General features: G+C 48.6%; 1 protein-coding gene and 1 long non-coding RNA gene across 8 annotated transcripts; one reads left to right on the top strand and one right to left on the bottom strand.

Moving 5' to 3' along the window:
- LOC108637128 lies at positions 796-12,420 on the bottom strand. 2 transcript variants are annotated; one of them, XR_001918766.1, is made up of 3 exons: positions 12,336-12,420; positions 10,465-10,602; positions 796-2,034 (listed from the first exon to the last, which is right to left on the bottom strand). It is a non-coding gene; the product is annotated as an uncharacterized LOC108637128 (long non-coding RNA). The 2 variants fall into 2 exon arrangements; XR_001918765.1 differs by having other exon boundaries at positions 10,465-10,516.
- STARD7 (StAR related lipid transfer domain containing 7) lies at positions 12,457-42,765 on the top strand. Of its 6 annotated transcripts, XR_001918764.1 has the most exons (9): positions 12,457-13,231; positions 21,491-21,699; positions 22,697-22,746; positions 23,976-24,086; positions 24,169-24,251; positions 24,659-24,758; positions 29,933-30,017; positions 41,983-42,118; positions 42,499-42,765. XR_001918764.1 is itself a non-coding variant. In XM_018054841.1 (8 exons), the coding sequence occupies exons 1-8, from the start codon at positions 12,903-12,905 to the stop codon at positions 42,561-42,563; spliced, it is 1,032 nt and encodes a 343-aa protein (XP_017910330.1). In that variant the 5' UTR covers positions 12,457-12,902; the 3' UTR covers positions 42,564-42,763. The 6 variants fall into 6 exon arrangements, 5 of the variants coding, with proteins under 5 accessions (XP_017910330.1, XP_017910332.1, XP_017910329.1 ...); XM_018054841.1 differs by lacking the exon at positions 41,983-42,118 and having other exon boundaries at positions 42,499-42,763; XM_018054843.1 differs by lacking the exon at positions 42,499-42,765 and having other exon boundaries at positions 41,983-42,484.

Genomic DNA, 60,948 nt, shown 5'->3' with positions numbered 1-60,948 from the left:
GCCCTTTGGGACTTCCTCGGCAGTCCAGTGGTTAAGTCTTTGCCTCCTACTGCAGGGGCCGCAGGTTCCATCCCTGGCCAGGGAACTGAGACCCACGTGCCACATCTTGTAGCCAATTAAAAAAAAAGACGTGGGACCTTAAAAGGGTTTCCCTGGTGGCTCAGACAGTTTAAGAGTCTGCAGTGCCGGAGACCTGGGGTTTGATCCCTCGGTCAGGAAGATCCCCTGGAGTATTCTTGCCTGGAGAAGTCCATGGACAGAGCCTGGTGGGCTACAGTCCATGGGGCTGCACAGGTCAGCACTGCCTTCTGGGACTCAGTTTCCTTATCTGTAAATGAGGAGCAGAACTGAATAACTTTAATGTTCTTGTCATCCTAATCTCCAGCTTCCTCAGAAGGAGGTGCCACCTTCTATATCCACTCTGGGGGAATCAAGACAGAATGACTTTGAATGTACTTTAAAAAAATGTATGTACATTTTTAAAATGTACATTAAAAAAAAAAAACCTCTGTTTTGAAAAAAAAATGTGCACTTGCTGAAAAGTTGCAAGGGTGGGACAAGGAATTCCCGTATACCTTTCAGCTGCATGTACCAAATGGCAACATTCTTGTCATATTTAATTTTTATTAAGATAAAATTAACACACCTGACTTCCCAGGTGGCCCAGTGATAAAGAATCCACCTGCCAGTGCAGGAGATGCAAGAGACATGGGCTCAATCCCTGGGTCGGAGAGATCCCCTGGAGCAGGGGATGGCAGCCCACTCCAGTATTCTTGCCTGGAGAATCCCATGGACAGAGGAGCCTGGCGGACTAGTCTGTGGAGTCCCAAAGAGTCGGACATGACTGAAGTGACTTAACGGCAACATAATTCACGTACCGTGAAATGCACCCTCGTGAAGTATAATTCGGTACTTTTTAATATATTCACAAGGTTACGCAATCATCACCACTAATTCCAGAACATCTTTATCACCCCCCAGAGAAACCTGTGGCTATCAGCAGTCGCTTCCCATTCCTGTCCCTGCCCCAGCCCTTTACAGCCACTAATCTCTTTTCTGTCTCAATGGATTTGCCTGTTCTGGACATTCAGTGTAAGTGGGCTATGTGTCCTTCTGTATCTGGTCGGGAAGATCCCCTGGAGAAGGAAATGGCAACGCACTCCAGTATGCTTGTCGGGAAAATCCCATGGATGGAGGGACCTGGCAGGCTACAGTCCACGGGGTTGCAAAGAGCTGGACACGACTGAGCGACTTCGCTCGCTCACTCTGTCACTCAGCATAGTGTTTTCAAGGCTCATCCGCGTTGTGACATATGGCACTCCTTCACTGATTGGTGTGGCGAGTGTTCCACCAGAGTCACTCACCACACTTGGCTTATCCGTCAGTCAGGAAGGGACCCAGGTTTCTGATTTTGGCTGCTGTAGATAGTGCTGCATGCACATTTCTGTCCAGGCCTTGCTGTGAGCATGCTCTCTGCATGCCTAGGAGAGGAACCGCTGGGTCACGCTGACTCTCCTGCTGGAGACTTTGAGGAACTGCCAGGCTGTTTTCTAAAGTAGCCACACCATTTCATGTTCCTATCAGCAACATATGAAGTTTCTAATGTCTCCACATTCTTGCCAACACTTGTTTTCCCTTCTTCATGTTGAAACCTCTTTTCTGATATTACCTAAGTTGAAAAAATGACTCAAAATTCAAATTGGTCATGCAAGAAAGGAATTTACTGGCTGAGGACCAGGAAAGTCAAGTAATGCAGTGAATTTGGGGCTCCACGGGGGCTCTCTGGACCACCTCTCTCCCTCTCGGCCCCACTCATTTCCCAGCCGGGCTTTTCCCTGATGGTGATACAGGGACCGGCTAGCTTCAGGCTTTCCTCCGAGCACCAAGTCCAGCTGAAGACACAGCGAGCTTTTCTTTCCTGCCGTTTACAAGTGTCTCAGGGTTCACGCTTCAGGACCCAGGGTTCACACTCCTGGCCAGGAGGACTGGATGCCCTGACTGGCTTGGTCGAGGGTCACTCGTCAAGCCCTGATGCTGGGAATAAGATCATATGAATGAAAGGAAGGAGGGGTAGGGAGGGGTGGTTCCATGAAAAGGAAACCAAAGTATCTCACTAAGAGAAGGTGGGATGGAGGCTGAGCAGCTGAGACACAGTGGTTCCCAGAAATGGAGAGGATGCTGAACTGGTGATCTGCATGCTCAACTTTCCCTCCCTTGCAGGGTCAGGCTCCATCCCTCAGCACCCCTGAAGGAGCCTTGTCCAAAGTCCCCTTGAGCACCCTCATGACATGGCCTCCTCATTGTTTGTTTCTGTGTCTGCCTCAAGCTTTTCACCTTATTCATCTTTGTTTCCCCAGCTGATCTCGAGTGTCTTCTCTGAGATCTCAGCTGGGAAGGGAAGGGAAACCCAAGTGATGGAAGGTCATTCTAGAGTCACAACAAAACTGTGCAGTGGGAATTCAGAGAAGGGCAAGATGATGGGGTCAGGAAAGCTGTACTAAGGTGGCTCTGCGGGTCTAAGAAATAAAGGAGTGGCCAACAGAGGCCAAAATATCTCCTTTATTACTGGTAGAGAGGCTGAGTTGGAGGATATGGTTTTAGGTTTGTTTGCTAAGTGGGCTGTTACTACAGATCCTGTAATGAGGCTGACTGACACACTCAGTCAGGGCAGCAGGAGACCAAGAGAAAGCCTGCCCTGGCCCTTGAGCTCTGGAGGGTAGAGCCTCGTCAGCAAGAGCAGTGGGGTTCTGTACAGTGCAGGCAGCTCACTTCCAAGACGAAGGAGGGGTGGGCTGCCCGATGCATGCCCAGTGCCCCTCTTTACCCCATACCTCCACCACAACAGGCAGCTTTACGGACTTTGAAAATTTGTCATTATTTTTTTTGGCTGTGCTGTGCAGCATGTGGGATCTTAGTTCCTTGACTAGGGATCAAACTCAACCCCCTGCATTGGAAGCTCAGAGTCTTGGGCTGCCAGGGAAGTCCTCAGAGTGGTCATCTTTTACTTTCATTGAAAGTAAATAAAGGGGTAGAGACAGGACAGGAATATGACCCCTAGTGGAGTTCCTCGCACATGGAAATAAACAGGTAAGTTTTCCTAAGGTGGAAATGGCCTTATGGAAGGTGGTATTTAAGATGGTCTACTGGGTTCGTGAAAAGGAAGTAAAAAGCCTCTTGATGAAAGTGAAAGTGGAGAGTGAAAAAGTTGGCTTAAAGCTCAACAATCAGAAAACGAAGATCATGGCATCCGGTCCCATCACTTCACGGGAAATAGATGGGGAAACAGTGGAAACAGTGTCAGACTTTATTTTGGGGGGCTCCAAAATCACTGCAGATGGTGACTGCAGCCATGAAATTAAAAGATGCTTACTCCTTAGAAGAAAAGTTATGACCAACCTAGATAGCATATTCAAAAGCAGAGACATTACTTTGCCAACTAAGGTCTGTCTAGTCAAGGCTATGGTTTTTCCTGTGGTCATGTATGGATGTGAGAGTTGGACTGTGAAGAAGGCTGAGTGCCAAAGAATTGATGCTTTTGAACTGTGGTGTTGGAGAAGACTCTTGAGAGTCCCTTGGACTGCAAGGAGATCCAGCCAGTCCATTCTGAAGGAGATCAACCCTGGGATTTCTTTGGAAGGAATGATGCTAAAGCTGAAATTCCAGTACTTTGGCCACCTCATGCGAAGAGTTGACTCATTGGAAAAGACTCTGATGCTGGGAGGGATTGGGGGCAGGAGGAGAAGGGGATGACAGAGGATGAGATGGCTGGATGGCATCACTGACTTGATGGACGTGAGCCTGAGTGAACTCCGAGAGTTGGTGATGGACAGGGAGGCCTGGCGTGCTGCGATTCATGGGGTTGCAAAGAGTCGGACACGACTGAGCGACTGAACTGAACTGAACTGAACTGAACTGGGTTCCGAGCAGGAGGCATTGAAGAGGCTTCAGGCCAGCACTCTTAGATGCAGTTTCTTTCTGTCTTTCACATTTATCTATTTGGTTGCACCAGGCCCCCGCTGCAGCACGCAGGATCTTTAGCTGTGGTGTGCAAACTCTCAGTTGCAGCATGTGGGCTCTAGTTCCCTGACCAGGGATCAAACCCTGGGCCCCCTGCACTGGGAGGGGGCAATCTTAGCCAGTTGACCACCAGGGAAGTTAAGATGCAGTTTCTAGTCACCTCTCTGTCTCATGGTCCTAAATGACTGCTCTCCTGCTGGCCTTCCAGCTGGGCTACTCGGGTCTTGACTTGCTTGCACACGGTTGTGCATCTCTGGTCCTATCCCAGCCCTACACTGCAATGAGCCGTCTGTTCCCAGGTGCAGCAGCCCCGGTAGTTGGGTTTCTTCCCGCTGTGAACTGGGCCAGGCTGAAGATGAGGGCAACCTGAGCTGAGCCAGAAAAGCACGGGTTGCTAGGAGGGCAGGCAGCAGCAGGAGTCACGTGCCACTTCACTGCCTGGGCTCCAGGCCCTCCACGGTCCAGCTGGGAAAAGGGGAGCGATTCTTGCCTCCACGAGGCAGGGAGGGCTCGCTCCAAAGGAAGGCTTCCTGGAGGTTGCCTGAGCATGGTGCTCATCAGGGATTTTGATGTGCTTCTGGGACGAGTTGATCTGAGGTGTCTTTGGTCTTAGAGTTCCATGTGCAGCCCCTTCTTGATGACACAAAGAGATGCTTTCATGCACTGCTTTTACGTTATGAATTAGGGGGAAATTGCCTGCCCTGAGAAGATTTCACATACTGATGAATAAGTGGGTGAATACTGTAAACACTCTCCATTCTAAATAATAGATGAATAGAGCTTTGGGTTACACATCATTTTGAAGGGAAAGAAGGTAATTACTGCTATCTTTTGGCCTGACAGTTGGAGCCCAGGGGTTGCATCAGATTCAAGCAAATTAATTTCCAAGTTCTTGGGGGAAAGGGACTAAAGCACAGGCATCAGAGCTAACCCTCGGAACTTCCCTGGTGGTCCAGCGGGTAAGACTCCGAGTTCCCAATGCAGGGGGCCTGGGCTCCATGCCTAGTCAGGGAATTAGATCCTATATGACACAATTAAGAGATCCCGCATGCTGCCGTGAAGACCGATGATCCTGCACGCTGCAACTGAGACCCGGCACAGCCTAAAAGAAAAAGCTAACTATTTCAACAACCTCAGATATGCAGATGATACCACTCTAATGGCAGAAAGCGAAGAGGAACTGAGAGCCTCTTGATGAGGGTAAGAGAGGAGAGTGAAAAATCTGGCTTAAAACTCAAGATTCAAAACTAAGATCATGGCATCTGGTCCCATCACTGCATGGCAAACAGATGAGGGAAAAGTAACAGATTTTATTTTCTTGGGTTCCAAAATCACTGCAGAGGGTGACTGCAGCCATGAAATTAAAAGACGCTTGCTCCTTGCAAGAAAAGCTATGACAAACCTGGACAGCATAATAAAAAGCAGAGACATCGCTTTGGGACAAAGGTCCTTCTAGTCAAAACTATGGTTTTTCCAGTAGTCACGTACAGATATGAGAGTTGGACCATAAAGAAGGCTGAGTGCTGAAGAAGTGATGCTTTCCAACTGTGGTGCTGGAAAAGACTCTTGAGAGTCCCCTGGACAGCAAGGAGATCAAACCAGTCCATCCTAAAGGAAATAAACCCTGAATATTCATTGGAAAGACTGATGCTGAAGCTGAAGCTCCAATCCTTTGACCACCTGATGCGAAGAGCCGACTCATTGGAAATGACCCTGATGCTGGGAAAGACTGAGGGCAGGAGGAGAAGGGGACGACAGTGGACGAGATGGTTGGATGGCATCACTGACTCAATGCACATGAGTTTGAGCAAGCTCCAGGAGATGGTGAAGGACAGGGAAGCCTGGCGTGCTGCAGTCCGTGGGGTCGCAGAGAGTCAGACAAGACTTAGTGACTGAACAGCAACAACCCTAATCCACTTAGAGTGGGTCCATTAAACCTCCAGGAATGCCTGTCCTCAGGTGTAATGCCTAAAAACTGAATTCTACACACACCACCACTAAGCCAATAAATAGGTGCTTTCTGTCTCTCTGCCACATCCTGAAATTAGGATGATGCGCAGTTTAGGACCTGCAACCTGCAGGCCCTAAGGAAGCACAGAACAGGGGTAAGGGCTGTGCTAAGGGACACCACGGAAGGACCGCTGGATGGGCGTTTCAGTGCCCCAGCCAGGCAGAGAGAGGGCCCACGGCCTAACTCCCCATACCAGCTCTCAGGACGTCCGTGCGTGGTGTGTGCTCAATCACCTGACTCTTTTGTGACCCACGGATTGTAGCCCACCAGGCTCCTCTGCCCACGGGATTTCCCAGCAAGAGTACTGGAGTGGGTTGCCATCACCTTCTCCAGGGGATCTTCCTGACCCAGGGATTGAACCCGCATCTCCTGCATCTCCTGCCTTGGCAGGCAGATTCTTTTACCACTTAGCCACCGAGGAAGCCCACTCTCTGGAGAGGTGTACTCTACTGAGCTCCATGACAGAGCCTGATTCAGGCAGGGGTCCCTGGGCAGCAGGCTTGGAGACAGAGACTAGCATGTGGATTGGGAGTTTCACACCTATGGAGGAAGGGGAGGAAGCAGCTTTTGTCAGATGGAGGTGGGCTCTAACAAAGACCTTAGCTGACCACAGAGTTCTGAAGCTGGGATCACCATTTTTTTTTTCTTTTTCGCCACACCCACAGCTTGTAGGATCTTAGTTCCTTGACCCAGGGATCAAACCTGTGACCCCTGCAATAGAAGTGTGGATTCTTAACCACTGGACCTCCAGGGGAGTCCTGGGATGGCTTTTTGAGTTGTCCTGAGTTGGGGTGAGGGGCCCAGGCCTTTATATTCCAGCTTCAGCCAGTCATTGGATGCATGCTATCCCCAGGGTGGTGGGTGAGACTTTGGGTGAAGTTCTCCTTTCACTTGAGGGGAATTCCTGGAGAGGGCTGATAAGTGGGGGCTAGAAGCCAGCCCCTTCTCAGCAGCAAGCGGCAGAAGACCTTCCACCGTGAAGGACAACCCGTGGTGTGTCCTCCCGTCTGCTGCTCCTCACGCCTCTCAGGCCCAATTTGTGTAAGTTCTGGTAGCAGAAACGGATGGTTAATGGGACAAACCACAGGCCTGCAGCTGGCTTGAGGCCCCAACTAATACTCATCATCTCCCTCCCCTACTCCCCATTTCCTATTCTTCTCACTGGCAGGAAGCACCTCTGCTGAGCTCCTGGTCACCATGCCCTTTCTAGGTCACGGCTGCTGCACTTGCCTATGTGGCATTGCTGTCAGGATGGCGACTACTGCTTCTTGCCTGCTGGTCCTTTGGCTCAAAGTGCCTGGTGCCAACTGTGAATGAGTTCCATGGGACTTTTGCTGTATCTCCTGATGGAAATACTTCCTCTTTGGGAAAGAGGACCTCAAAACCCTCAAAGTTCAGAGTTCTGCTGACATAAATACCCGAGTGGAATAATGGGACTAATGGGAAATGGAGCCACTCCTGCTTCGACCCCTTGGTTCCTGAGCCTCTCTATCCTTCCTGTTGGGACACAGCGCCGTACTGACTGACCGATAGAGTGCCAGCTGTGTCCTGGGAGGCGCTGCTGCACCCTTAGCTGGCAGCATCTCTGCGCTGGCACCCAGCTGTGCCCTCACGGGCTACTCCCTCTCTGCTCAGGCTGGTGTCTTTTGGGCGGCACAGAATGCAGCAGGGCCCGTGAGCCCCATGGCCACGCGTCGCTGCCACACACCTCCTTGGCTGTGCAGTGGGCCCTTTGGTCTGGGTTCGATGATACGTGGGACCCTGTGACAATGTGCCAGACACTCAGGAAACACTCAAGACAGCGGTGCTGGCTGAGACCTGGCAGGCAAAAAAAGGCCGACCATACCCAGAACACAGCAACTCCAATCAAAATGAATCGCGGCCCGTTCCCGGGATGGAAGTTATCTGTTGTAGTCAGCTTGGCGTCAAGCAGCTGACTGTGTTCTAGGAGGAATACTGATTCTAGGGGCTCAGCATTGACTTCGTTGCTGGTAGACTGGACGTTCAGCAATGGCAAGAACTTAATCAGCCTTTGTGAGTGGGAGCCCGTGTTCTGGGGTCCACGTGTTGCTCCCATCCCTGCCACTGTGGCTACTCCATTGCCAGAATGAGGTGGTCATGGCATCTGGCTGATATCGATCAGTGAGTCATTCTTTCTATTTGGTTATGCTCTATGTCTCTGCTTTTTAATATGCTGTCTAGGTTGGTCATAGCTTTTCTTCCAAGGAGCAAGCGTCTTTTAATTTCACGGCTGCAGTCACCATCTGCAGTGATTTTGGAGCCCAAGAAAATAAAGTCTGTCACAGTTTCCATTGTTTCCCCATCTATTTGCCATGATCTTCATTTTTCGAATGTTGAATTTTAAGAGCCAGCTTTTTCACTCTCCTCTTTCACTTTCATCAAGAGGCTCTTCAGTTCCTCTTTGCTTTCTGACATACGGGTGGTGTCATCTGCATAGCTGAGGTTATTGCTAGTGCCTTAAGTCCATATATATTCCAACCTTGCCTACATTTCTGTTTACACCAAGTGTGAGAGGAATTATTCACTGGGACAATTTCCCTTGGCACCATCTTTCAAGATCACCCTAGGGTGGGGCTGTAGTGCAGCTGCGGTTCTTTTTCAGCTTGCACCCACACACCACTTTGACCTATAAGCAAATCAAGCTTTTTTTTCCCCACATCAAGTGGCATGTGGAACTTCTGGGACCAGGGGGTCAAACCCGCGCTCCCTGCAGTGGAAGCATAGAGCCTTAGCCCCTGTACTACCAGAGAAGCCCAAGCTTTGCTTTTTTCCCTCCTTGGTCAGATGGTCATAAAGAGACTCCACCTTCTACGTAGCCATAGGCAGGGCTGAGGGAGGGGCATCAATGTGTATCAGGAAAGAGAAGGTGTAGGTGAAAGGATGCTCACGTCCCAGAGCGAGTCCTCCGGATGGCCGCCAAGGACGGGTTTTTGGCTTCATGCAGGCAAGAATTCAAGATCGAGTCAGTAAAGTGAAAGCAGGCTTATTCAGGGAGATGCTCCATAGACCGGAGGGTGGGCCATCTCAGGTGAGAGGCCCTGAAATATGGGGGAGGGGTGGTTTTTATGGGCTGGGTAATTTCATAGGCTAATGAGGTGGGAGGATTACTTCTACTATTTCTGGAGAGGGGCCCCAGAATTGGGTCACCACCCACTTTTTGGTCTTTTGTGCTGGGCCTAGGAACTGTGACAGCACTTGTGGGTGTGTCATTTAGCTAATGTATTAGGAGCGTACACTGAGGCTCAAGTGGAAGTCGACTTGTCTGCTGTGTTGGATCTTGTTAGTTCTAACCAGTTTATGTTGTGTCCTCAACGGCTATGTTACTCTTTGGAAGGTTGTGCCCTGTGTCTTCCTGTTTTCAGTGCCGAAATGCTAGGTGACACGGATGTCTAGGTCATCTGCTTGTGTGGCTTACTGTGCCCCTGGCCTCGCATCCCAATTCTGGATGCACCACTTACTATGGATTATTATGCCTACTCAGCTTTATGTTTTGGTGGGTCTAATAGGCAGAACCTAACTTATATAAGACAAGCTAATGATGAAGAATTTTGGATCAAGTCAAAAATATACCAAGGGAATATATTTTTCAACGTTGCTCTGGGAATACACAGGCAAAACAAAGTTTGTTGAGGGACTGGAAGAGAGGTTAGGCTAGAGAGTACTGTTAGGGTCTGAACAACAAAGCGGTAGAGAAAATGGTATAGAGAAATGGATTTTGAAACTTCTAAAGCTGAATGGATAGGTAGGTACAGCAATGGAGACAGCAAGCATGTTCATGTCGTCCTTTTGATGCCAAAATCTTGGCTCTCTGTGCACCAACACCAAACAGAAATACGGAGAAAGAGTTACGGGGAGGAGAAGGGAAAAGTGGCTTTATTACTTTGCCAAAGCAAAGGGGGAACGCAGTAGGCTAGCACTTCAAGAACTGTGCTCCCCTCCCTGGCCAACAGGGAGAGGCCATACAGTCAGGCAAAGTATGTGATAGGGATCAAAGCAGTAACAGTCTCCCTTCCTTCCGGGAAGCTTCAAAAAGGGTGAGGTTGCTGACAAAATTAGGGTCTGTGCTAGGGAAGATTGAAGGCAAAAGGAGAAGAGGCTGGCAGAGCATGAGATGGTCAGATAGCATCCCTGACTCATTGGGCATGAATTTGGTCAAACTCGGGGAGATAGTGAAGGACAGGGAAGCCTGGCACGGTGCAGTCCACGTGGGGTTATAAAGAGTCGGACACGACTTAGCAACTGAACACAACACAAGGTCTGAGGTGGTCCAGTCTGCTAATCTTGGTGAATCATTCTGGTCCCTTTAATTTCGCCCCAGGTCCTTTTGTGACTGCTCCTCCCTTGATTAGCAAGTCTTTTCCCCTTTGGAACTCAGAGAAGGTCCTGGAAGCTGAAGGCTAAAAAAGCCTACTCACCCGGGAGCCCCACAGGGTCCAGCTTGGCGTCACCTTCAAAAACAAACCACAGCTGTAAAAGGAAGGAGATGGGTGGTGTCTGGAAAAAGGAAGAGTTCAGGTCCCATTCTTCACAGTGATCTTGACAGTGTTAACGTACTGAGCAGAAAGAGGCAACAAAGGGGAAAATTTGCTGGATTGCAGTGGCTCAGCTGGTGTTCCTGAGAACTCATTTTGGTAAACAAATCCCCCCCCCCAAAAAAAACCCAAAATAACAAAAGCAGAAGCCCTAAGCTTCTTTAAATCAAAGGAAGCGGAGAGGAGGAAAATCCAGCCTTTCCCCTTCGTTGGACTGCACCCACAAGGCTTCTGTGCTTGCCCAGCTTCCAAACGGAAGAGCACGGAGTCAGCAACAGAGACACCATTGGTTTAATGGATGGGGGAGCTTACACAAGCAAGGTTCTGAAGCGACACCCCACACTGTGAAATGCAGTGCCGGCAGGACACGGCAGCAGGCTTTGCTGTTGAAGGGAAGGGGAGACGGCCAGGTGCAGGGGAACTGATTTCAGGTGGGCTCATTAGTTACCAGGGAAAACAGCAAAAGGACATGCCCTTCACCACCCCTTTGATAAGCTATCACTAGCTGGGGCCTGGGGCAAGTACCTAGGAGGTGTGTAGGAAGGTCAATCATGTGAGTAGGGTGTAGGTCTCGCCCGGCATGCACACAGAGGTGAACCACCATCTTGAGTGGCCTAACCATACACCCTCACATCCGCTTCCAGCTATCCTACCACCAGTGAGAAAAGTTTGGCTCCACAAAGCATCAAATACCATTTTCTATTATATACCCATTTCTCCTTATTTCAACAGAAAATAAACGTCAGTAACAATCCCCAGAGTAAAAGCAGACAGTCTGGATAGATCTAAATTTCAGCTCCCAGTAAAGCAATTTTTTCTTTCTGGAGAAATGTCTTTTATTAAGACCACATAAAACTGCTCATGTAGGTACATTAAGTGTGAAATTTCTAAATGCACTCACTGCCTTGGAATGCGCAGTCTCTCACATGAAGACTTCCTTTTTTTTTTTTTTTAATTTTAAATGAAGACTTCCTTTTACAGTAGTGTAACATATAAGCTTAAAATAAGTTTAAAAAACAAAACAATTTCGTGTAGGTTTTCCTACTGGACACCCAGCCCTTTCGCTTTAACGAGGTTCTGCGCAGAATAGTCATTTAGTACTCTTCAAGATCATTTAGCCAGGCTGTTCTTGGGTAGTGCCAAGTAGGTTTTAGGAAACTTGTTTACCTTCTCACGCTGTCACCTTCGGGTCAAAGACTGAAGGACAGCTACTAAGCGACCAGGGCCATCTGGCCCAAGTAACTCCATTCTGCTGCCCTTTTACGAAAGGGCTACTGCATTTCCACACTGAGGTGGGTCACCTGCCCACGCGCTCTCCTGACAGTGTCCTAGGCTCGAAGGATGTCCCACTGGCCCGCTCTCGGTCGAGGTGCCGCAGAGAGAGGGTCGGTGCTCAGTGGTCTTGGCACGTTCAGCGCTTCCGGGAAAGCTAGAGCGGAGGCCGAGGAGGGCTCGGCAGGGCCTCCATCCACCAAAGGGGTCTACACTGTCCCGCCCCCAGTCCCCAATCTGGATATCTCCAGAGCCTCGCGGACGCAGAGCCAAGATCCCACCCTCCCTCTATACTCAAATTAGAGGCGACGATCGCAAGCCTCTTGAAACAATCGAGAGGGCACTGAGCCGGGTTCTAACCGGCACCTGGCCACCGACCTTAGCGGGGCGGGGTCGGGCGGCCGGAAGATGGCGGCGGCGGCGGGGACCGCCGGTCACCCTCCGAGCCGCCCTTGACTAGTTCTCGCCGCCGCGCCACCTACCTTGCTAGCGAGGGTTCCAGGCTCGCCGCGCTAGGGGGCAGTGACGAGCACCTGGACCCACCAATCAAAACCCGGAGTCCGGGCCGCGCCCAATCAGGGCCGGGAGGCGGAGACTGGGTGTAGGGTGCAAGTTGGCAGCGCATGTGGTGGACGCGGAACGCTTGGGATCTCTGCGCCAGCTTCTTCGCTTTTCGCGCGCTCTGTATCCCGGCCGCTGGCGCCGGCCTGGGGAGGCCGAGGAGGCAGGGGGCCGAAAGGGCTGTCCCGCTGTCGGCCCTCCAGCGTTGCAGCCGGAACCGCGGAGAGCCTGCTGCAGTGGTCGCGGGCCCACCGCCGCGGCCGGTGCCTCGACCGACTGTCTTGAAGGAGACTTCTCGGCGGTTGCTGCAGAGGGAGATGAAGGACCTGTTAGACCGCGAGGCGACTTCGGGGCCGGCCAACTAGGAGGACTCGGCGAGAGGGCGCCCGCACCCTCCCGGCCTTGTTCCTGTGGCGCCGTGAGCGAGGTGTCGCGCTCCGCCGGGCGCGCGGCGTGTGCACGGGGCCCCGGCGGGGTGAGCGGGCGGCATGTTCCCGCGTAGGCCGCCGGCCGGCCTGGCCGCCTGGCTGGTGGGCGCGGCGGCGGCGGCGGCCGGGCGCGCGGGCGCGCGGGGTGGGGGCCTGCTCGCCCTGCTGGCCAATCAGTGCCGCTTCGTGACGGGCCTGCGCGTGCGGCGCGCGCAGCAGATCGCGCAGCTCTACGGCCGCCTGTACTCGGAGAGCTCGCGCCGCGTCCTCCTCGGTCGCCTCTGGCGCCGGCTGCGTGGACGCCCGGGCCATGCCTCTGCTTTGATGGCGGCGCTCGCCGGCGTGTTCGTGTGGGACGAGGAGAGGATCCGGGAGGAGGAGTTGCAGAGGTGGGCTTGGTGGCGAGGTCGCGCTTCCTCTCTGGGGTGGGGGCGGGGGGGCTGGGAGGTGGAAACCTTGAAACCTGGGGCCGGCCTTGGTGATCACTGTCTCCCGTTGACCGGGTGGTACTGGAAGTGACGATGCAAGTTACGTTCTACATTGCCTCTGCGGGTTAACTTGATTTGTTGAATTAGAAATAACTGCAGGTGTAGGCTAGTGGAGAGGGGGACTTTGGGGGAGCGTGCCACTATAGAAATAACGTTTAGGGGACTTCCCTGGTGGTCCAGTGATTAAGAAGAATGCGTTTCTAATGCAGGGAGGCGCAGGTTCCATCCCTGGTCAGGGAACTAAAATCTCATATGCCGCAGGGTGCGGCCAATTTTTTTTTTTTTTTTTTACTAATTAAAAAAAATAAGGTGGGAAGTTGGTATTGAAGACATGTAAGCTATTGCTCACGTAATCTTTCATTCTTTCAGGAAGATGCAAAGGCTGCCCAGGTGGCACAGTGGTAAAAGATCATCCTGCCAATGCAGGAGACGTGGGTTCGATCCCTGGTTGGGGAAGATCCCCTGGAGGAGGAAATGGCAACCCACTCCAGTATTCTTGCCTGGAAAATTGCATGGACAGAGGGGCCTGGGGTCGCAGAGATTAGGACTACTGAGCAAGCACGCACGCATAGAAGGTGCAAAAACCAAACAGGTTTTAAAATGGACCTGAGGATGTGGATAAGCAATTTACAAAGTTACATTGTTCCAAACGGGATTTCGTGAGAAATGCCAGGAGAGCTCTTCTGTCATTGTGACTCATGGCAGGATTATGAGACTGGAGATTCTGCCCTCCGGGGACAAACCAGTAGCCCACGCGGTTTAACCTGGAAGAATTAGGTCAGTTTTTCTTGCTACTTCCACTAGAACTTCGACGGTTTCCTTAGGCTCTGTAATCACGTTGTCATCATCAAAAACTTCTGTGAGAAGTATGGTGCCATTAGTTGAATTTGTTAATCTGTGGTTCTAAACTGAGCCCTTACAGTTTTCATGTAAAATCACGAGGAAACCTTGCTTTGGGTCTTGCTTTACAGTGTTGCTGTGTGTGTGTGTATATATATATATATATATATTTTTTTTTTTTTTTAACAAAAAATGTGTGTCTCCCCACATATTCTGCCCCCTGATCTCTGAAACTGATTTCAAGAACCTCAGATAGTCCCCCTACCTCAGATAAATTCTGATACAAGTCTGTTCTAGTCTTTTCTTATGTTATTTCACACTTTTGGTTAGGTGAAAGGGGAAATACTTCAGTAAAGTTAGTACTGTGATCTGTCTGGAAGTGTAGCACCCAGATGCCAGGCAACATTGTGAGTTGTCGGTAAATGCAAAGTGTATCTTTAGAGCTGGTAATAATTTTCCTAGCAATAAAAAGGACTGTTTTACAAATGCATTTTAAACTCATAACCATGAACAACCTTACTCAAAAACGTGAAGGTATCAAAGCATGAGAGGTGATCTGCCTAGTTTCTGTTAGTGTTTTGGGGTATTTTGTTCTCAGGTGTGAGAAATATGGGAAGGTAACTTTTTAGTTGTAAAATTACCAATCAACTGTTTGAATTTGCATTCTGTTTTTGATGATGATGGAATTTTTTGATGATGATGGAATACCCATGTTCCACAGTCATGAAGTTTGAGGGAAAAATTCCTAGTTGGATTTGGTTTGGGAAAGAAAGACCAGGAAAGGGCCTCTGGGTGCCCTGTTGGGAATAGGAGTTGAGTAGTGTTGGGGCCCGGGTGATAGGTTTCATACTTTTTCGTCATGTATTTTTATTGATGATATATTCTATAACCTCTCTGTTCAGTAGGTCTCCCGTTTCCAGGAGCTGGAGGGGAAAAATAGGATAAGAAATAGATGTGGTAAACATTTGAGTCCATAGTCAACTACCCGCTGTGGGAGAAAGAAATCAGACAGTTGAAGCACTTGATTCTAATCCAGCTCCTAAAGAGGTATTGTTCTGTATTAACCCACTTGGGGTTAATACAGAAGCTTAGACAAAGGCCAGTAAGAGCACTTAAGGTGCCCTTTTTGACCCTCTCCAGCCTTGTTGTTCCAGTAAAGGCCCTCATTTAACTCTCCATGTCCAGTTCATGCTTGAGTTCAGTCATATACTTAAAATTTGTTCAAGTCCATTTTGAGGATTTTTAAAAATGTTATCTTGATTGGGGGGGTGGCAGGTGATATGCTGTCAACTGTATGTAGGTTGTACGGTGATTTCAAAGGTCTTTGTTCTCCTAGCTTGTCATGTTTGTATTTTATTATTAATTAATTAATTCCTAGCGCACTGTGTGCGGCTTGCTGGGTCTTAGTTTTCTGGCTGGGGATCCAAACCACGCCCTTGGCAATGAAAGCAATGGATCTTAACTACTGGACTACTAGGGAATTCCCAGTATTTTATTGAATAAGATATTCTGGGTACCGGTTAGCCTTTTTAGGTTTGGTGGTTTTTTTATGTATATTTAAAACTTTTGTATTGGTATAGCCAACTAACAATGTTGCGGTAGTTTCAGGTGAACAGCAAAGGGACTCAGACATACATATACACATAGCCATTCTCCCCCCAGACTCCCTTCCCGTCCGCGCTTAGGCTTGGTGCTTCGTTTTGCTTGCTTTACAGGATGCACTGCTGAGGCTGGAAGATCTTAGATTCTGTTGGCGCTGGTTAGATGATTTTGGGTGGCTTCCAGAATGAGCAGAGTCCACTGTGCTTCGGGACATGTGCATTTCTTTCATTGTTCGTGGAAGAAGAGCGTGATTGTCCCATGGCCCCTAAATCACAGCCTTTGGCTCTTCTGTGCCATTTCTGTACCAGCTTGTCCTGGTACACACTCATTCTGATACGGCGGCTGTTACACAGTGGTGGGCTGTAAGGCTCCCTTTTTGAATGTGAACATCTTAAATAGGAACTCATTAATTGAGAATCAGCACAAAAATTTGAGGAAAGAAGTAAATTGTGTTCATTGATGGCCCAGGTATAGAAATCAGGTATTTTAATGCTTTTTAAAATGCTTTCTTACCTGATTGACTTTAATTAAATGACCAGACAAAATAACTTTTAACCACTGTTTTTGGTGTTGACTGGCATTCTGTGAGTGCAGGGCAAATCTTATGGAAAAGTATTAATAGTAATTTTTTAAATTATTTTGGAACATTAAAATTACAGGAACAAAAAGCAAGTTAAGAAATATGAAAGACTAGCGGAAGATGTTCCGTTAATTTCCCTCTTCTTTTTAAAAAAACTTACAATTCATTGCTCTAGAAATTTGAATAAATATGTACCAATAAAGTTGCATGAAGAAAATTGGCCATTTTCCTATTTCAGCCTTTAAACTTTTCACTGTGCTATTAATTAGATAAATAATGATCAAGAAAAAGTCCTTTTGGCTTAAAGGGACTTTTTTTTCCCCCCACTGTCACTTAAGGATGTTTTTACTCTCATACATTCTTAGATAATCAGAACTATGTAAAAGCTGAGGTGTTGTTTTTTTTTTTTTGAGAGTGTCTTCATTATCTGATGGTTATCCAGTTGGGTCAGAATTGCAAGGAGCTATTGATGTCTCATTTCTGGGTTTGTCCCATGACAGTTGTTCTTCAAGGTCTTTAACTTTGACAATAATTTGAGAATTATTGGGAATTCCCAATAACTTGGGAATTTGAGGAGGGGGTCATTGAAACACAGCAGTGTTACTTTGGTAAATTACTCATTACAGGAATGGCTTCATGAGAGTCATTTTGGGGCCTTATATTAAGCTCTACACTTAGGGTAGCATTCCCCTAGATGAGCCTAATATGACTGTACTTCTGCTTTCATGATTTTATGCCTTCAGTTCCCATAGCTTTCCATACAGCCTTTCTTAAATGTTGAAATGGCTGTTTTGAAGAAAGGAAGGCATTGACTATCTTTGTTTGATCCTCTTACTAACCTGGTTCTGCTGCTATTCTGGGTTTAATCTCTTTTGTCCTTACTTCTCCCTTGTTACTTAAGCCTCTTAGGTAACAAGGTGTAGGCAACCATCCCCTCCAAATGAGATTTGACACAGCAGAATAATGGGATACATAGAGGTTTTGTTTTTTTTTTTCCTTCACACAAATAATAGTGACTGTGCTGGTGATGTTGCATGCGCTAAATGCATGTCAGCATTTAGAAATTGAGACCCCTCTGAGATTCTTAAACCTGGGACAGTGATCATTGACGTTTTCATGATGCAGTCTTCTTCTAGCGTTTTTATTGTGCTGTACGAAGAGTGAGTGTCATGCCTTCACAGGACATTGCTATCACCTCTAGGGACTCAGTCTCATGATTTTTTCAGGGTCACCTAGTGACCTTTAATCTTAAGAGGCTGATTAAGCAGTGGGTCAGAAACTCCGTACCACTTTAAGTCTTAGAAGGCCATTAAAAATATTGCCTATAGTCATATAGTTTAATTTTCTTAAAACCGTATTACTATATAATTTTATGAGCCTCTGATGTATTTTTCTCAAGACGTTCCTGCCCCTCTTCATTATGTGGTAAGGACATTCAAGAGTCCGGCTTAACTTTTGTTGAAGGGTGCTTTACTAGTCCTCAGCAGGCCATGATTGGTCTGCGTGATGCCTGCATTGTTCTCACAGCCAAAGCTAGCTGTGTCTTTACTTTTGCTTTCTCCTCTGTAAGACCTTATTGCCTACTCTAAATTTCCTTCCCTATTTCTCTATGGTTTTTGCAACAGTAGCAGTCAGTCCTGTTTTGCAATGTTGAATTCACATTGAAACTATTAAAAAATGGTTAAACATTTTTCATCAGAACATCAATATAAATTGACTGGCTAGGGTTATCAGTTGCAAACAGAGAAACTGATACTGGTTAACTTTCTTCAAAAAGGGTTTAATCAGAAAGGCGTTAGGACACACAGAGCCTTGCTGCAAGGCCAAAGAGGACCCAAGTTGGCTTGGAGGATAGCCAAGGCCCGCTACAGGGATGCCCTGCTGTGGGCAGTGTTGCTGGCTTTGTTTCCCCAGATCAGTTGCATTTCTCCCTCCAGATGAGTGAGGAAATCTGAAAGGTCTTATGCCTCGGGTTATTTCCTCAAGACTTACCAGAAGTCTCTGATTAACCTTATTGGATTAGGCGTTAACATGATCACTGCTAGGGCAGAAGAGACTGGGCTGTATCTCATCTATTTGGGGGTTCTCCTCAATAGGAAAAGATTTCAGGTGGTCAAAACACAAATGTCCTCGTACATAAATACTTTCATTGAAGTTCAAAGTTAAAAAATCAGAGAATTGGAATAAACCTTCAAGGAATAATGTGTTCATGTTACAGGTGGAACGGGGGAGCCTTTGGAGGTAAAATGACTTGTAAATCACAGCTTGAGTTGGCAGAGCTGGGACTAGAACCCAGATCTTTGCACTGCCGTCTGGATGGCTCTAAACTTTTAATCGGGGGTTACTGGTATGATTTTGAATTTTCGACTTCTAAAGCAGTATATTAATGTAATCTTTTAATAAGAATTTGAATTATTGAGGCCTGCTGCTGCTGCTAAGTCGCTTCAGTTGTGTCCGACTCTGTGTGACCCCAGAGATGGCAGCCTACCAGGCTCTTCTGTCCCTGGAATTCTCCAGGCAAGAAACCGGAGTGGGTTGCCATTTCCTTCTCCAATGCATGAGAGTGAAAAGTGAAAGTGAAGTTGCTACCTGCATATTTATTTTACTCAGTTTATTCTGCAAACACTTACTGAGCATGTAATGTTTACCAGTTACTTGCTAGGAGCCATTCTGGTAAGGAGGATAGGCATAAAGATAGATTAGTTATAATATAGTGCGTATGTTTCTGTAGAGCAACAAAAGTAAATGTATGGTTACCCCTTTCTTGGAGTTAACCTGGAACTCTATGTTTTTTTTATTTTTTTTATATTTTTAGTTATTGACTGCACTGTGTCCCGGTTACGGCACATGGGATCTTTAGTTGTGCCATACGAACTCTTCTGTGTGGGACCTAGTTCCCTGACCGGGGATTGAACTGTGTCCCTTGGCATTGGGAGCACAGAGACTTAGCCGCTGCACCACCAGGCAAATCCCTTTGTGCGGTTTTTGAAGGTTAAAGAGGAGTAAGAAAGGGCGTTTCAGACAGAACATATCAGTAGGTGGTATCTTCAGTCTTGAATTGTAAAAGTGACAGAGTCAGCCAGCAGTCTTGCTTTGCTAACTGCTGTTTAAAGATTAAAGGGAAAACCATGTTTGTTTAAAAAAAATGGTGCTGGGACAATTGGAGATGCATTTGCGAAATAGTGAATTTACACCCCATACTTCACACTCGACACAAAAATTAAAATGGGTCAAAGACCTAAATGTAAACTAAAACTTGTGGAAGAAAATATAGGCATAAGTTCTTATGAAACTGGATTAGGCAGTGGTTTCTTAGATATAACACCAAAAACATGAACAGTCAAAGAAAAAATAGATCAATTTGATTTCATCAAAATTGAAAACTTCTGTATAGCAAAAGTTACTCTTAAGAAAGTGGAAAGACAGCCCACAAAGTCAGAAAATATTTGTAAATATTTAGCAGGAGGCTTTGGTTCAGAATATATGAAGAACTTTTAAAACTTGACAGCATGGAGAAGGACATGGCAACCCACTCCTGTACTCTTGCCGGGAGACTCCCATGGACAGAGGAGCCTGGTGGACCACAGTCTGCGGGGTTGCAGAGAGTTGGACATGATTGAAGCTACTGAACACATACAGAGACGAGCTTAAAAACATGCGAAGCGCAGGGTGGTTTTAGGGACTGATTTCCAGTGTGCCCTCTTTTTCTTTTAACATTTCAAGGAATAGAATGAATGATGGAGAATCAGAAAATAGAACTGCCAAGATTTTCCTCAGTAAAAATTAGAATTTTAGTAAAATGTCAGTGACATTCTGCCCATTGTGATCTTGATTTTCATGCTCTTTCAGTATTCCCTGTAAATAATTTAGTTTTGACCCTTCAACATTATCACGCCAAATCATGCAGAGCTTACATGCATAAATATCCTGCCACGATCCCCCTGGACAAGGTGTTTGTTCAGTCCAATCAAGGTGAAGAAGAAACAACAAGAATTTCATATTTTACTTTTATTGGGACTCCAGTCCAGGCAACAAATATGCATGACTTCAAACGAGTAGTTGGCAAAAAAGGAGAAAGCCACTAAAGGTACAGAGACACTGGAAGACCATATTGAAATCAGATCTACAGCTCCTGGATAATTGCTTGATTCTCGCCAGAGACTTTCAATATTTCGTTCATTTTCATTACCAATAAATCATTGCTTTTGTTCAAAATAAATAAATAAAACTTGATAGTAAAGACAACCCAATTTAAAAGGTTTCAATAGATCTTTTCTCCAAAGAAGATACACAAATAGTCCATAAGCACATAAAAATATGCTCAACGTCATTAGTCATTATACTCACTAGGATTGCTGGAATCAAAAATATGGACATTAACAAGTGTTGGCAATGATGTGAAGCCGTTGGAACCTTCGTACATTGCTGGTGTGAATTTAGAAATGGAAAAACTGCTTTGGAAAATAATTTGGCACTTGCTCAAAAAGTTAGTTTCCCAGACCCAGTAAATCTACCCCTAGGAATTTACCAAAGAAACTGAAAGCTTTCGTCTGTATGCAAGGTGTATGCAGATATCTGTAGCAGTATTATGCATGATAGCCAAAAAATAGAAAATACCTGCATGTCCATCAGCTGATGAATGGGTAAACAAAGTGTGATATATCCATAGGATATATCCATACAGTAAAAGTAGAATTTTTTATAGCAAGTGAATTATCTCTCTTTAAAATAAAGCAGGAAAAATATGTGGGTACTCTTACAATGTAATAGGAAGACAACCGAATTTGAAAACTGGCAAAGGATATCAAATGACATTTCATAGGCATAAAATGTGAGGGCTAATTATATGGCTAGTATTAAGCACTTTACGCGTAAATTTAATTTTTATAATCAACCTTTGAAGTGTAGGTACTATTACCATCCTCAATTTACAGGTTAAGAAATAGGGATTGTTAAGTGATTTAATATTCTCATTGATGAATGTTAGACTGGGATTCAGACTCAGGAACTCGTATTTTTATTCCCTACACTTTATACTGTTTCAAACCCACACCGCTCTGTGTAAGTCTTCGTGTGGCTAGTTCATTTTTTAGGGCTGACTCCAACCACCCCACCATGCCTGTTTTTCTCCTCTCCAGATCCATTGATGAGATGAAACGGTTGGAGGAAATGTCAGGTATGTTTCGGAGCTCTGGAGCTGAGCGCCACCCCCCAGAACCAAAATCCCAGACAGAAGGGGTTGAAGATTCAGGAGGCAAAGAGCAGCCGTGGGAGATGGTGATGGATAAGAAACACTTCAAGCTGTGGCGGCGTCCCATTTCAGGCACCCACCTTTACCAGTACCGAGGTGAGTCCCGCCTGGCTGCTGGGGCTGTGTTTTGCCCCAGCAGGTGTTCGGCACTCTGTTCTCTTACACTCTGCATTCTGGTTTTGTCCCGGGAGCACTGCCATGGTGTGCTGCTATTTTTCCTCTCCCTGATGACAGGGATCATGGCATCCGGTCCCATCACTTCATGGCAAATAGACGGGGAAACAGTGGACACAGTGGCTGACTTTATTTTTCTGGGCTCCAAAATCACTGCAGATGGTGATTGCAGCCATGAATTTAAAAGATGCTTACTCCTTGGAAGGAAAGTTATGACCAACCTAGACAGCATATTGAAAAGCAGAGCTATTACATTACTTTGCCAACAAATGTCTGTCTAGTCAAGGCTGTGGTTTTTCCAATGGTCATGTATGGATGTGAGAGTTGGACTATAAAGAAGGCTGAGCGCCAAAGAATTGATGCTTTTGAACTGTGGTGTTGGAGAAGACTCCTGAGAGTCCCTTGGACTGCAGGGAGATCCAACCAGTCCATCCTAAAGGAGATCAGTCTTGGGTGTTCATTGGAGGGACTGATGTTGAAGCTGAGACTCCAGTACTTTGGCCACCTGATGCAAAGAACTGACTCGTTTGAAAAGACCCTGATGCTGGGAAAGATTGAGGGCAGGAGGAGAAGGGGACGACTGAGGGTGAGATGGCTGGATGGCATCACCGACTCAATGGACATGAGTTCGGTTGGACTCCGGGAGTTGGTGATGGACAAGGAGGCCTGGCGTGCTGGTTCATGGGGTCGCAGAGAGTCGGACACGACTGAGCGACTGCACTGATGACAAGCGTCTCCTTGTCTTTGTTAAGCTCTGCTAACGGTTGTCTCTGTCATACTTTGCTGCCCTGGTGTGACTTCTGGTTTCTGAATCTGCCTTTAAGATGTGCACGTCAGTACTCTGCCATTGGAATGCAGTCACGTGATAGGAATAGAGCAGGTGATGAGTGTGGCAAACCTTGCTTGTTCTCTGTTCTAGTGTTTGGAACCTACACGGACGTGACACCACGGCAGTTCTTCAATGTTCAGGTGAGAATGTTTCTCCTCCCAGATGAGGAGCGGCTAAGCCTAGAAGTCCTCTTGCCATCGTCCACATGAGTGATTTCTCTGACTTACAAGATGTTGGCTTCAGCCCATCCCTCTGCCCCTCATTTCACGTCAGATAGCCTCTGGGTGAGCCTTTGACTTACAGTTTGCCTGCTGGGGATGAGGCCAGTTCTGCTCTTTATAAGACTGTTGGGAAGATCAAATAGAGGAAGGATTTGAGTGCTTTAATATATTTTATAAGACTTTATAGTTTTTTCCCCCTAAACAATTTGAGGGGAAGTTACGTACCCTTTATTCCAAAACCCTTCAGTGTGTATTTCCTAAAAAACTGGACTTATTCTCCTAACTAGCCATGGTACCATCATAACAAAGTCAGCAAATTTAACCAATGCAACTCTGATAGAATCTTTGTATTCCAGTTTTACCTGTTGGCTTAGCAATGTCCTTCCCCTGCCGTGTACAGATGCAGTCAAGACTTAGCAGTCTGGAAACTTGTCCATAGTAAAGGTGTTTGTTTAATAAAGATAAGAGTATGTGTTCAAAACTTGCGGGGAAATACAGAAAAGGGGAGCTGGGATCACCTAGAGTTCTACAAAAATTGTTTTTTCCTTCCTGGAGTTCTCATGTTTTACTGGACTTTGGGTAACTAGTTTGGTGATTACAATACCCACTGCTAACACACAAGGGCACGCTTTTCTGCTAAGCACTGAATTCTGTCAATCTGTATTGAATTTTTGTTGATTTGAATGTGTATGACGTGTCTTACTTTGAGATTCCTTGGTTCTTAGTGATGTTAGAGATTTTAAAAATAATGCAGCTGGTATTTGTGTGAGGTGTCTGCCCGTACTTCTGGACTTTTTGTCTGTTTAAAACCTTTTGGAATTAATTCACCCTTAGAAATTTCTATCACTGTCTACTGTATTTTCTCTAGACATGTCTGTGACAATATTTTTTTCTTACACTTGTGGGTTTTTTTTTTTTTTTTTTTAAGATTCACTTTCAAAGTAATGGGATTGGCCTACAGGAAGGGATTTTATTAAAGGACTCATCTGTAGTAGTAACACAGCTGTGTCTTTGACACTTGGGCACCGCCGTTAGGTCAGATCACTGTTTCAGAAGGCTCTTGGGTAAGAGGCCCGCTCCTCCGGAGAAGTCTTCTGTAGCTTTGTTTTGGATTTCTTGGGTCTTCATGGTCTTTGCTCTTTCTGTAGCTGGATACAGAATATAGGAAAAAGTGGGACGCCCTGGTGATCAAGCTGGAAGTGATTGAGAGGGATGTGGTCAGTGGCTCTGAGGTTCTTCACTGGGTGACCCATTTTCCTGTAAGTATTGTCCCTCTGGTTTTGCTTTGATCACGCCCACACGAGACAGAGCCCTGATCCTCCCACCTCTCCTCTGCTTTAGTACCCGATGTACTCACGGGATTATGTGTACGTTCGGCGGTACAGCGTGGATGAGGAAAACAACGTGATGGTGTTGGTGTCACGGTACGTGTGCCGAGCGGAGGCCCTTGTCGAGTTCCTGCAGCTTGGCCTTCATTCACACGTGTCTGGTGGGAGTCTGCTTGTCTTGTGAGTGAAGCTGGGGCGCCGTGCATCCCAGTGAGAATGTGACTGTCTCAGAGGGTTGAAGGGATGCAAACCTTTCATCAAAGTAATCCTTCGGTTCCTTAATGCTGATAATTAAAGAGACACTGTCTTCTTCAACACAAAGCCTACTGAGACAGGAAACACTGAGTTAACGCACTTTGTTTTTAGAAGTTGGTGTATATTCATTCATGACTTTTCTGATGTAGCCATTTAAAAGTTAAGAGGCTGCCTTTACCTCGTGGCTCCAGCTCCGGTGGTCCTGTGTAAAGACAGTCCTCAGTTTCTCTCTCTTCTCTCCTTGCCAGTGCTGTGGAGCACCCGAGTGTGCCAGAGTCTCCGGAATTTGTCAGGGTCCGATCATACGAGTCCCAAATGGTTATCCGTCCACACAAGTCATTTGATGAGGTGAGTCGTACATCATCCGAGATGTGATGGGTTAGTGGGATTTTCTCAAGGAACGCCTTTTGTCTGAACTGGGGAGGGCATCTCCAGCTTGGCTTGCATCGGATCCACTGGAGCTTGCTTAAACAGTGCTGGGCTGTGGCCTGAGAATTTGCATGTCTTAAGCTCCCAGGGGGAGGCTGGTGCTGCTGGCCTGGGAACCACACTTCAGGACCCCTCCTGTGGAGTGGTGTACCTGGAAAACCCTTGAGACAAAGTAGTGATGACCCCTTGGCTCCTGTTACCTGAGGGGCAGTCTTGAGAAGACGGCGGCCCTGACTCATACAGGCTTGTTGGCCGCATTCTGAGGAGCTGGAGCGAGCGACCGTTCCGTCAGAATTTCCCCACAGTGGGCAGAACACGTAACACGTTTCTGGACTCCTATTTCCTTATCAATGCTGTCTGCTTTCTTAAACATTTTATGACCTTTCTTTGCAAAGAATATTTTCTTCAACTTAGTGTGGTGTTTTGTTTTTGATGTTTTAGCCAAACCTCTGTTGAGCGTACATATTGATTGTGGTGGTTGCTGTTTTTAGTCCTGTTTACTTTGAAATCACTGTGTTTCTCCCCATCAGTTACTTGTGTTTTAGAGCTGTATGACTGTTCTCTTAGCCATGCTTTTGTTTTCAGCAAGTTGTTTTATTTACACCACCTATATAATGGGACTCTTCTAAGTGTGACAGAAACCGTGGTTTGCCTCAGTCAGTGTGGTGGTTTACGCGGAGCTGTATGTTGACGTTTGTACTGTTTTAGAGCAATGTGGGTTCTTTTTTGCACATGGGATCTTCACCACCAGGGATCGAACCCCTACATTGGAAGCTCAGAGTCTTAAGCAGTGGACCACTGGTGAAGTTCCATAGAGCAGTGTTCTTCAAACCATGAGTTGCTACCTGCCAGTGGAAGACAGCCTTAATTAGTGCTTGAAAAGGAATAAATAAAAACTGAATGTACGCATATTTTATGGAACTTTTGTTTGATATACATATGTACAAGTATATGTGAGGGAGAGGCTGAGAAAGAAAGTACTTGGTTGGCAGTGTAGAAAGTATTGTTTCCAGTGTGTAGTAAGTACAGTTAAACATGTTTCACAGTCCTTGCATTAGAAGCAATAATGTTGCTATTGCCTGGGCAGGCTGGGGACTGTGGGAGTTAGAATTATGCCTCATGCTTTTCTTTGATGTTGCTGCGAAATTTGAACCTTGTCCTTGTATTTCCTATTTGGGGGGAAAAAGTGCCTCGAGTCCCAGCCTTACTGCCTTTGGAAACCCTGACAGTGAAATAGCTAAGGCAGAGTTGTGCCCCCAGCGGAGTGTGTTGTACCAATAAATAGCTTCTTTCAGCTGAGGTGGGGGAACAGTATGAATTATCTGTGTAAGTATTGTAGCACGTTGTGACAAGCTCTTAGGAGAAAGGTAAGACTTGAGTTGGTTCTTGTAAAAAAGCAGCCTCTAGGTAGAGGAAAACAGGACGGACCCTGGAGGTAGAAGACATGAGTCCACGATTCAGCCGCAGGCGAAGGAAGGAGGGACGCTTGGATGTTGAGAGACTCAGTGCTTAGAGAGGAAGGCAGAGTTCAGGGAGGAGTGGTGAGTACCTTGACCGGGTTTAGAAGATACTTGAGAGCCAGGCAGCTGAGCTTGGATTTGCCAGATGGAAAGTAGATCCTGAGCCAGGGTGTGGTGCTCTGTAGCTCTGCTGGGCCTCAGTTCCCTGACCAGGATTGAACCCAGGCCATGGCAGTGAAAGCCTGGAATGCTCACTGCCAGGCCAGCATGGAACTCCCCAGTTTCTCTTTTTATCACGGAAAATTTGAGATGTAGACAAAAGATGGAGAAGTGGAGAGAGTAACACACACGGACCCTGTCCTCCTTTGACTCCAGCCGTGACCACACTCTTGGCCAGACTTGTTTTATCTGCACTCTTTCTGGTCACTATCCCACAACCCTGATTTTTTTTGAAGCAGATTCTGGTTTTGCTGTACAAGAACCAAAGAATTCCTCTATACATATTTTAGTATTTATCTCAAAAAGAAGAGAGATTTCTTGAAAACATAAGGTCGTATTCCCTAATATCTAATATCTGTAGTGTTCAAGCTTTCCTGATGATCCATGAATTTTTTTGTATTTATTTGAATCCGGATTTCAGATGAGATCCAGATACTGAAATGTGTTCACACCGTAGCTTTGCATCTATATCTTGAGTTCTCCCTCCTTTTTTCCCCCTTGGAATTGTATTTATTGAAGAAGCAGTTTCTTTGTTCTGGATTTTGCTGGTTATGTTCTCATAGTGTCGTCTAATGTGTTTTTCTGTCCCCTGTGTTCCCTGTATGTGGGTACTTAGAGCTAGAGGCTTGAACAGATTTAGGTTATTTGCTTGGAGCAAGACTGCTTTATTGAAAGGCACATAATGTCTGATATTGCCTTTGTATACAGTTCGCGGGGTTCTCATGGCAAGTATACTGGAGTGTTCTGCCATTCCCTCCTCCAGCGGATCACATTTTGTCAGAACTCTCCACGTGAACTGACGGTCTTGCGGCCCTGCATGGCATGGCTCATGGCTTCACTGAGTTAGCAAGCCCCTTCGCCACGACAAGGCCCTGATCCCTTTCTTTGTGAATTTGGAGGTGATTGATGAATATTACTCAGCTCAACTATTTTATTAGAAGTTACAAAATACTATTTGTATGAACTCTTCATTCTTTCCTCGTTTATTTCCATTTATTAGATGACATACTTGAAAGTCACTCAGTCATGTCCAACTCTTTGCAACCCCATGGCCTATAGTCCATGGAATTCTCCAGGCCAAAATACTGGAATGGGTAGCCTTCCCTTCTCCAGGGGATCTTCCCAACCCAGAGATCGAACGCAGGTTTCCTGCATTGCAGGCGGATTCTTGACCAGCTGAGCCCCCAGGGAAGCCAGTACTTGAAAGTTTATACATTGGCTATCTGATTTCCTGTAGTTCACAGAGGAAAGGGAAGTAAGAAAGATGCTGATCTGTTTCCTTCATTTTACTAGTTTTTAAAATATTGAATTGGTTCTTTCAACAAGCAGTCCTCCAAAGGTTAAAGTTTTTATTTTTTAAAGAAATGATGGGACTTGCCTGGTGGTCCAGTGGTTAAGACTCATATACTTCCAATTCAAGAGGCCTGGATTCAATCCCACGTGCTGTGCGGTATGGCCAAAAGAAAAAAGAGATGCTATTAGCAACTCAAAAGTTTAGGCATATCTGGTTTGTTTTACAGTCACTTTTGTCTAGGACCCTCTTATTGGCCAGAGTCCTGACTTGATCTCGGAAATTCCCCTGTCTCCTGGTGCTGCATTTCAGGCTCACCTTCTATAGTTTCAGGTGTGAATCTGAAAATGAGCATTGCTTCTAGGAGTCTTAATACCATACTTCAGCGTTTAGAAGTTCTCATATTTCTGGGCCTGTTCGCTCTTAAGAGTAATTTAGCTTACATCCCTGTTCTTTCTACCCATTTAATTCCTTCTTCCTGATGGCAGCTGTTTTCAGTTTTGACTTTTTCCAGCATAGGCAGTAGTGTATGAGAGCTGAGGACTTCGACTTTTCAGGGCAAGTGTTTTATGGGAAGGATCATTTCAAGTTTTTTATATGTATTAGCTCAGACAGTCTCCTAGCCACTGTTCCCACTGTGCAGGCTTCACCTCTCCTTCCCCTTTACTTGTGTGGTGTTCAGTCTGTATCTCTGTTACAGCATCTGTCTATCCTATTAATTGCAAGCTCCTGAGGGCAAGGACTAGCGTGTTCTTATTTCCCGTATAGTGCCTAGCACAGTGCCCGGACACATAGCAGACGTTCAGAGAGCTGTTGAGTAGATGCATAAAGGACTCAGCATTTCACCCAGGGAATGAAGAAGGTGGGCTTTGGTGTAAAGGCTTGAGTCACAGTGCTGCTGTCTACAACTGTGGCCAGTCTGCTTTGAAAAGTGCAAACCTGGGGCCTCCGTGGCAGTCTATTGGTTAAGATTTTGCCTTCCAACGTAAGGGATTTGGGTTTGACCCCTGATTGGAGAGCTAAGATCCTGTAGCCAAAAACCCAGAACATAAAACAGAAACAATAACAAATTTAATAATAAGTTTTTAAAAGTGGTTCTCTCTTACCCTTTGGGTGGAGCATATTTGCTTCAGACCTCTCCGGGGATCAGGACCCCTGTAAATCTCCTTAATCTTTGTCTTCAGTGTACCAGTGAGAGGGCTGAGTCAGCGAGAATGGGTGCCTGGCCCTGTGGTCAGGATTCTGGGTTCATCTTGGCTCTGGTTGAATATGTGGGTGAGCTTGAGCAAAGTCCCTTCACCTTTTTGTGCTCAGTTTCCTCATCTGTAAAATGGGGATTAGCAGCATCTACATTATAGGATTGTTTGAGGAGCTGAAGCAGTTCCTCACGCATAGTTGTAAGTGCCATGTAAATGTTTGATGCTAGTGTTAATAGTGATAATAGTAAGAGTTAATGTCGTTTCGATAAAGATTAAGATATTTAAACATGGTGGGGTATGTGTTGAGGTCTACCCCCACATTCTAAGATAGACTAGAAAGACACATAGGACCCAGCTGACAGTGTACTCACGGATAAGATTTATCCCCAAGATGGGAGGATGCAAAGGGGGAGATGCAGGCAGGGTCTGGAGGAGTCCCTGTGGGCTCCCCGCACTCCCTGTCCCCTGAGGGCTCTTGGAATACACCCTCTTCCAGCCACAGAAAAGCAGCAACACGTGTGATGATTCTGCCTGGAGAAGCCCAGTGGAGACTCGGCACCCAAAGTCCGTACTGGGTGCTGGTCACACAGGCACCAACACAGGCCTAGCACGTCCTACAATCCCAGACCACAGGGGGAGAGCAGGGGCTCAGCAGGAAGCACATTGCACAGAGGAGGCACGGGGAGCCCTGGAGTACTGAACTATTGACCGGGGTCAGGCAGGCACCAAGTTCCCGGACACCACTGGGCCAACCTCACTAGATAGTAACCTCTCAGGTCTTCAGTGTTAACTCTTTTCTGCTCAGGGTGAAAAAAAATGCCTCTCTCCACCCCAGAGTCCAATCTTGGTTATTCTGTGGCACTGGGTATGGAGGCTGTGAGGGCTAATTTGGGTATCTTCATCTTTGCTGTTTTTCTTTTCCAGAACGGCTTTGACTACTTGCTGACATATAGTGACAACCCCCAGACCGTGTTTCCTCGCTACTGCGTTAGTTGGATGGTTTCCAGTGGTGAGTGGGTGCTTGTGCACGGGTCTGGGTATCTGGGCTGAACGTGTTATTTTTCTCTAGCTTCTCAGTGGCTTCAGGGAGGTTAACACTTATCTCCCGGGAGGCCTTCCGAGTTCATTGTTGAATACTGTCTTGAAGGTAGTGAAGCCTCCGGCTGCAGTTTGGAGGGATGAGCATTCTGGAGTCCCAAAATGAAACCTATGCCCAGAGGTGAATCGAAGAACGTTTGCTTAATACACACTGTGTACATTAACGCATTTACAGATTTTCTTCTTAGGTCGTGTTGGAAGCCTTAAAACATGTGGTTATAGGACAGTCCACTGGAGAAAGGGGCCACCACCCTTCTTAACAAAGGCAACAGCACGTGACTGCTGTGATTGCATTTTTCCTGGCCAGTCTCTTCCCTTAGAAACAGCTTCATGAGATTTTCTCTCTTGTTCTCTGTAAGCGGTGTCTTACCCTTCAGCGGGGAATGGAGAGGAGATTAGGTATTTCTACTGTTTGACATTTTTTCAGCAAAATTGGCTGTGCCACTGATAAGTGATGTTTGAATCACATAAAAGAGAGCCTTTGGGGACTTAGGTGGCTTGATCAATAGCCCTTTTCAAAGGATCCCAGAGGTCCTGGGTGGTTTTCACTCCCTGTACGTTGGTTGTTTATCAGCGAGGCTGTGATCTCTATAAGGAGGCACTGACTTCCTACCTGGAAAGAAGCAGGCCCTGCTCACTTTGAGCCTGTGGCTCAGCGGTAGAGGGTCCGCCTGCAGATGCAGGAGACTCAGGCTTGATCCCTGGTCTGGAAGATCCCCTAGAGAAGGAGGTGGGGAAACGGAAACTCACTCCAGTGTTCTTGCCTGGAAATCCCACGGACAGACTTACAGTCCATGGGGTTGCAAAGAGTCAGACACGACTTGAGTGACTAGAGCAGTGAAGACAGAGCGAGCCTGCTGGTTTGTGTGCTCGCCCACCCAGGTTGCCCTCTCTCCCAACAGGCATGCCAGATTTCCTGGAGAAGCTGCACACGGCCACTCTGAAAGCCAAGAACATGGAGATCAAAGTGAAGGACTATATCTCATCTAAGCCTTTGGAAGTGGGGAATGAGGCCAAAGCCGCCACCCCATCTTCTGAGCGCAAGAGTGAGGGCAGCTGTGGGCCTGCCCGCATCGAGTACGCCTGACAGGCCCTGGGGGAAGCGGGGCCAGGCGGGTTCCAGTCCGGTCTCGGCGTCATCACGCCCTCTGCTGCGAAACGGTGGGTTTGAAGGGGTCTGCTGTGGCCACCACTGCGGGCTGACTCAGTACTGCTCAGAGCCTGCTGCTCCGTGTCGGGACAGAAGGAGGAGGCATCGAAAGGGCCTGGTCACGGTCTTGGGCCGCGCGTTTTGAAACTGGTGTTTCCTGGAGCTCCTCTGGAGCCAGCCTTGCCTCAGGCCGGAGGGGACAGCATCCTTTGCTTTCTTTCTCTGCCCACATTCCGTTCTCATCCTCGGTTCTGCAGCACTTTGGGTGGGTTTCCTTTGGTTCTGAAGGTCCAGCTGGACCACATGGATGGTTGAGTCTCCAGTGAGGGGTCGTGGCCAGGGGCACTCTGGGCCACAGTCCTGGTGTCGAGGGGGTGTGAACTGTCGCTTGGCAGCGTAAGTGCCTTGTCCTCACCTTCCCGTCTCCAGGGACATAAAGTTTGTTCCAAGAAATGTCGGTCTCCGCCTCCCGTTGCCATTCCCACGCAAAGCAGTTTCCCTGAGTCAGCCGGTTCTTCGGTGTTCATGTGCTGTGTCTGTCTGGGCCACTGCCTCCCCTGTAGCCCATTTGCCAAGAATGCCGGGAAGCTAACGCTGTCAGACAGTGACTCTGTCATCAGTGTTTTTGATAGGATCAGTGGAGATGCTCAAAACATTATCCAGTTTAGCTTTGTGTGTTGTATTAGGGAATGGAATAGGATTTTTTTCCCATAGTCTGGACTGTATAGACAGCACCGTTTTGATTCAAACATTATTTTTACACTTTGGGTGTGATTTGATGCCTGCAAATAGGCCATCTTGGAAGGCTGAAGGCAGAGGGGTGGGGATTGGGCACCTCTCTGGAAGCTCTCAGAGCTACAGACAAGCTGTGTGAGCAGACAGATGCAGTCGGTCCCAAATGCTCATATAAGGGGGATGTGACTTACGTGACCCTGTGAAAAACTTTTCGTCGTCTTCTGAGCTAAAATTAAGGCAAACCACGCTGTTCCCGATAAAGTCACAATCAGATGGGATCAGCCTGGCCTGGCTAATGGGGCTTATGGTCATGCTGCAGTCTGACTGGGAGCATCGGGATGGGCTTCAGGGCTTCAGATCCTCCTCCTCCCCCTTATTTCTTAGAATATGAATGACTAGATTTCCCCCACCCCCACTTGCTATCCTTTTGTGTTGCTGAAAGAGGAGCGAAAGCGGAGATTAAGCCCCTTAACCTTTTTGTGGCCTAAGTTTTGTGCCAAGGACATGCCTGCCCCACTCTTTGACGTGTTGCAGTCTCTGCATCGTTGGCAGACCAGAGGGGTGCCTCGGACAGTCCCGCTTCTCTTCATCGGTTGTGTCTCCCTCCTCATCCCCAGGGATGAGTCGCTGGGTTGCGTTGGAACTGAGCGCCTGTGACTGTTGGGACGGGTGGTAATGGGCGAGTGCCGTGAGTACACTTGAGCAAAGGAGCTGTGCGTTGCTCGTGTGCTTTCTGGCAGTTTGACTGCACGTGGTGTTGGTTTGTACAGTACTTAGGTCATTGTAATGATTTCACTCCTGACTGACGTTTTTACCAAATGCGTGAATAAATACACAAGGATTGGTATGAAACAATGTGTCTTCGGACGTACGTCGTCAAGGAAGTCTTGCATACTGGGCTTGTTATTTCTCCTGATCAGAAAGCGTGTTCCCGCCAGCAGAGTTGGCATATGGAAGCAGCAAGGTTCGGTCTTCCCTGGCAGTAACTGGCACACCACCCACCACCTTGTCTATAGACTATAAGGCCTTTCCAGGTGACCAGATTGGCAGTTGAAAACAAACCACCCATTTCCACTTCCTTGTCTGGGTCCACTGGTAACCTGCACCCTCTGCTTTAAAAGGATGGACTTGGTGGGAGGAGTGCTAGAAGAGCGTCAGGGCCTCTGGCCTGGGTCTGGAGCCCTGGAGCCGAAGAGGGGCAGTGGGCCCCAAAGCCCAGGGCGTGGTGGGAAGTGAGGTCACAGGCGGTTCTGCTGGGATGCAGGTTGGTGCGGGTGACAGCTCCATTGAAGACTCCGAGCACACGATGAGTTTCGAATGTGTGTGTGATATTGCCTGTGGGAGACAATGAGGTGAACACGAATGCACGCCCAAGACTGGCGGCTCCTCCACAGTGCTGGGAAGCCCTCAGCTAGCAGGCCTCCTGTTAGAGGGCGTGGACTGTGGGTACACGCGGGCCTGTGCAACCCTCACGTACAGACAGAGCTGGGTGCTGGCCTGCGCCCTGCTTGGCACCCTGCCCGCTGTCCAGGCTACGCATGAACACTTGCACGGAGAAGCGGTTGGGTTCCTAACTGAGAGCAGCGTTTGTGCTGCCAGACAGCTCCAGCTTTCAGGAAGTTCTTTACACTGACGCCGAGTGGGCCTCATCCTGTCTACTGAAGGGTCAAGCCCTGAGCTTGAAGCAACACTGGAAAACTCTCCCGTGGAAGAACCCTTCATTTTCATGAAGGCGGTGCTCATGTGCTGGCTTTTCCCAGGCTTTATGTCACCAGAACTTTAAAAATCCCCCAACTTTCTGAGTACTTCTCTGGTGGTCCAGTGGTCGACTCTGCCTTCCAATGCAGAGCGTGTGGATTTGATGCCCGGTGGGGAGCTAAGATCCCCCACACTTTGTAACCGAAAAACATGAAACAGAGGCAGAAGCAGTTTTGTAACAGTTCATTAGAGACTTTGAAAATGGTCCACATCAAAAAAATGTTTTTAAAAATTCAACTTTTTATTTTGAACAATTCTATACATACAGAAAAGTTGAAAGAAACAGTTCTTCATGACCATCTGAAAGTAAATTGTAAACACTTCATTAAATACTTGAGCATGGTTTTTTTTTTTTTTGGCCTTGCTGTGCAGCATGCCGCGTCTTAGTTTCCTGACCAGGGATTGAACCTGTGCCCCGTGCAGTGGAAGCATGGGGTCCTCACCACTGGATGGCCCGGGAAGCGCCTGAGCATGCCTTTTTTTTTTTTTTTTTTTTAATAATAAAGATACTCTGTGTAAACTACGTTGCAGATAGCATACAGATCAACTGTTGTACATAATGTCTAATAGTTCATATTAGAGTTTCCTTGGTTGCTCCCTAAATGACTCTAGCAACCCACCCCCCAGATTAGTATCCTGTTAAGTATCTGTTGCATCTGTGCCCTTTGTCAAGAGCAGCTAAGTAGCTAAGTTGGCAGCCTGCCCTTTGTAATGTAGCTTCATGGGTGCTTAAGATAATTTAGTGCCTGCTTGTCCCATGCTGAGTCCCGTCCAACTTTTTGTGACCCTGTGGGCTGTAGACCCCCCGGCTCCTCTGTCCTTGATTCTCCAGGCAAGAATACTGGAGAGGGTTGCCATTTCCTCCTCCAGGGCATCTTCCCGACCCAGGGACTGAACCCGTGTCTCTTGTGTCTTCTGCACTGGCAGGCGGATTCTTTAGCACCGCGCCAGCTGGGAAATCCTTAGTGAAATGTAGTTTTCAAACTGTTGGGGAACTCCCATAGCTGGCCCCCACCCCGGGCTACTTGCCCCAGAACCGCAGGTGCTGGCAGCCGTCACGCAGCCCAGAGGACGCAGCGTGGGCGGCAGCTCGTTGGTCTGCATGCTACCAACAAGCTAAAGTGCCGTTAGCTTGTCGCCTGCCTTGCCACGCCGCTGGCTTCTGCTGTGCTGGGATAGCACGGTCGCTGAGCATCTGCTGTGCCCAGCATGGTGCTCCATGCTTTCGTGCAAGATCTCTTATAATCTACCTAGGACAGCTCTGAGGATGTAGGTGTCCCTGTTTTATAAGCAGGAAATGGCATCAGAGGTTAAGTAATTTCCCTGCTCAAAGTCACACAGGAAGTGACAGAGCCAGGGTGCGGACCTAATTTTGACCCTGCAAAGACTCCTCTGGCAAATGGCTTCAAACTGGGCTAGTTCTCATAGGTGGCATGTTCAAATCCTTCCCAGGGCTGTTGACTTACCTTGGAACCTGGATTCTGGGCTTTCTTTTCATCCCCCTGTGTTCAATTTTACGTGGTTTTAGTCTTGCCCTACCGTCAGCTCCATTATCCAGTTGCCAGTTGTTTGAAGGTGCTCTTTCTATGAGTAAAGCAATAAATATAATTTCTCCTCTGGAAATTTCAGGACGTACACCACTAGGGTGAGACATGGGTTAATATGAAGAGGTGGGGCAGTTTTCTTGGGGTCCTTGTGAGGTAGCATTTTCTAAAAATGTTTGCTCAGAAAGAAACTAGTCTCTGAACCCAGCGTAGTATGACAGGAGTTTGGAAATTCTTTTCAAAATGAAAACATCCTTCAGAAAACCTGAGAACTCTGATTTCTAACAAATAGCCTTGAGAAGTATCTTTAAAAATTAAACCAAAGGGACTTCCTGGTAGTCCAGTGGTTGGGAATCCACCGGCCAGTGCGGGGGACCCAGGTTTGATCCCTGGTTGGGGAATGTCTCACATGCCTTGGAGCAACTGAGTCTGCGGGCCGGAGCAACTGAGTCTGCGGGCCACAGCTCCTGAAGCCCTCGCGCTTAGATCCCGTGGTCCACAACCAGAGAAGCCACTGCAATGAGAAGCCTGTGTGCAGCGATGAAGACCCAGTGTAGCCATAAATAAATTTAAAAAATTATGAGCTCTGTATGGAAGTGATTTTGATGTAAAATGTGCTTATTTTTATAAACCTCAGTAGTACTTGAAAGAGTGTCATTTCAAAGGAACTCCCAGGCTACACACACTCATAGTTGCTTTAATGACATTCTAGTTGATTCTGGTCCACACATGAACTTAAAAACTTTTTCAGACAGATAACTTACAAATGATCTAACTTGATCATCTATTTTTAAAGAGCCTGAAAGTGAAAAGTGATAGTCACTCAGTTACGTCCAACTCTTCGGGACCCCGTGGACTGGAGCGGCATTCTCCAGGCAGGAATACGGGAGTGGGTTGCTATTCCCTTCTTCAGGGGATCTCCTGCATTGCAGACAGGTTCTTTATCATCTGAGCCACCAGGGAAGCCTAATTTTTAAAGAGCCTAACCTCACCTAAAAAGAGAGCATGGTGGTTTGAAAGCAGTAGTGTTTGGGAGTTTTTATGGTTAACACATTTCATCATGTCTTAAAACTCTGCTGAGCACATGAGTTAGCATTATGTTCAGGTTTGAGGGAAAAGACTGACGTTGATATTCTTTTCTGAATGTCGCTGGTCCAGACACGGTGACTCCCCGTGAGTCCCGTGGGTCCTCCCACACCCAGGCTCCTGCCTCACAGGGGGTTGAAATCAGTTACGTCAGAATCTGGAGGGTGAGGCCGAGTATTGCGTTATCCTTCTGAATGTATTAACACTTTGTCAGTGCTCATCCTAAAAGGAGGAGTCCAGAATGGCGCGAGTCTCTTCCCTAGCAGAGGGGCATCACTAGAGCAGGGGGCTGCCTCCGCTCACTGCCTGTAGGCCCGTTCCTTTCCAGCCGCTGTGGCCGTGCTCTGCCAGCCCGAGGCAGCAGGGGGAAAAGAGACCATCTTTTCCCTGAGGACACTTTCCAGGGTGGCACACCATTTCTACTTACAGGCTGGGGACCAGAACTTAGGCCAAAGACCATGCCCCACTGCTGACAAGTAGGCTATTTGAGCAGCCATGTGCCCAGTGAAAATTCAGAGGTCATTTTGCTGAGGAAGAAGGAGTGAGCGGAAATGGGGGCATTTGGCAGACTTTGCCAATTTATAGCTGAAATAGAGCTACAGTCACTCCCAAGACTCAGGACTTTGTTAAAAAGGCAATAATGGCAGGAGATATTCTAGTCTGCTAAGGCTGCTCTTAACAAAGTACCACGGAAATCCCTGGCAGGCCAGTGGTTAGGACTCCATGCTTCCACTGCAGAGGACCCCAAGTTTGATCCCTGGTTGGTGAACTGAGATCCCTTTGCCGCACAAAAGAATTAGAGCCATCCTTGTTTATTCTCACAAGATCCCACGGCACTAAGGTCCTGCATGCCTTGTAGTGTGGCCAAAAAAAAAAAAAAAAAACCAAAGCAAACAAGCAAAGTATCGGGCTTCCCTGGTGGTCTGGTGGTTGAGAATCTGCCTTACAGTGCAAGGCGCACCAGTTCGATCCCTGGTCCGGGAAGATCCCACATGCCTGCGCGTCAGTTGAGCCCATGTGCCGCAACTGTTGAAGCACGAGGGCCTAGAGACTGTGTTTCGCAGCAAGAGAAGCCACCGCAGTGAGAAGCCTGAGCACCCCCCTGGAGAATAGTCCTCACTCACACAACTAAAGAAGGCCCATGTATAGCAATGAAAACCCACGGCAGCCAAAAAATGAATCTAAAGAAAATCCTAACCCCCCCCCCAGCCTCAAAAAAAAGAAAAAAAGTATCACGAACTAGTGGCTTAACAAGAAAGGCATGGTCTCCCAGCTCAAGAGGCCCGAAGTCTGGGAGCAAGGTGTCAGGAGGGTGGGCCTCTCCCGGGCCCTGGCGGTCAGCGGCCCTCTCTGGCCTCCCTGGGCTTGAAGACGAAACCCTCCCACACCCCACCTCGCTTGGCCCTCATGCTCATGTGGCCTCCTCCCTGTGCATGTGTCCAGGCCCAGATTTCCCCTTTTCGTAAGGACACGGGTCATATTATCTCAACCTAACTGAGGACATCTCAATTGCACTATTTCCACAGGGGATCACCTTCCCTGGTGCTGCGGGTTAGGACGTCAACATTGGAACCTTGAGGGGCCGCAATTCAACCCAAAACAAGGGAAGATTGCAGAGAACTCAACTTCAGAATGACTTTTCAAAAGCAGTGGCCCTCTGGGGACTTCCCTGACGGTCCAGTGCCTTCCAATGCGGGCAGGGTGTGGGTTTGATCCCTGGTCAGGAAAATAAGGTCCCACATGCCTCTCGGCCACAAAACCGAAACATAAAGCAGAAGCAATATTGTAACAAATTCAACAAGTCTTTTAAAATGGTCCACGCCAAGAAAAGGAAATCTTAAACACAACCCATGGGAAAGCAATGGCCCCTTAGGGCGTCCGGAGCGACTGCCCTGCCTGGCCCGGGTCACCTGCCCTGCACTTCACTGTAGCGGCAGCAGGGGGCAGGGCTGCACCGCCTGCTGGAGCTCGCGCTCAGGCCACCCATGGCTGCTGGAAGCCCATCAAAACCGCGGAAGGTTCACTGCGGTCTCCTTGGGCATCCCCACCCCTCCTCAGAGCCTTCACTGGCATCAAGACCTATGAATCAAGGAGAGAGGAAGTGGGTCAGACAAGCACGGCCTGCGTGGGTGTGCACAGCAGGTTGGTGAGAAGAGGAGGCCGAGGAGGAAGGAGGGCTTCTTAGGGCCCCAGCTCTGGGGAGGAGAGTGCCCGGGAGAGACGGAAGGTGCGGGGGAGGGGAGGGCAGATAAAGGGGGCCGAGCTCAGCTTTGCTGCCCGCTCCCTCCAGCCTTTCTGCTTCGAGGGGCCAATCCTGGTCCCAGTCTAGGAGGAGGCTCGGCTCCCCCAGACCCAGCCGGGTGGGCAGGCTGATGGAGGGCCCAACTGCTGGATGTCCCAGCTTCCAGCCATCATTCCTGCATTTCCTGTTGTGATTCTTGTGCGATCGCTGTATTTCTGCACCTAGAAAGAAGGCAGGGTGTGGAGATAGTTAGCAAGGAATTACGGAAGGCCCGCTGTGTGCTGTGACTTTCAAAAGAACCGTGAAGCGGCCGGGCAGACGCCACTGCTAGTTGTTCAGTCGCTAAGTTCCTGTCCCACTCTTTCCAGCCCAGTGAACTGCAGCTCGCCAGCCTTCCCTGTTCTTCACTATCTTCCTGGGTTTGCTCAGACTTACGTCCGTTGAGTCAGTGATGCCATCCAACCATCTCATCCTCTGCCACCTCCTTCTCCCCTTGCCCTCGTTTTTTCCCAGCGTCAGGGTTTTTTGCCAGTGATTCGGCTCAGGTGGCATCAGGTAGCCAAAGTATTGGAGCTTCAGCATCAGTCCTTCTAAAGAATATTCAGTACTGGTTTCCTTTAGGATTGACTAGTTGGAGCTCCTCGAAGTCCAAGGAACTCTCAAGAGTCTTCTCCAGCACCACACAGGTTGAAAGCATCAATTCTTTGGTGCTCAGCCTTCTTTGTGGTCCAACTCTTACACCTGTACATGGCCACTGCACTGGAGTGGACAGAATTAAACAGCGCAGCACCGAGGACCAAGGGTCTGCCCCTCTGTGTGGCCTGTTCTTTTTAAAAACTTTCATTGAAAAAATAAATTAATAAAAATAAATAAATAAATAAATAAAAAGTTTCATCGGAGTACAGTTGATTTACAATGTATTAGTTTCCACTTTGGAGCACACTGATTCAGTCACATATATATACATATATACATACATATATCCACTCTTTCATTGCAGATTGAATAGAGTTCCCTATGCTATACAGTAGGTTCTTATCAGTTATCTATTTTATGTGTAACAGTGTGCATATGGCAATTCCAACCTCCCAGTTATCCCCTTCCCCCACAGAATATTCTTGACATGCTTTGGGTTTTGCCTTCATACTCTTCTATTTTCCAAAGCAATAACTATGTGACTAAAAAGGTAATGAATTTATTTTATACATGAAACTATGAAGAAAAATTATCTAGAATCCTTACAAGTCAAAGATTCAGTGTCTCTTCCCTACTTACTTGTATCTGTACATTATAATTTTTTGTAGTTTTATCTAAAGCTTTCATGCATATAGTTTAAAAAGTCAAATAATTCTTCTCTTTTTTACTTTTGAAATTCTTATTGTATAGGTTTCAGGTGTACAGTATTGTAGTTCAACATCTGTCTATACTCCAGAATGATCTCTCACCATCCAGATTACCCTTTTATCCATTTCACCACCTCCCAGGCTCTCTCCTCTGATAAACAGCAAGCTGTTCTCTGTATCAGTTTGTTGTTGATTTTTTTTTTTTAGTTTCCATGTATGAGTGAAATCATACGGTATTTGTCTTTCTCCATCTGATATTTCACCTAGCATAACACCTTCAAAGTCCATTCAAGTTATTGCAAATAGCAGGATTTCATTCTTCTTTATGGATGAATGATATCAGTAACGGCTGAATAATCATAATCCATTGTATGAATATACCACATCTTCCTTATCCATCAATCCATCAGTGGACTCGTAGGTTGTTTGCATATATAAAGAATCAAAAATACTTCTTACCAAGTTTGTTGTGAAAACCTCTCTCCTACCATTTCTCTCTATCTAGGAACAGCCAGGCTCATCTCTCACAGCGGATTATGTTGGTATTTTCCTCCAGGTCTCTAAATAATGGGCTTATATTACCATATCCTGATTTTTTATTTAGGCATTACACTTGGTCCTCCACATCGCCAGGGTTCCGCAACCATGGAATCAACCAACAATGGATTGAAAATGTAAAAAAAAAAAAAAAAAAAAAAATTCCAGGGACTTCCCTGGGTTAAGGCTGTACACTTCCACTGCAGGGAACATGGGTTCGATTCCTGATCAGGGAACTAAGATCCCACAGGCTGTGGGGCAACTAAGCGTGTGTGCTATAGCCACTGAGCCTGTGCACCGCAACGAAAGACCCCACATGGCACAAGGAAGACCCTGCTTGCTGCCGCTAAGGCCTGACACAGCCAAATAATAGTTCTAAAAATCTGTATTTAAAAAATCACATAAATGTGAGACCCTTAAAAAAAAAAAGGTAAACGTGTTTCAGTCTGTGACATCTTTACCTGGTCTGTTTTTGTTTCGTTACGTATTTCCTCCTGCTGGCGCTTCACTGAAATGTAATCAAAGTACAGTGAACTGCTTAAAGCTCAACATTCAGAAAACGAAGATCATGGCATCTGGTCCCATCACTTCATCAGAAATAGATGGCAAAACAGTGGAAACAGTCGCAGACTTTATTTTTTGGGCTCCAAAATCACTGCAGATGGTGACTGCAGCCATGAAACGAAAGGACACTTTCTCCTTGGAAGGAAAGTTATGACCAACCTAGATAGCATATTCAAAAGCAGAGACATTACTTTGCCAACAAAGTCAAGGTTATTGTTTTTCCAGTGGTCATGTATGGATGTGAGAGTTGGACTGTGAAGAATGCTGAGTGCTGAAGAATTAATGCTTTTGAACTGTGGCGTTGGAGAAGACTCTTGAGAGTCCCTTGGACTGCAAGGAGATCCAACCAGTCCATCCTAAAGGAGATCAGTCCTGGGTATTCTTTGGAAGGACTGATGCTAAAGCTGAAACTCCAGTACTTTGGCCACCTCATGAGAAGAGTTGACTCATTGGAAAAGACTCTGATGCTGGGAGGGATTGGGGGCAGGAGGAGAAGGGGACGACCGAGGATGAGATGGCTGGATGGCATCACTGACTCGATGGACGTGAGTCTGAGTGAACTCCGGGAGTTGGTGATGGACAGGGAGGCCTGGTGTGCTGCAATTCATGGGGTCGCAAAGAGTTGGACACGACTGAGTGACTAAATTGAACTGATACACCTGTGACATCATTGTCACAATTAAGATAATGAATATTTCATCATCCACAAAAGTTTCCTTGTGTCCCCTGTTACTTCCCCCATCCCCAAGCAACCACTGACCTGCTGTGTCCATAAAGTAGACTATGTTGTCTAGGATTTTTCATAAATGAAATCATACAGTAAGTACTGCTTTTTCCTTTTATTCACCATAATGATTCTGCGATTTGTCTGTGTTGCACTTATTAATATTTCTTTTCTTTATATCACTGAGAATTAGTTCACTGAATGGATGGATCAGTTTGTTCACCTGCTGAGGAACATTTGGATTGCTCCCAGTGTTTGGCTGTTACAAATAGAGCTGCTATAAACATTTATGTGCAAGTCTTCAAAAATTGAAAAAAATGTCGGCAGTGGTGAGTCTTTGATGAAGCGCAGAGGCTCTTTGTTCCTGTGCTTGGGCTTTCTCCAGCTGCAGGAAGCGAGGGCTACGCTCTAGCTGCGGTTTCAGGCTTCTCGTTGCGGTGGCTTCTCTTGTTGTGAAGCATGGGCTTCAGCGGCTGTGGCATGCAGACTCTGGAAGTGTGTGGGCTCAGTAGCTGAGGCACACTGGCCTAGTTGCCCCAAGGCACGTGGGATCTCAATTCCTGAACTGGGGTGGAGCCCGTGTCCCCTACGTTGGCAGGCAGATTCTTAGCCACTGGACCACCAGGGAACTCCCTGTGTATGAGTCTTTGTGTGAATATATTCTCAAGGTTTGTTTTCTTTTTTTTCTTTCTTTTTTTTTTTTTTTTAGGTAAATGCCTGGGAGAGGAATGGCTGAGTCAAATGGTAGTTGCATGTTTAAATATGCTTAGGTAACCACCAGACCGTTGTCCAAAGTGGTCGTAACATTTTGTATTCTCAACAGCAGTGTATAAGCATTCTAGTTGCTCCATTTTCTTGCTAACACTTGTTGTGGCCAGTCTTTTTATTATGCTTTACTCTTGAGAGTCCCTTGGACTGCAAGGACATCCAGCCATTCCATCCTAAAGGAGATCAGTCCTGGGTGTTCACTGGAAGGACTGATGTTGAAGCTGAAACTCCAACACTTTGGCCACCTGATGCGAAGAGCTGACTCACTTGAGAAGACCCTGATGCTGGGAAAGATTGAGGGCAGGAGGAGAAGGGGACGACAGAGGATGAGATGGTTGGATGGCATCACCGACTTGATGGACGTGGCTTCATGTGGACTTCGGGAGTTGGTGATGGACAGGGAGGCCTGGTGTGCTGTGGTTCATAGGGTCACAAAGAGTCAGACATGACTGAACTGAACTGAACTGAATAAGTAATGATATTTAGCATCTTTATGTGTTTACTGGCATCCATGAGTCTTCTCTAAAGTACTATTTGAAATCTTTTGCTCATTTTTTTGGGGGGTTTTTTGTCTTCTTGTTACACTATGGGAGTTTTTGCAATGTAAGAATTTTATTTTTTCCCTTTAATAATTAAATCATTATACTTATATCATCAAATTCACACTTTTAATGAGTACGGTTCACTGGTTTTTAGCATATTCACAAAGTTGTGGAAACTGTCACCACTATTTAACTCGAAATGTTTTCATTACCCTGCAAAAAAAATTCCCAGACTCATTAGCAAGCACTCCCCCATCCTCTTCCTCCCAACCCCAGACAACCAATCAGTAATCTACTCCTGTGTCTACTGTATCAAATGGACCTTTTATATAAATGGAATCATACAGTATGTAATATCTTGTGGCTGGCTCCTTTCATTTAGCACAATGTTTTCAAGTTTCAGCTATGCTATCATATGAATCAGCACTTCATTCCCCTTTTAAAAAAATATTTATTTTCATTTGCTTATTTGGCTGTGCCTGGTGTTAGTTGTGGCATGGGGGATCTAGTTCCTTGACCAGGAATCAAACCTGGGCCCTTTGTATTGTGAGTATGGAGTCTTGGCCACTGGACCACCAGGCAAGTCCCTTCATTCCTTCTTAAGCCCGAGTAGTATTCCACTTTATGGATATACCACATTTTATTTATCTGCTCATCAGCTGCTGGACACTTGGAATATCCCCCCTCTCACTTTTTGGCTCTTATAAACAATGGGGTTATGAGTATCCAGGTACAAGTTTTTGTATGAACATGTTTACAGTTCTCCTGAGTATGCACCTTGTAGTGGAATTGGTGGGTCATGTGGTAATTCTATGTTTAACTTTTTGAGAAACCACCAAATGGTTTTCGAAAGCAGCTGTACCATTTTGTATTCCTACTAGCAGCTTCTGAGAGTTCCAATTTCTTCACATGCTGAACAGCACTTGCTATTGTTTTTTAATGTTAGCCATCCTGGTGGGTGCGATGTGGTATCTCATTGTGGTTCTGGTGTGCCTCACCTCGGTGGCTAAGGATGTTGAGCATTCTTTCTAATGCTTATTGGCCATCTGCATATCTTCTTTGGAGGAATGTCTATCAAAAACCTTTGCTCACTTTTAATTGGATTATTTGTCACTTTACTGTTAAGTTGTGTATTTGTATATTTTAGATGGAAGTCCTTTGTCTGATATGTTTGTTGGGAATATTTTGTCCTTGTCTGTGACTGGCCTTTTATTTTTTGTAATGGTGTCTTTGAAAGAAGACACAAGTTTATAGTGTTGCTGTAACCCAGTGTATCAGTTTTCTCTTTTGCATTTCATGCTCTTATGTTCTAAGAAACCTTTGCCTAACTCAGGGGTGCAAAGGTGTTCTCCCGTGTGTTCTTCTAGACATGTTATAGTTTCAGGTTTTTGCATTTAGGATTGTGATCTGCTCAAGTTAATTTTTATATAAGGTATGTGGTACGAGTCATGTTTGACACTGAGTATATTTCCAATTATTTTTTTGTTCTATATTATTGCATATAGATCCATGCTTCATGTTCATTTCATATTTCGTATGAGGAAGAGTGGGAATGTCATTCCCCTTCTTTCCCTGCTTTTTTCCCTCCTCTTCACTCTATTCCACACTATCCTATACCCCTTATAGGAATGGTTTTATGGCTTTTGTTTTCTGTCCTTTTCTTTTTTTTTTTTTTTTTTTTGAGAGAAAAGATACATAGAGATTTTGTTAATACAGAATATACTTTTGACTCCATCCTGCCACATTGCTTTCCCTATATCCTTGCCAACAACTGGTATTATCTAACTTTGATTTTAATTTTAATTTTTTTTTGCCAACCTGTAAAAAAATGTGTCATCGTTTTATTTTTGATTTCTCTAATTGCTAGAGAGTTTAAGTGTTTCTTCACAGACTTGTTAACCATTCAATTTCCCTTGTATGAGTTGCCAATCATGGCTGTATACATTTCTCTATTGACATTTTTCTATAATTCCTCTATTTTTCTCCTTGCTTTGCAAAAATTCCTTGTATATGCTACATTAGAATTCCTTAATTGTTTATTTTATTCATGAAATTAATATTATATTCAATTTCAGTTTGTCAGTTTTATTTTTTAATTTTTATCTTTGTGCTACACAGCACGTGGGATCTTAATTCCCTTATCATAACCCCTGCATTGGATGTGATCTTAACCACTGGACTGCTAGGGAAGTTCCAATTCTTATCAGTTTTAGACATTGCAAATACTTTCTCCCAACTTCTCCCCCATCTGTTAATGGTCTTGTTTATTAAACAAAAGTCTTTCTCTTTTTCTTGCTGTGACACGCAGCTTGCGGGATCTTAGTTCCCTGATCAGGGATTGAACCCGGGGCCACGGCAGTGGAATTGCTGAGCCCTAACCACTGAGTCATCAGGGAAGTCCTGAGAGCTTTCATTTTTATGTGGTTGAATCTATAATTTTTTCACCTATAATCTATACTTTTAAACCGTTACTCCCTCAAAGTAAAAAAGATGCCTCCTACATATTCATCTCTTAGCTTTAGAGTTTTATTTTACACATGTAGATCCCCTGGAGAAGGAAATGGCAACCCACTCCAGTATCGTTACCTGGGAAATCCCTTGGACAGAGGAGCCTGGAAGCCTACAGTCCATGGGGTCGCAGAGGGTCGGACACGACTGAGCGACTAAACCACAACAATTTACTGTTAGGTAAGGGCTGTGGGATGGGGATCCGACCTGAAATTTCCTACCCTGGTTTCCCAGCTCTAGGTGCTAAACGTCACCAGCATGGCAGCAAGGAGGCCGGGGATCAGCAGAGGGCTGCGGGGGTTGGGGGCCCCTGAGTCTGACCTGGTGGCGGTTTTCTCCAGCAACCCTTAGCTGCCAGGGCTGAGAGTTGGATAAAGAGGACATGAGGACTTTTCAGGTGTCGGAGTTGGAAGGGCCAGGAGGGAAGGGTGTTCAGGGCTTTGCAGGGGCGGAAGTGCGCCGGCTGGGCCCGCAGTGCTGCGGGGCGGAAGCAAGGGTCTTTGGTTCCTGCAGGTGTGGGCAGGTGCTGGGGACACAGGAACACACTTCGGTTATAATAAGTGACACTGCGAGTGGGCAGCCGAGTGTGTGGGCTCTCACCCAGTGTGAGTGTGACGCTCACACACAGGCCAGGTCAGCCTGATGGCAGAGGAGGTGCTTGGGATGCCTGTTGGAGTTAGGTCCAGCGGCAGCCGCCCTTCCACAGGGGAAGGTTGGGTTGTCCTGAACGGGCCTCTCAGGTCAGGCAGGTGGAGCCCCTTCACCCCAGGCCACAGTGGCCAGGGGCAGGAAGCAGAGGGATTGGATAGATCCTGCCCTGGGATGGAGATCAGGGATCGGGCAGGGGAGTCACCCAGAGTGGGTTTGTCCCAGTGGAAGCAGATGGTGACCTCGCCAGCTGTGGCTGGCTGCCTGGCTGCTCAGGAGATGCCAAGCCTCTTGACATGGTGACAGACGGGCTGGGCTCCTCGAAGACTCCCTTGTGTGGTGACACTGCCAGAGAACATCTCCACCAGGGAGAGGTGGAGGAAGAGAGGGCCAGACTGGAAAGTCCCGCCTTCACCCAGAAGTGACATTTCTTTGTCTGCATGGAGTCACGTGGCTCTGCCTCCAGGGAGGGGGAGGCAGAGGGAAGGGGGAGGGGTGGGGCGGGCTGGAGGGCACCTGGCAGGTAGGGCTTATCCACACAGGGTGTGAGGGGCTGTGTCCCCATTCAGGACTGGCTGCCCCCTGGGCCTGCCCTGGAGGAGGGGAGACTGCAGGCGCACTGTGGGGCTGGCAGGACTGACTAGGGAGGAAAGAGGGGGAGGAGGGTTAGGGCCCCCCACACTGCCTGAGGAGGGGCCACACGCCACTCTGGGCCCCCTCCATGCCTTGTAGCTGCAGTGAGTTTCCTTTCCTGCCCCTTCTCACTAAGAGCTTTGCAAAAGACCCACCCGGAGAGAGGAAGGGACCCTAAGAATGAACCAAGATGGGTTGGGGGCAATGTTTCACCGACTTCTCCCTTCTCTTCTGTTCATCCCACGTTCTCTACAGTGTGGGTGGATATTTGGGGCCATCAGGAAAGTAACAAGTGGTGTGTGCTAAGTGTGTGCAGGGTGGGTGTGGGGGACGAGGCCCCTGTCCCTGTGGAGACAGGACTTGGGGTTGCCAGGACTGCCCCCCCAGCCCTGTTGTCACTGGCTTTTCCCTGTGAGGTCACCCCCTTGGGTTCCCACTTGGTAGCCGAGGAAAGTGGGGCTTGGGTCATTGAAGGGCCTGGCCCAAGGTGACTGGCTCTACCCCCTCCATCTTGGCGTGTCCTCAGCTGAGCCTGCCACAGTGGGCACTGTCAGGAGAGCAAAATCAAGTGTAAAATCCCTCAAGCCCCCAGAAGGGGAAAACGAGAGGCCCTGTGCCCCTAGAGCAACCCAGGAAACGCGATGTGAAAACCCAGGCGGCGGGGGTGGGGGCCCAGTGCTTGGGGCCCCGGGTGTCAGCGGGTGGAAACAGGATGTGAGCAGAGAGGGGGCTGTGAGAAGCAAGGTGGCTCCCAGCAAAGGCAGCCACCTGGCGCACTGTGTTCTGATCATGGAAAAAGAGCCTGGGCTGTGTGGGAGTGGTCACATCCTGCTCCCTGCCAGGCCTCCCCCGCCTACCTGGCTCCTTGGCTGGGGGTAGGGACCCTGTGGGCAAAGGACAGGGCCTTGCCCTGTGGAGGGATGGGGATTCAGTCTTAACAAGGGCTCCTAGATCCCCAGGGAGGCCTGGTATCCAATGGTAAAAGCAAAAATGAAGGCAGAACAGGGCGGACAACTCACTAGTCCCCCAGCCCACGCTGATGGAGGACCCGCCAGGGCCAGGCCTGAGCAGGGAGCAGGGAAGGTGAAGCTGCAGGGCCCACGCTGACTCCAGGGAGGCCCAGGTGTTGGGAGGGCAGAAGTGAGCCCCGGCTCTGTGAGACCCTGGGTTTAGCCTGAGGATCTGGGAAGGCTTCCTGGAAGAGGTGAGAGCTCAGAGGCGTCTGGAAGGCGGGTTAGAGGCATCCCAGGCAGGGTCAGCCCGCACAGGGGGCGGAGCTGTGTGGCTCAGTGTCACCGGGGGCCTCTTTCTGCCCATGTTGCCAGAGTCTCCCTTCTTGGCCTGCCCAGGGCCTTCGGGCTCCTCTCTGGCCTGGTCACTCACTAGCATTAACACCAGCATTCTCTTTGCCCACTCCCGCATACCCCGGCAAACCCCGGCAAACCCTGGGCCTCCCTCCAGCACGTACTGCCCCACCCACCACTCCACTTGGCAGCCGTGGGAGTGTCATCTCTGAGGCTCCTGCTAAGCCGCATCAGCCTCCTGGTGGCTCAGCGCCTTTCCTTGGTTTATAACCAGACTTTGGCTCCTAGAGTGTTTCGTACATATTTATGTTCATATAGCATACAGAACTTTCTTGTTTTTTTATAGGAATGGTATCATGTTGCATGACCCTTCATTTGCAGTTCTCTTGTTTCACGTCGTCTTGGAGCTTGCTCCTTCTTACCTGTTTATTGATTCTCGGCTGTGTTGGGTTTAGTGGTGGGCCACGGATCTCTTCGCTGCGGTGTGCGAGGGTATCTGCGCAGCCAGTGGGCGCTCTGGTTGCAGCACGATGTCTTAGTTACCCCCTGGCATGTGGGATCCTGGCTCCCTGGCCAGGGATCGAACCCATGTCCCATACATTGGAAGGCAGACTCAATTATTAGACCACCAGGGAAGTCCCTGGAAGCTTGTTCCATATTACTGTGGTAGATTAACCTCACTGGTCTTTCAATGCTTAGCAATCATACAAGCTGAGTGTCCCGCTTCACCCAGTATAGATACTCGCTGCGCTGGAAATCTTTGTACAGTTCTCTCTTTTCAGAGTGACATCCGGAAGAGGGGTTGGAGTCAAAGGGCATGTGCTTCCCACATTTGGATAGGTTCTGCCCAGTCACCCTCTAAAAATACCAAGCTGCGCTCCCACCAAGAAGGCACAAGGTTACTCATCTACCCACCCCACTCCCAGCACTGAATGTGTGCCAAGCTGGTGGGAGAATGTGCTCTGACACCCTTTCCGTGGGGACAGCGTGTTTCTCATGCCTCTTGGGCATTTGCACTTCTTAGCCTCTGAATTACTTTATTTTATTTTTGAAAATTTTATTTAAAAAATTTTAAAAATTATTTAGCTGTGCAGGGTCTTAGGTTTGGCATACGAGACCTTTGATCTCTGTCAGTTTGGCATGGGGGCTCTAGCTCCCTGACCCGGGATCCCGCCTGGGCCCCTGCATGGGGAGTGCAGTGTCTTAGCCGCTGGGCCTCTGGGGAAGTCCCCTTCGTCTGAGAATCCTATGCTGCAGTTCTTTGCCTGTTCTTGCTCACTTGCGGAGACGCTCTCATAAAGACGTGTGCCTCGCCTTCCCCACACTCCCTTTTCTCCTTCCCTGTATTATTTTTTTCCATAACCGCCATCTGACTTGTTGTATGTCTATTTCCTCATGCCGGACCCTTCTCACCCCCTAGAAAACGTCAGAACCCGGAGAGCAGTGGTTCTGCCGTTTTTCATGCCAGCATTTCCAGCGTCCAGAACAGTGCCTGGCACACAGTATGCGTGCCTAATTAGCCTGTGAATGAATGAATAATAATCTTTCGTCTGTTATTTGTTTTTCAAATACTTTCTCCATGTCTGTCACTTGCTCTTCAGCGTCATTTATGGTAAAGCTTAATTGCACAGAAAATTTTAGTTGATATGAGGTCAGGTCTTTTGGTTTTTTCACACGTGGCTTTTGTGTTCTGAATTTTGCTTCAGGCTTTTTTATTTTACCCCAAGTTATAAACACATTGTGGTATATATTTTCCTTAGGGCTTGTATTTTTGGATCTTATTTAAGTGGTTTATTTCCCATGAAGTATATTTTTGTGACTGATAGGAGATATAGGTAAAATTTTTTTTAATGAACAGTATACTCTTGCTGTACGTTAAAAAGGCCAGTCTTCACTCTGTTGGTTTGAAATGTTGCCCTTATCATTACTGGGTCTTTGAATTTCTAACTGGTTCCTTTTGTATATTACTATGCCTAGATGGAACTTTGTTGGCAAAGTAATGTCTCTGTTTTTGAATATGCTATCTAGGTTGGTCATAACTTTCCTTCCAAGGAGTAAGTGTCTTTTAATTTCATGGCTGCGATCACCATCTGCAGTGATTTTGGAGCCCCAAAAAATAAAGTCTGCCACTGTTTCCATTGTTTCTCCATCTATTTCCCATGAAGTGATGGGACCGGATGCCATGATCTTCGTTTTCTGAATGTTGAGCTTTAAGCCAACTTTTTCACTCTCCTCTTTCACTTCCATCAAGAGGCAGAAACGCTGGGCTGGAAGAAGCACAAGCTGGAATCAAGATTGCCGGGAGAAATATCAATAACCTCAGATTGGCAGATGACACCACCCTTATGGCAGAAAGTGAAGAGGAACTAAAAAGCCTCTTGATGAAAGTGAAAGAGGAGAGTGAAAGAGTTGGCTTAAAGCTCAACATTCAGAAAACGAAGATCATGGCATCTGGTCCCATCACTTCATGGGAAATAGATGGGGAAACAGTGGAAACAGTGTCAGACTTTATTTTGGGGGGCTCCAAAATCACTGCAGATGGTGACTGCAGCCATGAAACGAAAGGACACTTTCTCCTTGGAAGGAAAGTTATGACCAACCTAGATAGCATATTCAAAAGCAGAGACATTACTTTGCCAACTAAGGTCCGTCTAGTCAAGGCTATGGTTTTTCCTGCAGTCATGTATGGATGTGAGAGTTGGACTGTGAAGAAAGCTGAGCGCTGAAGAATTGATGCTTTTGAACTGTGGTGTTGGAGAAGACTCTTGAGAGTCCCTTGGACTGCAAGGAGATCCAACCAGTCCATCCTAAAGGAGATCAACCCTGGGTATTCTTTGGAAGGAATGATGCTCAAGCTGAAACTCCAGTACTTTGGCCACCTCATGAGAAGAGTTGACTCATTGGAAAAGACTCTGATGCTGGGAGGGATTGGGGGCAGGAGGAGAAGGGGACGACAGAGGATAAGATGGCTGGATGGCATCACTGACTTGATGGACGTGAGTCTGAGTGAACTCCGGGAGTTGGTGATAAACAGGGAGGCCTGGTGTGCTGCGATTCATGGGGTCACAAAGAGTTGGACACGACTGAGCAACTGAACTGAACTAAACTGAGGCCAGAACAACTCTTTAAAAATCATTAGACTTTTTTAGTTTATTTTTCTATCAAGTGAGACAGGTCTCCCACCTCTGTTCTTTTTTTTTCCCTTTCTTGGTCATATCATGCAGCATGTGGGAAGCTAGTTTCCCTGCCAGGGATTGAACCCAGGCCCCCTGCATTGGGAACTTAGAGTCTTAACCATGGGACCACCAGAGAAGTCCTCCCCTCTCTGCTTTTAATTTTTAAAACTTTCTTCACTATTTTTGTACATTTTTCTTTCAGGTGAATATGAAAACCAGCTTGTTAGGTCCCATGAGAACATCTTGTGATTTTGATTGTGTTGTGATCATTCACAGATCCAGTCAGGTAGGGTCCAATATTTTTATGTCAGACATGCCTATTACAGGGCATGACGTGATCATCTGTATAATTAGCTTTATCACCTCCTTCATCCAGATTTTATAGCTGTCTTCATATAGGTCTTACACATTCCTGTTAGACTCAGTTCCAGGTATCCTACAGTTTTTTGTTAATATTTTGAACGGCCAAATTCTGTTACAATTTCTCGCTGGTTTGTCTGGCGTGTAGAAAAACAATTGTTGTATGCTGATCATGTATCTGGTTACCTTATTGATTTCCCTTTTTGGTCCCAGTATTTGTGAGATGATTCTCTTACGATTTTCTGACAAGGTGTCATATTTTCTGCAAATAATGATGATTTGTTCTCTTCCCTGGGCTTCCCAGGTGGCTCAGTGGTAAATAATCTGCCTACCAATGCAGGAGACACAGGAGATGAAGGTTGGATCTCTGGGTCGGGAAGATCCCCTGGAGGAGGAGGAAACAGCAACCCATTCCAGTATTCCTGCCTGAAAAATGCCAGAGACAGAGGAGCCTGGCTGGCCACAGTCCGTGGGGTCACAAAGAGTCGGGCACGACTGAGAGAGTGAGCAGGCGCGCATGCATTCTCTTCTGAATCTCTTTCTTTTTTCTTTTTTTTTTCATGCTACATAGCATGCAGGATCTTAGTTCCCTGACCAGTGGTCGAGCCCGTGCCCGTCGCACTGGAAGCACGGAGTCTTAGCCACCGGGCCACCAGGGAAGCCCTCTGCATCTCTCTCTTGCTGCGTGGAAACATGGGTGCCCCCAGAACACGGCACCGCGCCCGTTCTTGTGGGCTCCCTTGTCCTGCTCCTCCTTCGAGGAGATGATCCCAAGTTTCACTGTTCCCTGTGAGGCTTGCCGGAGTTACGGAGGCTTCTGGTTTTCTATTTGTATTGTTCTAAGAATTTTCTGTAACTTCGGACGAATGTTAAATGGTATCAGTTGTAACCATTTGATTTATTTGCGCGTTTGTGGCCGTGCTGGGCCGCCGTGCTGGGCCTTCGTGGCCGCGAGGCTTTTCTCAAGCGAGTCGAGCAGGGGCTGCTCTCTCGCGGTGCAGTTTCTCACGCTGGTGGTCTCCCACTGTGGAGCACTGGCTCCAGGGCACAGGGCTTCAGTGGTTGTGCCCCCGGGCCCTGGAGCACAGGCTCAGCCTCTCCGTGCCACGTAGGGTCCTCCCAGACCAGGGGTCAAACCTGGGTCTCTTGCCTTGACAGGCAGACTCTGTCCCAGGGAAGCCCGGTATCAGGTTTTTGACAAGTCTGCCGGGTGTGGTGTAGACTGGGGCGTTAGCCGAGCCCAGGTCTGCGCAGGATGAACAAAGCCCTCCTGGCGGTCAGGTGTGTCCAGGTGGCCACCTCCAGCCACTGGGGTATCGGCAGAAGTGACTGCAACTTCCCCGAAGAGAAGGGAGCCTGAGCAGAGGGAGCCCACTCGCCCGCACTCGGGAGCCTGCTCTTCCTTCATTATTTACATTATTACACAGCGACAGCCCTTCATAGTTTCCAAATCGCTTTCTCGGATGGTGGCTCATTCAGTTCCCACAACAGCCGGACGAGAGCCCTTCCCCAGGAGGCGGCTGAGACTGGGGTGGCGTGACTCACTGCGTCTGCCCATCAGCGCGCCCTCAAGGGGCTGCCCCACGGTGCTCTTTGCGAAGGGGAAGACACCCGCCGCACTGTTGCTGTAAGAGCAGTTTCTGTTTCATCCGCTGACTGGGGCTGTGGGGCCTGTTCCTAAGCCTAACCCGAGCCCTGGCTTTCCAGGTGGCCCAGTGGTTAAGAAACTGCCTGTCAGTGCAGGAGATCTCAGTTCGATCTCTGAGTCGGGAAGATCCCGTGGAGAAGGAAATGGCAACCACTTAGTATTCTTTCCTGGAGTAGCCCATGGACCGAGGAGCCTGGTGGGCTACAGTTCACGGGGTCCAGTGTGGGGAAGCAGGCCTGGCCCCGAGCCCTGGCTGGCCTCGCCCCAGGCCTTCGGGGCGCCTGGCCCCAACCTTGCTCTGTGCCCCATAGACCCATGTGGCCCCTGCTCTGGGCGCTCCAGGGCCTACCACCTTCGTGGCTGCTTCTCTAGCCCCTGGAGCTCTGGAGGATGGGGCAGTGGGAGGCGGGATTTCACTGAAGATGAGCCTGGCAGCCCCGAGACCTGCCCCTTGCCCCGCAGGACCCCAGCTTGGTCAGGTGTGGGGGGCCCTTGTGGGAGGCCCATGGGGCTCTGGGGTTGACCCGGGGGCAGGGTGGGTGGCCTGAACAAAGCCGTCCCCTCTGCCAGCCCCTGGCTGTGCACTTGGCCTTGTAGGACTTACTTCCCCTCTCTGGGCCCCTGTTTCCTCATGTGGTGAAAATCCCTGGGCTGAGGCCTGGACGAGGGAAGGCAGGGAGAGGCAGGCGTGACTGTGCACTTGGTGAGTTCCCGCCAACTCAGCCGGGCGGGAGTCTCTCCCTTCCCAGTGATCGCTACTGGGCAGCCCCTCTGTGAGGGCGGGCTGGTGAGTCAGGTCACCAGCCTTGACCCTGGTCCTGTTCCTGGCAGGGAGGGGCTGAGCGAGCAGGTGGGCTGGCAGCAGTTGAGCGGGTGGAGACTCCACTGGGCAGCACCTGGGGGGCTCTGTGGGGCTTGGTGCTCCCAAGAGGGAGTCAGTGCTCCACTCGGGTTCGCGGGGAGGCTGCCTGGAGGCAGAGGTGAGGCGAGCTCCTCTCTGAGCCAAAGTGGAGGGGGCTCCCCTGGAAGAGGGAATCTGGCCCCCTGTTTGTAACCACACGTAAGGGGAGGGGCTGCTCACTTCAATCAAGATCAGAAGCTGCCAGGGGCCATGGAGGCAGGCAGCCCAGCAGGCCTGCCGCGCATCCCTGGGGAGCCTCTCCTGCAGGTGGTGTGTGTGTGGGGTGGGTCCGGGCCCAGACAGGCAGGACCAGTGCGCAGATCACAGGGACCTCATGGGGAAAGAAAGGGCTGTCTTTCGAGCTTGACCTTGAGCAGGCTAGGGAAAATCTCTGAGCCTCAGTTTTTTTCATCTGCAAATCAGGAAGAATGAGTAATTCCTATCTCTTAGAGTGATGTAAAACCAATGAAGATGTGATGGGATATATCTAGCCCACGGGAGGTCCCAGAAAGTGTGAGTCTGGAAATTCTGCCGAGTGTTTTTTCATTTGTTATTTTGCTTTGGCTGTACCATGTAGCATGCAGGATCTTAGTTCCCCGACCAGGAATCTAACCCAGGCTTCCTGCTGTGGAAGCGTGAATCCTAACACAGGGAATTTTCTGCTTTCAGCCAGAATGAGGCAACACCTAGATCCCCTGGGTGCTGAAACAGAGCCAAGGAAGCCCTTAGGGTCTCAAGTGGGGCCACAGGAGGAAGGCCCTGGCCTTACCCAGTGCTGGTCAAGCTTCCTGGGGAGTGTGGGACAGCTCCTGGGTGGTTCCTGACTGGGCCCATCAGCAAAGTGGCCATTCTGGTCTGGACTCCGAGGCCTGGGCAGAGGCGCCTGATGAGTGAAGAAGGTGCTGTGTGTGTTCAGCCGCTTCAGTCGTGTCCGACTCTTTGCGACCCCCTGGACTGTAGCCCTCCAGGCTCCTCTGTCCATGGGATTTCCCAGGCAAGAGTACTGGGGTGGGTTGCCCGTGCCCTCTCCTCCAGGGGATGTTCCCGACCCCAGGATGGAGTCCAGTCTGCTGTGTCTCGTGGCGTCGCCCTCGGTCCTGCCGTGGTTCCTCCCATGGAGCCCGGGCAGAGGCAGTGCACCCTGCCCCGCCCTCCCGTATCCCCAGCGCCCCTCCCTTGCCCTCAGCACCAGACCAGCCATGATGAGGCTCCAGCTCCCTGGGGCCCTAGCCTAGTGACTGTTGCCTTTGGAGCTGCAGCCTGGGGCCCGTGGCCTTGTTCTGGCCTCCTGCCTGCCCCGCCCCCTCCACTGCCGGGTGACCTTGCAGCTTCAGCCAGCCCTGGTCGTGCCTGGCCCTTGTCTTCTAGGGGAGACTGGGCCAGGATCACTACTGCTGCCGCCTGGCCCAGCCTCCAGGGGCCTTTCCTGTCTCAGACTAGACTGGCATCACTGATTCAATGGACATGAGTTTGAGCAAACTCTGGGAGATAGTGAAGGGCAGAGAAGCCTGGGGTGCTGCAGTCCATGGGGTCAGAGAAGCCTGGCGTGCTGCAGTCCATGGGGTCGCACAGAGTGAGACCCGGCTGAGTGACTGAGCAGCAGCAGGACTGGGGGCCTGCCCCTGTGGCGGGGGTAGCTGAGGCCAACACTGCTCGCCCTGGCCTGGCTGTGTGCGAGTCAGGCTGGCAACAGCTGCAGTCCAGAAAGGAGCAGGGGCGGCAGGGAGAGCCTTTCCTGGTTGGGATGCTCGAGAAGGGCCTGGTGAGGATGTGGCCTGGCCCTTGGGACGGTTCTTGCCCAGCCGCCCTCTCCCTGGAGTAGGGGTTCCTAACTTGGGGCAGTGGGTGGGCTCCAAGGGATTGCGTCAGTAGGAATGACAGCAGAGCCCAGCTCCCAGTGAAACGTCCCGGGGGCACCTAGCGTGGTGCCTGACAGCCAGGAGGGCCCTTACCTCCATATTTGCAAAATCATCTTGTTGGGCCACCTTGTTTAACCTCAAAGTGTGTGTGTGTGCTCAGCTGTCGGTCATGTCCGACTCTTGGCGACCCCATGGATTGTAGCCTGCCAGGCTCCTCTGTCCCCGGAATTTTTCAGGTAAGAATGGGTTGTCATTTCCTACTCCTGGGGATCTTCCCAGCCCAGGGCTCCAGCCTGTGTCTCCTGCATTGGCAGGTGGGTTCTTTACCACTGAGCCACCTGGGAGGCCCCACCTCAAGGTGACATCCCTCTAAAGAACAGTGCTGATGATGGGGACCACCTTGCACCTTGTGCGTGTGTGTGTCTGTATGTGGCATGTGTGTGTGTGGCATGTGTATATGTGTATATGTATGTAGGTGGCATGTGTGTATGTATGTGTATGTGTGGCTCCAGAGGGCAGAGGTCAGACCCTGAGGAATGGCTCCTCTCCAACACATCACCAGTTGGAGAGCCAATGTTTTTCTGTGGCAGCGCAGACAGGGTAGGGTGGAGATTCAGGGAGAGGACTGTCAGATCTGAGCTGCCCAAGTGAGAACTGACCCTGGGGACTGGTGTCCAGACTGGACAGCGTTCCGTTATACAGCGTTATACAGAGTGGGGTACAGGTTGTGCAGAGGCGAGGCTGGGGATGCAGTCGGGTGAGACAGTGTGGGGGGCGCTGGAGCCAGGGCAGGGCTGCAGGTCTATGGACTGGCCCCGGGGGCCACTGGAGCCAGGTGGCTCATGGAGGGTTTTCTGGGGGCTGTCCTGGGGCTGGGGAGGCCACATCCCCGGGGCATGTGTAAGTGTCCATGGTGATTGGCAGGGGCTTGGCTTTGAACATGTGTGATGGTGTGTGACACCATATGTGTGAGGAGAGGGTGTGAGTGTGTGTCTCTGTGCATGGGTGTGCACCTGTGGATGTCCAGGGCAACTCTCTGAGTCTCGATGGCTTCAGCTTTTTCAGGAGCTGCCGTCTTCAGGGCCAGCATAATCTGATCGCGGACCTCAAATCTCCCTGTCCCATCCCAGCCCTTCCTCTCTGGCTTCCGTGTCCAGCCATCTGTGCTGCTCCGACCCCAGCCTCCACCCTAGGCTACTCCCCGGCCCCCAGCTCCTGTCCGGCTGGGGTGCTGCCAGCAGCTTCGTTTCTCTGTCTCTAGCTCTCAGAATGTCCCTCTTCCAGTTGTTACACCGAGTCCTGGGGTGGGGAGGGACAGGGGGCGTGCACACAGCAGCCGGCCTCCCTCGCTGGCTCCTGAGTCGCGTCCGAGGAGCAGGTGTCCAGGCAGGGTGGGGCCAGGAGGAAGGGACAGAAAGCTTCGGCCTCCTCCTTCTCATTCTCTTAGTCAGCCGTCACCTCCTGCTCAGCCTAAACCCGAGCAGCCTCCTCCTCTGCTCCGTCCACATTTCCTGTCCATTCTCCCCACGCCTGACCCTGCATCCTGCCTCCACTTTCCCTACCACCCTGGGTCCAGGGTCCATTCCCTGGCCTCTCTGTAGCTCCAAGCCATTCTCCACCCACAGCTGGAGGGACTTTGTTCAGGTGCCAATCAGATAGGTTAGTCCCCTTAATCAAGACCTTCCAAGAATTCTAACTGTCCTTTTAATCAAATCAGACCCACACAGGCTGACCAGACCCAAAAGGCTGCTGCGCTCTGTCTTTCCTGCCATCTGCCCACCACCGGGGAAAGTATGAAAGCGTTAGTTGTTCAGTTGTGTCCGACTCTCTGCAACACCATGGTCTGTAGCCTGCCAGGCTCCTCTGTCCGTTTCCCAGGCAAGAATACTGGAATGGGCTGTCATTTCCTTCTCCAAGGGATCTTCCCAGAGATTAAACTCAGGTCTCCATCATTGCAGGCAGATTCTCCACCACCAAGGAAGACCTGCCACTGTTTTCTTTTTCTGTAACTTTGCATCAATATGAGATGATGGATAGTACCAACTTTATTGTGGTCATCATTTCATGATATACGTAAGTCAAGTCATAATGCTGTACATCGGAAACAGCAGCAACTCTGGAGGCTGCTAGCTTGTTCCACCCTATGACCGTTGTCCCTTCCCTCTCTCCCTACTCCCACTCACTGACTTGGACTGATCTTCCTTGCCCCCTGCTCTGGCCAGCCCCTTCTCATCGCTGAAGTTATAGCTGCGAGGGCACTCTTCCCAGAGGTCTGCCTCAGCTCTCTCTCATTCCCCTCTGGGGTGTCATCCACAGAGCCTACCCTCGTATGACATCATCTCATTTTTTTCTTCCAGTGTTACAGTAACGTAACTGACACGCAGCCCTATATACATTTACCGTACTCAGCATCCTGATTTAACTTAAATTCTTCATGAAACGATGATCACAACAAGTTTAGTGACCACCCATCATCTCATGTAGATACAAAGTTAAAGAAATAGAAAAAAGTGTTTTTCTTTGTGATAAGAGCTTGGGATGTACTCTCTTAGCAACTTTGCACATATAACATGCAGCAGTGTTAATTATATTTATCATGTTGGACCTTGTAACCTTAGTGCTTATTTATCTGTCTTATAACTGCAAGTTTCTACTTACAAAAAAAAAAGTTTTTTTTTAAAGCCACACAGCATGCGGGATCTCAGTTCCTTACCAGGAATCGAACCGTGTTCTCTGCAGTGGAAGCACAGTTTTAACCACTGGGCCTCCAGGGAAGTCCCAGGAAAGTTGCGCTTGTTGACTGCCTTCATCCAATCCCCTTCCAACTCCCCACGTTTGGTTAACCCCAAATCTGCTCTCCTCTCTGAGTCTGTTTATGTGTTTGTTTTGGAAATATAACTGACCTCCAGCACTGTGTTGGTTCCTGTTACACAACGTGGCACTTCCTTATTTCCAGGCGTTTCAAAATGATCACCGCAGACAGTGTGGCTGCGCCATGTCACCCGACACGGGCGTTACATAAATACTGACCGTGTTCCCCACACTGCGCATCTCACCCCCATGACTCAGCTATTCTGCAATGGAAAATGTGTGTCTCTTCGTCTCCCTCACCTGTATTTCTCTTCCCTATCCCCATCCCTGTTATCTCATTTTAAACTCATCCAGGTTTTGTTTCCCCGCTGGAAGGTCGGCCCTATGAAGGCAGGAAACTTATCTGTCCTGTTTGTGGTCTGGCCCCAGCATCCAGAACGCAGCCTGGCTCTAGGTCCCCAGTGAATGTTTGGATGCTAGCACCTGAGGAAAGCTGGGGGCCTGCTGTGAGCCCAGGGCCTCCCAGCTGTGCTGGCAGAGCTTGCTTTTTTTTAGTGAAGAATGTCTCTTATTTATTTATTTTTTAATTGAAGTTTAGTTGATCTTTTTGGGGGGGGCGTGCTTTTTGGTATGTGGGATATTAGCTCCCCAACCCGGGATCGAACCCATGCCCCTCCGGTGGAAGTGTGGAGTCTTAACCCTGGACCACCAGGGAAATGCCTGAAGTAGAAGGTCGCTTTAATTGCTGCTACACGGCCAAGGGGCTCCGTCGTGCATATATGTGTATGTTCTTGTTTATATTATTTTCCGGGACGGTTTGTCAGGGGATGTTGACTCTGTGCTGTGCGCTAGGACCGTGTTGTTTATCCATCCTGCGTATGCCAGGCTGCACCCCATAGTCCCCAGCTCCAATGCAGCCCTCTCTCGACCCCGCTTCCTTCTCGTGTGGCGGAGCTCGCCCCTGAACCCAGGACATCTAGCTCCCCTCGCGGGTTGCAGGGGGTTGGCCACTCCCACGCTGGCGTCTTTACGTCTAGACCCATCACCCTCTGCTCTGGGGACCTCAGGTCACCTCTTCTGCCCTGGAGCAGGGCAAGGGGGAGGGCGAGGGCTGCCGCAGGGCTCCATGCCGACGCCGACCTTTGTCCAGTGACAAGGGCTTTCACCTTCCTCTGCAGTCAGCTTCCTGCTTGAGGGCTGGCTGGGGGTCACAGGGACAAGTCACCGCATCTGTGGGATGCATCATGGGGCCCCCAGCGTGAGCTGTGCCCTGTGCTTCCCCGGCCTGTGTGTCATGCGTCCCCAAGGAGCTGAGGAGACAGCGCCTATGGTCCTCAAAACAGCAAGGTCTCGCGAGGGAGCAGCCTGGGCGGCCCGAGCCCCGCACAGAGCTAGGAGGCGGATGGGAAGAGTCTGAGCAGGTTGGGAGGACACGGAACCCAGAGGAAAGAGGGACACATCCCTGCAAGTTCAGCCCCCGGCGCCACCACCTACTAACTGTGACAGTCTGGGTCAGCCAGTTACCTCTTGCTACCTTGGTGTCCCCACTTGTTGTGAGGGTGTCAGTCATTCCCCTCCCTTGGGGTATTTGCAGTTTAAGCTTAATAACTCCTGTCAAGGTCTTAGTATAAGGCCAGGCACAGGGCAAGCCTGTGTTTGTTGTGTGGTTGTCATGATTTAGGGAGATGAGAGCTGGCAGGAGGTGTGCCCTGGTGGGAGGGTGGAGGCAGACACAAGTGGGTCAGAGGCAGGGGGCAGACAACAGACCCTGGAGGCAGCGCGGTCTAGTGGTTGAAGCCCAGGTTCCGATCCCAGAGCTCCTACTGACGGTTTGTGTGGCCTATGTTCAAGCCACATAACCCCTTTAAGCCTCAGTTTTCCTGTCTGCAAAGTGAGGGAAATGATGCTGCCCCCAAGCCCTAAGCTTGAAAAGTGAAAGTGTTAGTTGCTCAGTCGTGTCTGATTCTTTGGGACCCCATGGACTGTAGCCCACCAGGCTGC

This window comes from Capra hircus, chromosome 11 (genome assembly GCF_001704415.2).
Source record: "Capra hircus breed San Clemente chromosome 11, ASM170441v1, whole genome shotgun sequence".
Lineage (NCBI taxonomy): Eukaryota > Metazoa > Chordata > Mammalia > Artiodactyla > Bovidae > Capra > Capra hircus.
Note: the sequence above shows the minus strand (reverse complement) of the source record. Positions and strands in the feature narration are given on the sequence as shown.

What these genes read in the sequence shown, in the direction of transcription:
- STARD7 (XM_018054839.1), top strand. Translation starts at nt 12,903, where the DNA reads ATGTTCCCGCGTAGGCCGCCGGCCGGCCTGGCCGCCTGGCTGGTGGGC. An exon ending in GGCAGTTCTTCAATGTTCAG is followed by an intron (nt 22,747 to 23,975) that starts GTGAGAATGTTT and finishes CTCTTTCTGTAG; the next exon opens with CTGGATACAGAATATAGGAA. An exon ending in GTGATGGTGTTGGTGTCACG is followed by an intron (nt 24,252 to 24,658) that starts GTACGTGTGCCG and finishes TCTCCTTGCCAG; the next exon opens with TGCTGTGGAGCACCCGAGTG.